Source organism: Cupressus sempervirens, chromosome 3 (genome assembly GCF_028749045.1).
Source record: "Cupressus sempervirens isolate cs-2001-9-10 chromosome 3, ASM2874904v1, whole genome shotgun sequence".
Classification (NCBI taxonomy): domain Eukaryota; kingdom Viridiplantae; phylum Streptophyta; class Pinopsida; order Cupressales; family Cupressaceae; genus Cupressus; species Cupressus sempervirens.
The window spans coordinates 708,883,893-708,955,981 of record NC_143120.1 but is presented as its reverse complement, the minus strand read 5'-3'; the positions used below and the strand labels follow the sequence as shown (position 1 = coordinate 708,955,981).

General features: G+C 34.8%; 1 protein-coding gene across 3 annotated transcripts; it reads left to right on the top strand.

The window, feature by feature from the left end:
* The first annotated feature begins 12,974 nt into the window (after positions 1 to 12,974).
* On the top strand, positions 12,975 to 60,972 carry LOC149568725 (putative methylesterase 14, chloroplastic). 3 transcript variants are annotated; one of them, XM_089821604.1, is made up of 7 exons: positions 12,975 to 13,136; positions 14,060 to 14,275; positions 14,443 to 14,925; positions 29,788 to 30,027; positions 30,546 to 30,689; positions 30,826 to 30,960; positions 60,190 to 60,972. In XM_089821604.1, exons 3-7 carry the CDS (start codon positions 14,644 to 14,646, stop codon positions 60,466 to 60,468), a joined length of 1,080 nt encoding a protein of 359 aa, XP_089677730.1. In that variant the 5' UTR covers positions 12,975 to 13,136; positions 14,060 to 14,275; positions 14,443 to 14,643; the 3' UTR covers positions 60,469 to 60,972. The 3 variants fall into 3 exon arrangements, with proteins under 3 accessions (XP_089677730.1, XP_089677729.1, XP_089677731.1); XM_089821603.1 differs by having other exon boundaries at positions 12,975 to 13,173; XM_089821605.1 differs by lacking the exon at positions 12,975 to 13,136 and having other exon boundaries at positions 14,136 to 14,275; positions 14,569 to 14,925.
* The last annotated feature ends 11,117 nt before the right edge of the window (positions 60,973 to 72,089 follow it).

The following is a 72,089-nucleotide window of genomic DNA, read 5'->3' as shown; positions in this document are numbered from 1 at the left end:
CAAAACATATCAGATGTACAACCTTAATGGGATGCAAATGGGTCTCAATTCTTTGTCCCTAAACCACATAACATTGTAGATTACTAAGATAGGAGACGAGAATCAAAATGAAACTAAGAAGATTCTTGCTCATTTGTATTCATTTCTTTGAAACTATACATTCAAGATGCACGTAAACAACTCATGAAACCCCTAAATAGATTCGAACTATCTACATTATCTTAACTACTATTGTTCATACAAGAGAAATATGCTGAAGAATGTGGTATCACAGAGATGAAAATACATCAAAACTAGAACCTTGGTCTCACAAATATGAGAAAATTCAAGATTGGAACCTTCTGGTATCACAATAGTGAGTATTTTTTTCCAAAATTAGAATCCTTATGGTCTCACAGCGAGAACTGCCAACCCTTACAATGGATGAGAAAGAGAAAGATGTAGGAGAAGAATGAAATCTTAGATCTAATCTAGAAGTGACATGTGTCCACTTAAATCTTCATTCCTTGCTATTGTAAAGCATCTTTCATCTTTCTACCCCTGAAATCTGATACGATTTTCATCATTATTTTGTAACAAACTCAAAATACCTCTTCCTTAATGATGAAAACCCTTGTGTTACCAAAATATCTAAAATACATCTGAAATGCTAATAATACCTTGATTCATTCAACTGACTTAGAGGTAACAAAATTTGCCCCTAACTACATTCATAGTGCCTCTTATGTTCATTTAGTTCACAATTTCTCTAGAAATCAAATATGAACTGCCCTAACTGAATGAAACAGAAAAGTGGGTACCTAAGACAAAACCTTGCATAAGTTGAACCAAAAGCTTCCTGTGCAAAAAAAAACTCAAAAAATGGAAAGTATTTTCTCTCTCGATTCTAACGATATATAATAGTGCTATACTTGCTTATCATAAATGCCCGTAATCCCATTTTGAAAATCCAACTCCTGTATTGGCTCTCTGGTCTACATTTCATTTCTCAAAAATTTAAAATCTTCTAAAGCTAAAACTTTAGCTTATAATCCTTTTGAATTTAAATGCCCTACATGTGATTTTTTGGAAGAAATATTAAAATATTGAAATTCTGCATTTTTGGATTTTTCCTCATTTTTAAATCTAGGTCAACCGAGTATGACTTTCTATGACACGTGTCATGCTTTGATTGGCCCATCTTCTGCACAATCATTTGACACTTGCCACCCAGGTGCCATGTGTCACTATCTCATTGGTCCCCTGTCCTGCCACATAACATCCATGTCATCGGTTGCCATGTTGCTATCCTAGTTAGCATGGGGCCATGTCATCGTGACATAACGACATCGTGACACATGGCACCTCAAGACACATCATCTACCTCATTAATGCCTTGTCATCCTACCACATCATCAGTTGCTATGTCACATGACACCTCATCATGGTGCCATGTCATCATGACATAACGACGTTGTGACACTATCTACCACATCAACACCTTGAGAAGTGTGCCACATTTGAGTCACCCTACCATGTCTCAAATTTTGATTGGTCTATTTGGTGCCATGTGTCACATTTCAATTTGTCTAGAGGATCCACTCATCATCCACATCATCATTTTTCTTTGCGTGTGTGTTCAAAATTTTACTTAAGCCACCTCCAACTCACAATGGGCCCCATGCACCAGAACTTGCCTTTAAATGGCATTATCTTTACGACATTTGTTTATGTTAGTGTTGGGGTATTTAAATAATAATAAAAACCTCCTTGGAGTGTCAATATGGGATTAAACATTGAAGATACATCTGGCCAAGTCATCACTAAATTGAAACTACAACCAAACATATAATTTCCAGTAATGAAGTGGTCCATCTGATCTCTAACATTCATAAGGGAAACTCTTCATGAACAATGATCTTCATGGGAGTAATCCTTTTGGAAAAGACTCGGCCATATAATACACCTTGTCCCCCTTTGGAAGTGCGAGCGATTTCCTATTTTTTTAGTTTAAGAGGCAACGATATTTACATTTTTTTTCTCATCCACCCTCTCGGTGTGGTCTTTGGTTGCTTTTACTCAATTTGTTAAGACAACCACCACTAAAATCTCTTTCATTTGAAAGAATGATCCATTAGCAACGTTGGTTGTGAACGCGACTTCATCCGATTTCCATTGGATTTTCCATGGTGTATAGGAAATGTATTTCTGATGTCCCTATTTGGTATTACCATTGTCATAGAGACAACACTTACTGTCGATGCACTAGATTGGAGAATGGAAATTTCGTCTTGATCCTCTTAGCAAGTGTATAAGCATCAATATCATCTTGGCTAGCCTCCTTCCTTCGTGAATTGTTGTGGTTCCTTTCAAATTGCAGAAGTGTTCTGTTGCCACGGAGTCCTACTTTACTGCCATTGAAAGGAATCATTCAATGAAAATAAAGTGCATAGACAGACCCACTTCAACGAACATATCAGAATGAATCAAAACTATAGAGCAGCAATTTGAAAAAGGATGAAAAATTAGGGATGTTCTGCTACAGTCAATGCCATATTTCACTTACACGCATGTATGCTAGATTCTGGCTGGCTCTCTTGCAAGATCTGACCCCATTCATAGGCTTTTCATACTCCTCCTAAAATGGAAAGTCCTTATGATTGGGTCTTCTAAAATCACCACCCAAATAATTGACACCTCTTCCACTTCAAATGTTTTGAAAAATATGTTCAAGTTTGTCTACCTCTTGTCACTTCATGCACAAACATCCTAAACTAGCTGGCTCCATTCCTTGAACATGCTCCACCATTCCCTTTCACTCTATTCAAGATACCTGCCCCTATTGAATTTTTTGTAATCAAGGATTGCCTTCAAATTGCTAATGAGTAGATCTACATATTTATCTATGACCTCATCAAGATCTTCAAATGTCTCCTCCCCAATCAAAAGTATTTTCCCAAGTTGAAGGTAGCTAGCAAAATCCTTTTGGTCTTTTAACCCTCTTCATCTATTTGACAAGGAAAAGGATGATATATGTGTAGTATAACACTTTAGTGATTGATATCATTATAATCCCTTTTCTCAAAACATCCTCATCATACTTTGATGGTCAAAATAAAAACAATTTTCCCAATGTAGATTCCATAACATCTTGAATCCTCATAGTTAAAACATTTCTTGAAGTCAGTCAAGCCCCAAGGTGGCTCCAACTAAAATAATTTTTCAATCTAAAACAATTGAAATCACAAAATGGCCTACTAGACACATCATACTAGTTAAAATTAAAATTGATCGCTAGAGAATCGATTGAAAATCATGCCACCTCTTTCTACAAACTGACAATTTCTTGCCAAGGGGTCCTTTGAATGGCCTTAAAAACTGACCAAAACAACTAACTAGGCCCTAAGATCTGATATACTGAATCTCTGTTCCACATTCTTTTACCCTGCTAGATTTCATCTCACAATGACTTTGGGGTCAAAAGATGTTGATCGTCAAAGTTGCCTCATTAGAACTATTTGCAAGAAAACATGTAAAAATAAATAAATTGCATTCAGTTTCGGCTTTGAAAATAGATCAAACTAACACTTGGGGGGATGGAAACTGGAGAATTGGTTCAATGTCATTAGAAGAGTATAAATCTATGATTCGGGCTAATGACCAATAACTGAGCGCATTTGGCGAATGGTCAAATTAGGCTACTCAGAATTGCAGGACCAAAAACATTAGCAAAAAAGGTGATTTTTGCAAATGGAACAGACCTGGGAAAGTGTGTAGATGAATTTTTCAAGGCTTACAAACCTGCACACTTATAGAATTTTTAGAGTAGAATAGAATGGTGCAATCCATTTGATCTCACCTCTCATGGATTTAGAGTTATGACATCTTGAACAGGGGTACCAATCAATCTGCACATTTTAACACTAGTAAAACTTTACAAATCACATTAGGAATCACGTTCGAAAACTTATCAAACAGATTTTTCATAAGCTCAAAATTGAAACATAACAAGTCTCTGTCCTCTAGAATGCAATACAAAAGGAATTATCTCATTTTGGTCAACTGGGTCAAAGTTATAGCAAGTCAAACAAGGCCTCCCAGAATTTTGAACAATTTTCATCAGCATGACAACAATAAACAACTGACTTTGAGGGATTCAAAACCTAGTCAAAACATATCTAAATGACTCAAAATTGAAAATATAGGTTCTTTGGTATGGATATTAAACACTCCCAAAGCTGTGAGTCATGAAACATTATTGGGTGTGAGATATTTAGATACAAACTAGACCTCCTATCATTGTTTGACACTTACACAAAAATGTAGATTTGGACATTGCTCAAAATGGAACTTCACAAAATGACTTGGAATGGAAATTTATCTTCATGGGACGAGTGGATATACTAAATGCAAGGTGTTAGAAACATTAAACACCTATTAGGCCTCAAATGAATAGTTAGATAAACATGCATTAAAAGTGCTTTAAAGGGCTCAAAAGCTTGGTATGGTACTCAAATTGGGAAGGCGATTTTGAGTCCCAACATGGGGAAAATGCTTTATTGATATCTTGCATGGTTAGTTGCCTTGTCTGTATGAGAGGTTTACCAATGCCCATATGGTCACTTGAGTGCTACGGTCTAGAGAGGCTAAGAGGAAAAAAATCAAGGATTAGACATATGTGATGATACTTTCCTATATACATCTTAGGTTCCCTACATGCGTTGTTGTCTTTGGATTAGCATGTACTCCCTATACATTTGATTATTGACCTTGAGATTAGATAGATTTTCAAGATTTCATCAATGATCTTTGTGATTAATTTTAGAGTTTGATATATGAATGGAAATTGTTGTTATCTCCTTAACACAAAGGGAGCGGGCCTTTTTTGGGTTCCATAAGGTTGGATGGTGGTGTAACCTTTATCATTGAGATATGTTCTGACTTCCTATTTTGATGCTAGATGATCCTTGTAGTAGTTACATTATCTTTGGAGATTGGTTCTATCTTATCATCTTATTCTTGCAAATTGGTTAATGTATTGGTTATGACACCTTTACGAGATGTATATGTACTTTGATTTGTATCTTCTACCATGTAGCATTTACAGTGGATACAAAATCTTTATGTATTTAGATATTTTATCAATTGGATTTTGTATCCTCATATGTGATGACATTCTTAGTAATTCATCTATATTATGTGAGTTGTGTTTTATAATTGCACTTAATGAATTTATATACATAATTCTATGTTATGAAATCCTTGAGATTTGTAATCGATATTTTGTGTTGTATTGTATACATGGGTTATCTTATTGTTACTTGCTTTCACATTGTTGTTACATTATTGTTTGTAAACTCTAAAGAAAAAAAAGTATTTAGTAAACTTAGTTGAATTATTTAGGTTAATCTCTCTTTGGTTCCCTAGTGGGGCATTATAGATTCAAGAGTATTCATTGATACACTTATGGAATTGTTTCTTTCTAAGGGGAGGAACATCATTGATTTTTCTTGGTGCAATCTCCACATTAACCCAAGAATGTCTACTATTTTTATACCTTCCACATCAAGAAAGGTGGAGGTACCATGTCTCTCTTCCTACTTCCTATGTTGAGGAGACATCTTTAGCTTTATAGCTTGATCCAAATTCTTACATGGATAAGTTACCATTTGTTAGGATTACTTGTCACCTTCTATTGGGTATGTTTCTTATTGGTTAGTGACACATTCATTAACCACAAACATGGTGACACATCAGAAGACTTCAGAGACATCATACTTAATTTGAATTTCCCTTCCTTATTCTTATCCATAATGAGGGACCTTCTTTCATCTTCTATTTAGGGGGAGAAATTTTGTTTATAGGTGTTTAGGGGGAAAAGGGAGACACTTAAATAGGATTGTAGGCCTCCACATTTTTGGGCCACTAAACCATTCAAATATGTATGTGAGGGAAAGAGAGGAATTTCCAAATATAATTTCACTTGCAATCCAAATTAGATTAGCTAGAACCCAAAAGAAGAAGGATGCCAATGTAGAAGTTGATGAAAGATCAACCCCACAGCTCCCAAGAATCACCTACAGGCAAACACCTATCATAGAAAGAGAGAAGCAAAAGCTATGAGGGTTGTAATCACTAGATCCATAGATGAGACATTCTTGATGACCAAAAAAGAGATTGCTATTATCAAAAGCGAATGAATAAATTACAAAGAGATCAATCCTTATCAAAGGAGATCAAAACCCTAACAGGTAAAACCTAGGTTGCATGATAATAATTAACAAAATAATTAATTATTATATGCCTAAAATTTAGCTTAAGTAAAATAGAGATAATAACTAGGCAAGAGCCTACAACACAACAATAACTTGTGAGCCTCTCATATGTGTGTCTTGGTTTCGTATTTGCTTAATGCATAAAAATAATTTATTACAACAACACAACGGTAACTTGTGAGCCTCTCACATGGGTGTCTGGGTTCAAATTTGCTTAATGCATACAAATATTTTATTACAACAAATCAAAATAATTAATCTAGGCTTCAACTGTTTATCGATCCAAAAAAAATAGAGATAATAAGTGACTTAATAATTAAATCAAAATGATTTAATTAATAAGGAAATATCTTATCACTCTAACACCCCCCCTTAAGGTAAACTTAGGGAGTAGCTAAAAACTTAGAAACTACTATTGAAAGCAAATTGGGTCCTGGCAATAAAGCTTGATGAGGTACCCAAGCACAACCAAATCTCTGAAAAGAGGAGAAATAGAAAAAATCACATGGGAAAAACCCTACTCCAAAAAGAGATGAAAATAATGTTCTAGAAAATGGGAACAAAAGAATGATCATGAAGAACACCACTTAAGCATGAAGTTGCAGACATTGCGAAATTGTTGATCTGAAGAACCTCCATTATATAGAACATGACCAAGTAGAGAAGGCTAAATCTAAAGAGTTGATCAATTGAAGATGGAAGAAATCTTCATGGCCTCCAAAAATAGGAACGAAAGAATGTCTATATGGTAAATGATCTATCTCACTGAAATGCATAGGTATCTAGCCATTGCAATTGCCTAGTACACAGGATCAAATATTGAATACATAGCTCACTCCATCGAACTAAGAAAACAATAGGACCAACATAACCCCCCATAATGCTAAGAGGTAAGGCATGAACATTGAAACTAAATGCAATATCTCATACAGAAAGAAAAACCAAGAACATTGAGAGCCCAAAAGAAGTAAAAACACCTATAATGACATGTGTCATCAACACATCATGAGGTTAATGTCATGGAAGGAACACTCACTTGACAAAGGAAGATGGCGAATATGGCCAACATGAAACCCCCCAAGGCACTACAAAACGATGTCAACAAAGATCAAAAGAGACATAAGGTTGATACAATAGATAGTATAACCCATGAAAAATCATCTGAAACAACAAAATTGATCTCCGAACCTGAAACAACCAAGATATCCACTAGAATTTGAAAATGCAAAAGACTGAATAGAATATGTTTGGAGCATTATTTTGAAAAGCAACTAACATCACTAGAAAGAGCTCAGAAAGACCTTTCCAACAATATAAATAATTTCCAAATTAGAGATCACATGCTCAAGATATGTCTCCTAGAGTGCAAAATAGAACTTATGGCTTTGACTGCATAAATAAGAAACCAAACAACATCAAAAGTCCAATTAAATTGCACAATCATGACGGGTTCAGAATCATCTTTCCATGCTTTTTTCAAATTGAAAAACAAAGTTTGAATGAGCAAGTTATGGCCAAAAAACCACATGTAGGTCAAAAAAGCACTAGAAAAGCAAAAAAAATAAAAATTTACTACCTCGAGATCCATGCCAAAATGTCTTGAAAAGTGTGCCAAGCAACACCATAAATTGCCTCAAGAAGCATGTCACTTCCATACCAAAACTGTCTCGATTTGCATACCCCAAAATATTGATTTACATGCAAAAACTTGATTTTTGTGTCAAAAATCACAAAAATGTTACCTCAAGAAATGTGCAAAATCTCAATTTTCAAAAAAATCTTGATTTGTGTGCCCCAAAATCTCAATTTTCATGCAGAAATAGTGATTTTTGTATAAAAAATCACAAAATCGCTGCCTTGGGATTTAAAAAAATCTTGATTCACATGCAAAATTTAGAAAGGCACAACCTTGGGAAATGTACCAAAATCTCTATTTTTGAACAAAAAATCTTGATTTACATGCTAGAAAATATGAAAATCACCACCTTGAAAAAAGTGAAAAAATTTAGAAAATTGTCGCCTCAGGAAATGTGTCCAATCTAGGAGCAAAATTTTTAGCCTCAAATTCCAATTGTGTCCAAATCGGACAAATTTAAAATGAAAATAGGGGTTTTTGGTTGCTCTTAGCTCAACGGTGATGTCCGTTTGGGCTCAAAGTGCATTGAAAATTGGTGACACCCTAGATTCAATACAAAAAACTCTAAAAAATGAAACCCTCTCAACAAAAAGCACATATCTGAAAGCCAAGACAAACTTCTCATAAATAGAACAAGGGCATGAAGGTCTAGAGCTTTGATACCATGTTGAAGTTGATGAAAGATCAACCCCACAGCTCCCAAGAATCACCTACATGCAAACACCTGTCACAGAAAAGAGAGAAACAAAAGCTATGGAGGCTGGAATCGCCAGATCCATAGATGAGACATTCTTGATGAACAAAAAAGAGATTGCTATTATCAAAAGTGAATGAATAAATTACAAAGAGATCAATCCTTATTAAAGGAGATCAAAACCCTAACAAATAAAACCTAGGTTGCATGATAATAAATAATAAAATAATTCATTATTATATGCCTAAAGTTTAGCTTAAGTAAAATAAAGATAATAAGCTACTTAATAATTAAATCAAAATGATTTAATTAATAAGGCAATATCTTATCACTCTAACAACCAATACCAAATTCAAATTATAATTTTTTTAAAAATAGTGTACATCTTAGATGTTATATGTATAAAATCAACCCAAATAAGATGTAGATCTAAGATATAGATGTGAAAGGAAATGAAATATAAAAGACTCACCTTGAAATATGAAGAGGAAGATGTATCTCAGCTTGGAAAGTCATGAATCCAAGCATGTATTTGAAAATCCAACTACGAACTCCTGAATAAATTGATGAAAGGAACAAAAGCTAGAAATCATTCAACGAGAAGGCACAAAGGATTACATTAACTTAGAGGAAGGATGTCTTTCCACATAGTTTACATAGTCTGATGAAACCGTAACAAAATTGAACCAACTTCTCAAGAAAGCTTCCAAATAGTTATTTTCAAATTTGCATGTGAAATCCTGCTCCTACACACATAAAATGGAGTGTTTTTGTTGTTGTGTTGGATGAGGGATTTCCTTGATCAAGCCCCCATTCAAATGATAGATGTAAATGCAAATGACTAAAAGACAAGATAAATGTTAGGATCCACCTTGCTTAAAACCCTTGTCAATAAGGATTTTATTTGTAATTTGTTGTAAATTTTGAATTAACAGTATAGGGTATCTCCATAATTTGCAACTGATCTACCAGAATCTCATGGATGTAAGTGTGTAGCAATGTAGAAGATGATGAATGCTTCAATGTATATATCCTCCCTTGATGGCCAACAAAAAAGCTATATCTTGAAGAGGAAATATCCACAAAGGATCCTCCAATGCTAGATAGAAATCTCCTTGCTTGAATGTTTGAACTCCTTGAATAACTTGCTTTTCTTCGAAAGGATATGAATGCTTGAGCTTGAGAGTGCATGATAACATGAGATTATGAAAATGACTCCTCCAAGCCTCCTTATATATGAGTTTTCAGGCGGGAAAATAATACAAGCCAACTAGAGAGCACAATAAGACCAATTAAACCCCTGAGGCCTTTCAAACCCCGAGAACCAAAATCACTAGGGACTAGAGCGACCTGGGGTCGACCTAGTCTAGAATAGGTTGACCTAAGTCGACCCAATCCTAGAGATCAGGTTAGAGGTTCCCTAGAAAGAACATGTAGTTACTAGAAGAAATACAAGAGAAAATGGAAGAAGATAGGGAAATGAGGACATCGAGCACAAGTACATCCATGATCTGAGAAAGGCATTATGAAAAGGGTGCTTAAAGGTATTAATAGGCAAGTGTGTCCATTTTAAGATAGTACAATAGGCATTGAACTACGCTTTTCAATCAAACACTCACCATCTTTGGAGGAGATTATTCATCATGGAGGAGATATCATGTCTCCTTGTTTCTTTCCTATAGGAGGATACTTTATCATATATACATCACAAATTTCATAATGGGGGAGTTTCGATTACTTCATCCATCCATGTATTTTGTTTTTTTTTCATCTCTCTTTTTAAGGGAGGCGTTTTCAATTGAGTTTTTCCCTCTTTCTCCACTGTAAGAGATATTGCAATTCTTTTGTACTTACATATTATACTTGGGTACCTAACATGGCTTAATAGTTGGGACCCATCATACATTATAATATAACATTGTAATCTTAAATGCATTCACCTCAGTTGCATTAGGGAGGGGGTTGGTATAATTAAGTAGTTATTATTTACTTAAGACAATGCATTTGCATATTAGTCATCATATAGACACAAAAGAGTTTGTATTTCATTTTAGCACATGGTGTAGCAAAAATATACTTGAGGTAGAGTTAGTTGTTATCTCATACTTCTTTATGTGTGAGATCTACCTTTAGTGCTCTGATCATGTTATCATCCTTTCACTGTTGCACATGTTTGCACATACTTTGTTATACAAGGGAGGATGATCCACCTCTGGTGGACATATGATTACACCTATTGTGATTGATAGTTTATCACTTGCATATCTCCTAGTTATCATGCATTGCCTATACATTTAGACACATCTTCATTGTAAATCAATGAACAATATTCATGTATTTGTTGATCATCATTGACTCAATCAATTGATCATATCATTTGCTTATCTTTCTTGTGCTATCTATTGAGCTTCTAGATCTTGGCATTTTATTCATTTCCTTAGGCAAATTATTATTCAACATCAAAGCGATATCATAATTCTTACAAAGAGTGTGGATCCACTTAGGGTGAGAATCATTCTCAGTCAAAACAATCTCATGATGGTTAGGGTTTGAAATAAAATGTGCAATTGATTGGGGATGAGATGACTTAGCCCGAGCTAATTATGCTGTTCACAATTGAGAAAACGATCCGATAGGTTGCTTTTGAGTAGATGCCATAGTTTTTTTTTCCTTTGTGCACCACCATGGTCCATCCCTCTTCCTTTTTAGCCCCCTTAGAAGGCCAAGGAATGAACCTTAGGAGAAGATTTCATTATAGGAATGACCAAGGGATATTCCTTGATCTTGTGCTATGTAGATTGACACCTATAGCAAGTTTTGGGCAAATTTAAATAAAGCACCTTCTGGATGAAACATCGATCACCCACTTGAATGTCTATGGTTTCTTTGAAGTCACACAAAAAATTGACCTCAACACATACCTTCTTTTAAGGACGAGCATGGAAAATTTGATCATGTTCCAAGCAAGCCACCTTGCTAAGAGATTGGGTAGTAAGTTGCATGAACAACCAACAAGACACAAGAAGACCAAGGAACTTAACCTAGACAAACCTTAAGTTTTTTCTTGTCTAAGATTGTGAAAGTCTTACAAACAATTTTTACTAATAAAAAAATTCTTTCCACTACTAGAAAATAAAGATTGTGGCAATTCTGCATTAATATAAAAAAGAATGTGCATATAAGAAAAAAAAATCTATTTTTATTATTATCTTCCTTTTATAAGAGTATCTTTGAACGTTTTTTTTTCTTAGGATATTTTATAACAATAAGGAGATTTCCACAATCAATGAGTTCATCTACAACTTATTTTTGGCTTCGATTCCATGAATATTTTTGCATCAACATTTCAGATAACACTCTATTATGATCCATCATCATGATGATATTGATAGAGAATATACGTAAGAAATATTGATGAAAGATATAAATATCACCTTGATGATGGATCATAGAGCCTGCTCGAAAAATTGATTGAAAAATATTCATGCAACCATATAAAACTTATAAGATATTTTATCTTAGAAAATTATTTAAAAAAGTCAAGCTTTATTCTAATTCTCCTTCTCTTCTTAAATGATTATTTTTCATTAATAAGATTAATTTTATTAATACTTCATAATTATAAAAAAATTATTTATATATCCATATCGAACTTTTAATTTTGTACAAATAGACGAAAGTAAAATACATGGAAGTTCATACATATATTTTGCTATCAACGTACCTCTTTAAACACAAAGTACAGCAATTTTATATAAAATAAAATAAGCTTTTCATATCAACCTTACATCACCAATCCCCACCTAGTTCGATGAGCAAACTTTTACAAACTATCTTTCTTAAATCGATAAAGAAAATGAAAATGAAAAATGAATAACCATGTGTCGGGAGCAGCCCATTTAACATAAAAGATGAGCATAACATGATTCACATTTACGTAATAAAACTAAGTGGCACTTGACTCGGACATTAACACGAATATCTCCAATCTTCACGCGGCTCATTAATTTTCTCCTTTGGTCAAATATCTTGTAATGAAAGCATGGATTCAGTGGAAATATAGTAAGATATTTTAATAATTATGATTTGTCCACTAATAACTAGTTTATTTTGTCTGCATGCTAATTTTGTTCAACATTTTAATCAGACTCCTACACTTGAGCACCAAATAGATTTGGTGGGAGAAAAGATTCCTCTCCCGACACGCATTTATTATATAAATGACCTTCAATATGACCACCGGCTGAATAGGACAGGGAAAGCTATTCTATTAATTACGAGAAGGAAATGATATCTTACTTGGCGCACACCTATTCCATGACATAATAACATACGAATCGCTGTACCGGGACGTAGTATACAGCAAGGCATGCGTATTTGTCCCTAGAGTACAATATTGGAGGCACTGTAACAATTTGGTGGAGGATTGACAGTCTTCAGATGCCTGGTGAAGATCTTCAGATTTCGTCGCTTAGTGAGTGGTTTTGATCAAGATCTAATACAGAAGAGTTAAAAACCACGAACTGTTTCATTCGGTGGAAAATTTGGCTCGGTAATTGGTTTTCTGGAGTGTTTTTTGAAAAAATAAGGTTAGAAATGCTTCTGAAATTGGCATTACTAGGAGGATCTTTGGAAGAAATTAGCTGTCATCGTGATTTTCAAGTGAAATTTGCAGCAGTTTGATGAAAATTTATGTGTTTGTTTTAGTTTTGATGAAGATTTCTGATTGTTTCTTGTTAGTATAGCCTGGTTTCTCAATTTCGATTGATATCTAGGGTTGTTTAGCGTCAGTTTGGCTGTACAGTGCACCTATGGTTGTCTTGTGTAAAATTGGTGTCGCATTTACAGGTTTAGTATAGTCTGCTACAGTTTTCCATAAATTTAACAGTCTATTTCAATTTCCCAGCCTACGGCTGTTTCATAGAAAATTGGCTCCGTATTTGGAATTTTAGAAGTATTCGCAGTCTTCTCGTCTATGCGTTTTTACTGTTATAGGGAAAAGGTAGTTTCGAGTAAATTTGGCTTTGCATTTCAAATTCTAGGAAAACTCAGTTTCTGCAGAAAAATCTGTGTATCTCATTTTTAAAGTGAAATTTACGGTCGTGTTTGTAAAATTTAGCTGTATATTCATTTTTTTAATTGAAACCGGCCGCTGCGTGTTAGTTGAGCCACACGCTTTACTATAAAGTTATATTTACGCCAAATGTAGATGTGTATCTCCTTTCCAAGAATAATTTACCACCATTAAATACTTTAATTTTCATTAGCCGTGTGTATGATAGAAATGTCAAAAATTACGTTTGTTTAATGTCAGTTTTATCTTCTATGGAGCTTTAGCCCTTCATTTTTGTCAAGGAGGAAAATTAGTCTGTAATACTGGCGTCGTTTAATTTCGGATGAAGAAGTAGTTCAGAATGTTTATTTCAAGGGCGGGATATTCATGAGTGAAAGCTCATTTGCTCTGTTTTTAAGCAGGGATCTGACTGCAGTCAGAGCAGGTAAAAGCTTAGCAATCCGGAAGGTCCAATAAGGTTAAACGAAGTCAACATGACTAACAATCATTCCTAGTTGAAGGATTATTCGACAGAACTCATGGATGTGTCCCTATTCTGCTGGCGGAAGGCATGGGGACAGCCTTTCTAATGCAGTATTTCTGGTACAAGAGACAGTTGAAGCTCTGACAGTTTTCTGGTACGTTTTGTATTTATGAGACGTTTAAGAAAAGTCCCACACCCTTTATGTCTGTCATTGCAGATCTCCTTTGTATTCAGTTGGCTATATTGATTGTTTTGCCTCTGCTTAGAGATAATTAAGTTTTCGCATAAAGCATATATTGAATGTTCTTAGCTGGATTCCAGCGAAAAGATTTCCGGGTCCCAGGGTTTGACGTTCAAGTGTTTCTACGTTAGAACTGGTGCTAAGCGAAGATATTTTTTTATTAAATCAGTAATTCATTTCTAAAGCCTTTACACACTCTCCTAGAGTTCGTTTCTGAATTACAATTGGAGAAGGCTTGTATTTAAGAGGCTCCGGGAGGCTTTCTCGAGTGGAGAAAAATCATGGGTAATCAGCTGATATGCATGCCAAGTAAGCATGGAAAACAGATCAAATCAGGCAGTAAGGTGAGGAGTAAGTCAAAGAGGAAAATGGGTTTGGAAGAAGAGCTCTTGCACCAGCAGGCATTGGCCATGGCTCTGCATCAACAGCAGATGGCACAGATAAGGTCAATCTCTCAACGTTACCAGGCGCCCAATTCCAAACAAGGCCTCCCGAGAAGCTCAAGTGCTCGTCCTCGAAACCAGTCGGATCTTATCGTGCCTGCTCATCAGCTCCTTAACGAGGTTTGATATTCTTGTCAACACTTTCCATTCTTAAGTCACCTATGGACAACCCTGTAGAATTTTCCTAAGGTCTCTGCTTATTACTGTTTGAATTTATAGTATTTCAGTTTACCCTAACGCTTATCTATTGTTACTGGAATAGAATGTGCTTTTTGAGTTCTATTGACAAATTTGATATGATATTAACCAATTTTATCACTTCATCATGTTTCTCTGGGTTTGAACCTGGGTCTCTTTTAAGAAAGCCTTAATGATTATACCGCTTCTTTGTTTCTTATTTTGATATGCCTGGCACTAAGCATGATTTATTTGGTGCCAATAAATCTGTTTCTAGATGGACACAATGAGCTGAAACTTTATAGATTACATCACCAGTCAATATACGTTCTTTGGAAACATGTTAAGCTCTGAAACTTCACAATGGATATGCTGGATTCAATTGCAGATGCTTGAGTGTGTTTTGGCAAAGGCCTTAACAGCAGGACGGTGTTTGTCTTTACATGCAGTGATAAGCAACAACCACACATTAGCAATCAACATACCTGAAGAGCTTTTTACCTTGTACCTGGTGGTGACTGTATAATGCATTTATCTTTTTGGGATTCATGGCATCGGATCCACTTATCTGTGAATGGGTCTTCTAATGAAAAATGATCTTACTTTTGTTTTCATCACAGTCATGCATTTCCTCTTGAGTGACCAAGAGCTCCCAAGTTTGACTCTAATATGTGGAAAACACACAAACTCAACTTGATGAATGGTTACATGTGTTTTGTAATAGAAACTCTTTGGCTCTCTTATCTGCTAATGGTTTTCCAATGAGAAAAGCACTAAAAAAATTGTGTTCGACATTTTTCTCTTTCCATCATTGTCACAGTCCTCTAAATGAGCGGCTAATATTCCAGCTTTCTTATCTACTGGGAAAACTATAGGAAGTCAGCTCTTGGCTATGCTTTTTGCCATGTGCAAGTTTTTCCCTTGTGCTTTATCTTGTAAAGTGATTTATCATTCTCTGTTTGCAGTTGCATGACTATGCTCCTAAGAAAAAAGTAGCCTGATAACATGTACTGAATACAACAATGCATTTTTGACGAGTATTTAAATTGTTTTGTAATGATGTTTGCGTTTTAAAAAAATAATACATGTTTCGTGCATTTATGTTTTATTGGTGGCTATGAACTGCATTTATCATTGGATGAGTAAAAAGCAAATCCTTTTTGTTCATGAAATTTTTAGTGCTTTTATATTTGCAATGTTGATTACCAATTTCTGATTGAGAATTTGCCAGCTTTTAGCCGATGGCCTACTCCATGTGACTTCTGTTTGCATAATTCATGCTTGGGTCATAAACTATACAAGTCTTGCGATGATGTGATTTTATGTAGATATAGAGTTCATAGGGTCTTATGTAGAGCATAAATATTCACATAATTCTGTCATGCCCCACAAATAAATATGGTATTAAAATCACATGAGACTTGGGTGTTAAATTGCTATATGAAGGACATTATTCTCACACAAAAGTCACAGCATTAAAACTTTAATTCACCACCTTTGAACTTGTGCAAAGGAAATATAAAAGACAGTGATCCATTAACTTGTTTGATTAATATTGACTAAAGGGTAATGGGCAGCGATTTCCCAAAACATGCGTAAAAGAAATATAAAAGACTATATAAAAGACAGTGATCCATTAACTTGTTTGATTAATATTGATTGAAGGTTAATGGGCAGTGATTTCCCAAAACATGCATTAAAAACTAAAACAGGGGTTATCAATTGGCAGTGATTAGTGCCAACAAGGCAAGTGATTGGGCTACGAAGAGGTGTCCCTTGTAAAGAGGCATGATGCAAACTAAAGGTTGTCATCCCCACACTGTAAGGATATAAAAGGAAGATTCATTCATTTGAAGAAGGCATCCAAAAAAGGGGCCAAGATGGAACGAATTGGAATAAGCATTTGATCTGAAATCAGGAAATAAGCCAACAAAGAGAAGAATCTGATTTATCATTATCAGCTGAGAATTTTTAAGTTTATATGTGAAAATATGATTTGAGTATATGAATGCAATACTTATATTTTGCTAGAATTATATAAGGATAGCTGTAAGTAATAGCATTATTTTCCAACGTGATTATTGTTTCCCAAACTAAGTAATATTAAATATATTTCTATTTGATAAATAAGTTATAAATTATAAAACATTTTCATATAGTTAATCTATTTGAATTGGATACAAATGGTTGCAATACAAGGTGTCTGATCAACCTCTCAAGCTCACAAGAGATGAGGACCGCATCTATCTTTCTTCGGTGGCACCCTGAGATGGAGCACTTGCAGGCTGGCAGGCATATGTTGTTGATTTTGGTAGCAGCGATAGAGATCTGATAAATGCCTTGTTTCTATCCTGTGATGCCTCATCAATTGGTCTGCTATTGTGTGCCTTCTGCTGTTCCTGTGATGTTCACAATATTCGTTATGGAAGAGTTTTTTGTATGGTGTTCTCTTCATCATTCTTCCTTATTCAAGTTCGTGCTTATTAGACATGTTTCATATTCTTTATCACAGAGACTTATTTATATTTTTCTGTTACTTTATATTGCCTTACGAGTCCTATTCTGGTGTCTATGTGGCACTGACTGTGCTTCATACGCTAGCGGCTGTTCATTGAGATATATATGTTGTGTTGGGAGTTTATGTGCGTGCCTGTTCAGACATGTTGCATTGCCATCATCGCAGGTTAATTTTTTCTTGCCCTTTTGTGATCATTCATTACAATTGCCGTTTGAGTTGCCCAACAAAAGAGAGAAGGTTGTAACAGCAGAAAGATTGTTGAGTGTGATTACTCATTCAGTCTTGTTACAATTTCTAACAAGCCATTTTTTCGTATTCTTTTCTGGGTTATTCGTGTTCTCTGTTCTGGCATTAAGTTGGGTTCCTTCGTTGAGTCTGTCATATACATCAAGCGACTGGTAGTTTTTGATAGGAGTTCTAATTCAGTATCTCTCTATTACAGCAATCGACAATGCGTGAGCAAAGTTATTTAGTATTCTCTATATAATGTTTGTGTAATAAATCATTCTGTATATCAGTGTATTGTGATTGATTGCAATTTTATCTCTGTGGTTGATTCTATATGACCGTTCATGATCAGTGAACATTTTGATTGCTAAGTTGACTAACAGACTTATTGCCTGTCATGATGAGACATTGATAAGCAGAGAGATTTTGTAATTTTTATCAAACCTGAATAAAGGCATCCTCAATTTTGTGGGCCGGGTTGTTTCGCTTGGAGAGGAGGGTTTTTCCCAAGATAAAACTTATTAGTATAATTTTGTATTTTGAGTTTTTAATTTCATCAGTTGCATCATTATATTTCTGGTTTGTAAATTTAACATGTTATCAGAGCGGGTTTTAGAAAATGATCCAGAACCAGAAGTATTGTTCTACTATTTTTCTATTTGCTTGACTTTCAGTTGGTTGTTTGCATCTTTGAACATGGTGAATGTGTCAAAAGTTGAAGATAGATTACATGGTTCTTCAAACTTCTCTTCATGGATGCTTAGAACTCTGATTGCACTTGGAGAGAATGACCTTCTTGACTACGTGAGTTCTGATCCAGATGAACCCTCTAAAGATATTGAGAAACTAAAATGGAAAAAGAACAAGATCATGGCTAAGAAGATTCTGATTGATTAGATTTAGGATCATCTCATTCTCATAATATCAAAATTGAGTTTAGCCAGAGAGATGTTTCAGAGTCTAAAAGACCTATATGAAATCAACACCACCAACAAAGCTCTGGCCATGAGGCAGTCAACTTCTGCATGGTAAAATGGCTAGAGGAGATTCAAAAGTTTCATATTTTATGAAGATTACAGATTTAAAGGATCAACTTAGTGCAATTGGATAATCTTTTGTAGATAAGGATCTGGTTATGCTCACTATGAATAGACTTCCCCATTCTTGGGAATCATTCATTAAGGTGTCAATGGAAGAGATGATCTTCTAAGTTCCTCAAGGATGCGTCCCCCCCAAAAACCGTGAGGTTTCCGAGATGGGGATGTCTCGGGGATAGGGAGACGTGTATGGGATGTACCCCTGTTGTCCCTACTTTGCTAGAATGCCAGTGAGACGTCCCAAAAACTTAGGTATGGCAAAGACAAAAAGGGGGACATACGATCATGCCCGGGATAGTTGGGGATGCCACAAGCGTCCCTTGACCCTCTTAAGTACGGCCGTCCATTTCCCTTCATTTGGATAGCAAAAAACAAAACCAAAAACATTTTATGCTTTTTTTTGCCTTCGACTTAGCCAACTAGCAAGCCTTGCCTCCCCAACATCCCAAAAAGGGCAAAAACGACCACATTAAACCATTGTTGACATTTGTTTTGGTTTGCATGTGAAGGTTGAGTTTATAGCAGCAGCTGGGGTTTTCAATTCGCAAGAAGAGAAGGTGATTTGCTTGATCCTAAGAGCTTGTGCAGGGGTTTGAGCTTCCTCTATTGTGCACCAAGTAAGTATAAAAATCTTTATGCTTCCATTTTCCATTTAAAAAATAAATTTGCAGCTTGAAAGAGTTGTGATTTAATTGCTTTCATAGTTTCAGCTCATATTTTTATTGCATATTAAAATTTCAAAACAAAGCACAATGAACAGCAGTGGATGTACTAGTAGTAGTGGTGGTGATGAGGAAAACGTGGTTGGGGATGATGTTGTTAGTGATGGGACTAGAAAAGAAGCTGATCCTAAAACTGACTTGTTTAAATGCCCTTCCACCATCATGAAGGATTATGCAAAGGGTCCTTTCAATAGGAAAAAACCTCTTCTACAATTTGTCACTACTAGGCCACAAGATAAAAAGAATGCAGGAGGGACTAGGGTGTGAGATTGTCATTTTGTCATGATGATTTTAGGGGCAGCTATATAAGGGTGAAGTCACACTTTTAGGTGTTGCATGCCATGGAGTCAAAGTTTGTTGTGATTTGACTGACAAGGAGAGATTAGAGTGCCAAAGATTGCACTTAGAGGTTGAAATGGGGAGGACAAAATTTGACAGTGACATCACCCTCTATTCACTCACAATCATTTAGGCATATGACATCCGCTATTGGTACTAGTGGCAGCCCTACTAAGACTAGAGGGAAGAGGAAGATGAGCAGTGTCGAGAAGGGCTCAGTGGATTGTTTGTTTAATGCACAAGCTAAGGAAGCTTGTGAGGCATCCATTGGTAGATTTTTTGTTGCTAATGGTATCCCATATAATGCAGCCCGTTCCACTTATTTTAAACAAATGGTGAAAGATATATTGAATATGAATCTCTCATCTGTACCCCCTGGTGAGCATAAGCTATGAACCACCATCCTAGATAGTGAGTACTCTAAGGTTGCTTTGATGTTTGAGGATATGAAGCATACTTGGGTTAGGACGGGCTGCCGTATTGTGATGGATGGGTGGACCAATGTTAAACATCGACCACTCATCAATATTATTGTCACATCCCTTGTTGGCTCTTATTTTTTGAAAGCTATAGATTGCTCAAGAAAAAGCAAGGATGTAGAGTTCTAATTCACCATTTTGAGGGATGTCATAGAGGAGATTGGGCCGGCTAATGTAGTACAGGTCATCACAGATTTTGCATGTGTGTGCATATCAGTTGGTTTGATGGTAGAGGGTGCTTGCAGGCACATCTTTTGGACTCCTTGTTGTGTTCATGCATTGAACAATGCTTTGAAGGACATAGGAAAGGTTGAGTGGGTGAAACAAATGGTGTTAGAAGCTAAAGAAGTGCTAATGTTTATATGCAACCACCACAATTCAGTTGCTATATTCAGGTCCTCCTCTAAGGAGTTCTTTCAACCAGCTGAGACAAGGTATGCCAATTTTAATTATAGTTTACTTTGCTTTAAGTTTATTTTAATTTATAATTGTTACAAACTTGTATGTGACATGTTTAATGTTTGACTTTATTTTAATTAATAATTGTCTCTATAGATATTGCACATACTTCATCTTGATGTAGAGGATGATTGAGGTGCATAAGACACTCCAATTAATGGTGGTGAATCTAGAGTGGGGACAATGATCCAATTCTAATTCCACTAAAGGAAAAGTGGTGAGGCAAAGGATCCTTAATGGCAACTGGTGGTCGACAATGAGTTAAGTTGCTGATTTTAAAATTAAATGTTAGTTTTTTGCTTTCTGATTTTTGTATTGACTTCAAATTTCTAATTCTGATTTTAATTTTTGTTTGCTTTGTCATAGCTCCCATTATAGATGTCGTTAGATATGCTTATATGCTTATACTGATGCTCCTAGTCTTGGAGAGATACTTAGTCACAAGTTTTGCTAAACATTATGTATGAAATTCAAAGTTCGACGACTTCTAATCAAATTTAAAAAAATCGTTAAAATTTGTCTGTAAATTTGTTTGGAACAAAGATTGTCTGTTTTTCTCTTACATTGCACACTGCTTTGATGAAGTATCTAAGATAGGAAATAGAGATAGAAGGAAGATCGGAAGATTCCACAGCTAGAAACAGAGACGAAAAAGAATAGGGTATGGTTAATAAGAGTTTGCTCCAAAACAAATTACAACATATTTTGTGCATTAGAGAGAAATTTGGTTAGTGATGAAATCCTCCACAAAATTACATTGCGTGCTTGAAAAATTTCATCCCATGCATGACAGAAAAGCCCATTGCAACTGAAAGTCCGTATAAAATTAGATGTCCCTTTTTCATAAACTTCACCATATTATTTATACATTAACATATAAAATTCAAACTAAAAATTTAAATGTATTTTTGTTTATTATTATGTATTCAAATTTAATAATATGGTTTTGGTTTTAATAATTTTAATTTAATAAGTGAAAATATTTATATTTATATTAATTCTATATATATTATTATTATTTTAATAAATGATATTGAACTATTTTATTTTATTATATAATATAATGTTAAATTTAGCATTGATAAATTATTTTAACATCTTAATGGACTTATTATTTATATATATATTTTAAATTCAAATATATACAAGGCGTACTTAATGCGGAATTTTTTTTGAACTTTTTCTCCTTGTCGAACTTCATCCGAATTTTATTGTTATCGAACTTGAACCCAAACTCGAACCTTGTGACATAGGAGAGATATGTGAGACTTTTGACAACATGTTGGGAAGATGAAGAAAATTGTGGTAGCAAAGGAACCTACATTGGGGTTTTATGAGGAGCATATTAGGCCTATTGTGACGTGGAGGTCGAACATAATGAATACCTCGCCTTATATGGCAGACTTTTCTCTAAATCTCAAATGGTCTGCAGAGTTGGGTTGAAGGGGCCTCCCATGTGATGATCTTGAGGTGTTGGATGGCTTCACTAGAGCCATTGATAAGATGGTTTTAGCTCAAGGGGCCTGTAATCTTTGTTCACAGTTCCTTGACTTCACCAACCTTCGTGGCCCAAACTTGAATAAGCCACAAGAAAGGTTGGATAGAGCGGTTTGGCACAGAGAGATCCTATTGGATGGTGGACTTGGCATGGAAGAGACAACAGAGTTGAGAGTACTTGCTACTTGCTTCATTGCACAGGTTTCTAGTTCCTCAACTGCATAGAGGAATTGGTCCACATATTCATTTATCCACTCCTATAAGAGGAATAGACTTACCTCTAAATGAGCGGAGAAGCTAGTGGTAGTGCATCATGTTCTTTGACTTGCGGATCGTCAGATCCCAGAGCATAGACAGACTCCAGTTTTGTGGTGGGATTTTGAGCTTGAGGATGTGACATAGATAGATGAGGATGAGACAACACCAGGATTGGTTAGGGTTCCATTGGATGAGACTACGCTTCCTGTGGAGCATGCTAGTGAGGAAGATGACTTTGATTTTGATGCGATGGTCGCAGAAGAAGGAGCAACAATTTGCTTCATTTTTCTTAGTTTTTATATTTTGTTTTTTATGTTGAACTTGAACATGATGGTAAACTTTATGGCAGCCCTCTAGCCTTTGGGCATATTTAGATTTCCATATATCTATTATATTGTTCACATATTGATATGCATATTGACAATTGAGTACTGAATCAATTATTATTTCCTAGATGGCATTCAAATGGTGTATGTCAAGGTTTATAATGTTTAAATGACATGCTTTGTGCTTAGTTTCATATGAATGGCATGTATATTTGCAAATTTCCGTGTATATTTGCAAATTTCCCAATATACATAACTGTCCCTGCCCGGTCCCCAAAATCGGCAAATTTTTTCGTTTATCCCAAAAACCTGTCTCGTCATTACCGTTGCCATCCCTGTCTTGGAAACTCAGGGGAACATAGATCATCTTCCTAAACTTGATAGGCTGAAAGCTGATTGCATTTATGAAGAATGCAAACTTGAAGCTAGAGGAAATGGACATAGAAATCATCATGAAGATGATCATGTTCTTGCAACCTACACTTCAAAAGGAGAAGGTAAGAAAGGAAATTTCAAAAGGTTTAGAGATAAGAACTTTTAGACAACTCCCGACTCCAAGAAAAAGAAAAGGAATCTTTCTAGGATCTAGGGTTTCAGTTGTGACAAATATGGACACTTTGCTAGAGATTGTACCTCTAGATCAAAGACTTTAAAAGTTGCTGCAAATGTAGAAAATTCTTCTCCTCAAAGAGAGTAAAGTGAAAACTTTGAAGGATTCTTATTCAGTTTTGCACTCTTTAGTAATGTTCCTATGAACAATTATATATGGCTGAATGATAGTGGAACATCTCTTCAATTTGAAAGAAAAGGATTCTCATCTCCAAGTCATTATTGGTGATGATGCAAGTTATTCTTGGAAGGTTGTTGGTTCTACTTCTTTCCAATTAGATCCCATAATTCTTGTGCACTTGTGTGACATTTTATTTGTACCTGACATAAAGAAGAATCTGATTTCTATGACAGCATTAGAAGACAAAGGTTATTATGTTGCCTTTGCTGATGGAAAAGTTCTTGCATGGAAGAACTCCAATTTTCAATCGACTTGTGAGATTGAAGTTCATCATGACAATCTTTACAAGCTTTCAACCTATCCTATTCAAGCTTTAGCTTAGTATAATGCAAATTCTTGTGATCTTTGGCACAAAAGATTCTCTCATCTAAATTTCAGAAAGTTATCTTTTGTCGAGAAGGTTGTAGTTGGTCTTCCAAAACTGAACCAAAACAATGAAGGAGTTTGCAAGAGATGCACTCTAGGTAAGAACATTAGGTGTGCTTTTCATAATAGTGAAAGTAGAGCAAAAGAAATCCTAGAGTTAATTCATTCTGATTTGTGGTCCTATGTTAGTTGCTTCTCTTAGTGGTTTTTGGTATTATGTAACCTTCATTGATGATTTTTCTCGCAAGTGTTGGATTTTTTTTTTAAAAGTCTAAAGAATTTGATAAGTGTTGTCTTGTTTTAAAGAATTCAAAAAGTTGTTGAAAATTCATCTAACTAGAAGACTAAGATTCTTAGGTTTGATAATGGAGGAGAATATGTTTCTGGTATCTTTCATAACGTTTGTGTTGAAGTTGGGATTAAGAGGGAGTGTTGTGTCCCTTATAATCCTCAACAAAACGGAGCAGCTGAAAGAAAGAACATAACAATTGTTGAGGCAACGAAGGCTGTGGTCCATGAACAAAGCCTTTAAACATTCCTTTGGGCTGAGGTTTGCATGACAACAGTTCATATTCAGAATCGTAGTTTTCACCAGATTCTAGATGACATGACTCTAGAAGAAGCTTTTACAAGGTATCAAACCTAATATTAGTTATTTTAGAATCTTTGGATGTCTTGTTTATATTAATGTTCCAAAATAGAAAAGAACAAAGTTAGAACCATTAGGAAAAAGAGGCATGTTTGTTGGTTCCACTGAATCTTCAAAAGCATATAGAATCTATATTCTAGGTCGAAAGCAAATTGAAATCAACAAGAATGTTTCTTTTGATGAAGATGTAGCTTGTAAGAAATCCAAACTATTTAACATGGAATCTGATAGGGAAGATTTTGTGCATCCTCAAGATATAGATATGGCTGATTTGGATCCACCTTCAGATATTCAGAAGGAGAATACACATTTAGAAGATTATGTTGATTTTGTTGATCCAATTGATCTAGTTGATTCTATAGATACTTTAGGAGGTCCTAGTAATACTTTAGCCAATAAGAAAAGGCAACTGTAGGCCAGACACAGTATGGAAGAGGCTGAAAAGTATGCAACCCTTCTGAAAGTACAAGGCCTCGTATTTTCTGGTTATGTAGATGAGTCACATTATAGCATCTGAGCCTTTTCGTGTTGAAGAAGCTTCAAAACAACAAGTGTGGAAGGATGCCATGATGGAGGAGTATCAATCCATCATAAAAAAACATGTGCGAGAAATTGTTCTAAGGCCCAAAGGTAAATCAGTTGTTTCTTCTAAATGGTTGTTTAAAATTAAACATGCACCTGATGAAAGTATAGAAAAATATAAAGCCAGATTTGTAGCTAGAGGTCTTTCACAAAAAGAAGGCTTAGACTATGAAGAGACTTTTGCACTAGTAGCTCATTGCACTTCCATCAGAACCATCATAGCTATTGCAATAGTGAAGGGTTGGAAACTTCATCAAATGGATGTGAAAACAACTTTCTTAAATGGGGTAATTGAAGAGGAAGTATACATTGAGCAATCCAAGGGCTTTGTGATTCATGAGAAGGAGTCTCATGTGTGTAGGTAGAAAAATGCATTGTATGGCCTGAAGCAGGCTCCCCATGCTTGGTATGAGAGAATTGATCACTATCTTCTGAGTTTGGACTTGAAAAGAATAATGCTGATCCAAATTTATACTTCAAAGTAAATGATGACAAAGTGTGGATTCTTGTGCTTTGTGTTGATGATTTGTTTCGCACTGGTAATGATGATCTTATCGTCAAATGTAAGGAATTAGCTTTTGAATTTGAAATGAAAGATCTTGGTTTGTTGCATTACTTCCTTAGGCTTGAGGTATGGTAGAGACTAAATGAAATCATTTTGAGTCAAGGTAAATATGCAATTGATATTTTGAAGAGATGACATGTTAAACTATAAATCTGTGGTGACTCCTATGGAAGCAAATCTGAAAAAATTATTTGATGGTGCAACTACTTTGGATTTAGCTGATCTATGTACAGGCAATTAGTTGACTCTTTGATGTATTTGGTTAACACAAGGCCTGACATTTTCTATGCAATTAAATACCTTGAGTCAATTCATGTGTGAACCAAGGAAAATTCACCTTGTGGCAGCCAAACACATATTGAGATATGTTTGTGGTATAGTGGGATATGTCATGAAATCTTCTTCATGTGTAGAGATGAACTTGTAGGGGTTCTTTGATTCTGATTGGGTAAGGTGTGTGCTTGACAGGAAGAGTACTTCAAGGTGTTGTTTCAGCCTAGGTTTAGCTATGATTTCTTGGTGGAATAGGAAACAATCTTGTGTTACTCAGAATACAACTGAAGCATAATATGTTGTAACTTGTGTAGTTGCAAGAGAAGGTGTGTGGTTTTGGAAATTGCTTGTAGGTTTGTTTGGGCAGCATTTGGAACCTATAGTGATTGTATGTGATAACCAAAGTTGTGTGAAGCTTTTGGTTAGTCCAGTATTTCATGATAGAACCAAACATGTGGAATTTAAATACCATTATTTGAGAGATATGGTTCAAAGGAAAGCTGTTGAGCTCAAGTACATTTCTATAGAGGAGTAGACTGAAGACAATCTCACTATGCCACTTCCGACAATGGAGTTTTGTTACTTTAAAGATAAGCTTGGTATTGTGGAGAATGATGCTCTTTTTGAGAGAGTCTCAACATCAGTGATTCTTTCGATATGATTAATGAGCTCTTCTCTATGAGATAAGCTCAATGTGCAATCCATTGTTAGTGAGTTATTCTTTGTGAGAGAAGTTACAGGTGTAATCCCTCGTTAATGAGTTATTCTTTGTGAGAGAAGCTTGAGGTGTAATCCTTTGTTAATGAGTTCTCATTGACAGAAGTTTGAGGTGCAATCCCTTGTTAGCGAGTTCTTCTGTGTGAGAGATGTTTGAGGTGAAATCCCTTGTTCCACCCTCTACGAGTAGCTATGGTGGATCCACCCTTTAGGAGTAGCCATGGTGGAAGTCATTCGTGCAACTCCATGACTTATTTGTCGTTTTCTAATTCACCCTCTAGGAGTGGCTATGGCGAATATCGGTATGCTGAGATAACAATTTTTATTGAGATAATTTATGATGAGATTTTGTTGACATTATTTTTGGTTGCAACTTCTTGCACTTGTCATGAGATGACACATTGAAGATCTCTCTTTTACTAAGAGGGAGTTTTGATTTTTGTAGCCGCGATAAAAGATCTGATGAATGCTTGGCTGTTCTGTGATGCCTTGTCAAGTTTTGGTCTACTATGATGTGCCTTATGTTGTTCCTATGATGTTCACAACATTCATTATGGAAGAGCTTTTCATATGGTGAAGTGTTCACTGTATCTTCCTTATTCAATTCGTGCATATTAGATGTGTTTCATATTCTTCATCATAAATACTTCTTCGTATTTTTTTAACTGGTATATGTTGTCACATGGGTCCTATCTTGGCGTCTATGTGGTGCTGCTTGTGCTTCATATGCTAGGAGTTTTTCATTGAGATATATATGTAGCGTTAGGAGTTTATGTGCATGCCCATTTGGATGTATTGCCTTGCCAGCATCACAAGTTAAATTTTCCTTGCTGTTTTGTGATCAGTTTGACCATGTGTAATTTGCGACATTCATTACAAGTGCCATTAGAGTTTCCCAGCAGAAGAGAGAAGGTTGTAATGACATAAAGACATTTGAGTGTGATTACTCATTTGGTCTAGTTACAATTTCTAAAAAGCCATTTTTCTTATTCTTTTCTGGGGTATTCATTTTCTTTGTTCGACATTAAGTTGGGTTCGGTCTTTGAGTTCGTCACATACATTGAGCAACTGGTAGTTTTTGACAACAATTTTTCTTCAGTATCTCTGTTACAGAAATCAACATATATTATGCTCAATGCATGAGCAAAGTTATCTAGTTTTCATAGTATAATGTTTGTGTAAGCAATCGTTTTGTGTATCAGTGTATTGTGATTGATTGTACTTTTATCTTTGGGGTTGATTATATGTGATCATTGCATGATCAGTGAATATTTTGATTGCTAAGTTGATTAAAAGACTTACTGATCGTCATGCTGAGACATCAGTAAGTAGAGAGATTTTGTAATTGTTTTTCAAACCTAAATAAAGACATCATCAATTTTGTGCTAAGTTACCGGTTCGGGTACGAAGGACTGGTTTGCTAGTACGACAAAATTTTGAAAAAGGGGTTTTGGTTTGTGAGTTCAAAAACATGGAAAAACCATATATATAGACACACACACACACATTTATGAAGCCTAGAAGCACGAGTTAAGACTAGAATGTCATATAGTCCCATAAAAATATTTAAACAACATAAACACCATAAACTTGTAATCGTAGCATTATGATCATACCATCATAGCATCATATACTTCAAGTTCAAAATCAAAGATTCAAAACATTAAAATTAAATCATAACATCAAGTATCATTGTTTGAAGTTAAACTAATGGATTAAAAATTTATTGATATTCTTCTTCTTCATCATCTTTTTCATCTTCGTAATCTTCACTTCCCTTTTAAGGATTTTTCTCTTGGCAACATGTTTGAGGTAGTCTTAGGTAGTTCTAGCCTCTTAGGTGGTAGCAATTTTTAAGTCTTCGAGTCCGAGAGTGAGTTTGAGTAATTTTATATCTCTGTCTTGGGCGTGAGCAAGTCGTATTAAAATAACACATGTTTGCTCAACTCAATGCCTCAATGCTTGGGTCCAACAAATAGTACTGGTTTATTGGGTTTACTGCATGGAAGACTTTGGAATGAACCTCCACATGTTTTCTTGACTCTGACATTGTGAAACAAATGCTTTCTTTTGCATTGTTATTGATGATATGATCTAATTTAAATGAACAGATATTGGCTCAATACAAATGGAGGAATTCATCTGTTGTGTTGATAAAATGAATTTGTATGTTAGTTTAAAATTGCTAGAGGCTTTTCAATAAAGAATTGATTAAGGACGTTAACATCTCGGAGCTAGGTTTGTTAATGTTTTATTGATGAAATAGAGTGAGTTGAAACTCAAAAAGATATGCACGTGAACTAGAAAGTAGAGCAGAACACATGCCACGAGATTAGAGGAGACTTAACACCAAAATATAGTGGCAGGATAAGTTAGTTTTCTAGTGAGGGAAGAGTCATAACAGATCCACCAAACCTAGCATTCTGTCAGCACTTGGTAACACATATCTACGATTTTCTTTATCGATTCTGTTAAAGTTCACATATAATTTTTTCCCCTTGATGACCATTCTAAGTTTTTTTGCCTGTCTGCTATTTTTATTGCCAATCAAAATCCAGTATTCCCCTTTGTAATGAACTTGTAAAGGTGTTGTAGGTCACATGTTATTTAGTCTCGTGATTTGCCTTCCAATTATGCTTCTCAAACAGGTTGTTAATGCATTCTCTTAAATTCTGCTTTGCCAACACTCATCAAGTTCATTAGAGCACGGAATTTACAATTGCGTTCCTTTCAATTAATGTATTCTATGTTAAAGCAGGAACATTTGCACATTTAAGATATGAGCACATTGCATTGACTAGTTTTGCTCACTATCTTATTTGGATTATTGGTTTACTTAGAAGTTAGCCATTCTATTTCCTAATCCTTCAAATGTTTGTAGGTTTTCTTAAGTTTAACTATTATACCTACTTGGTGACTCAATGAAACCTATATTTGCAGGATGCAAAGGCTCTAGAAAATTTAGAAACTAAACACTTTGTCCTAATTCATGGTGGTGGGTTTGGAGCATGGTGTTGGTACAAGTCTATTGCCTTACTGGAGGAAGCTGGCTTCACAGCAACTGCCTTGGATCTCACAGGATCTGGGATTGATCAAACTCAGACAAATAGCATCACAACTTTAGCTCAATATGCAAAGCCTCTTCTCGATTATTTAAGCAATCTTCCGGAGGGCAATAAAGTAAGTGGCTTAGCAGGTTTTGGTAACCCTAGAAATGTGTACAAATGTTTTGTTTAATTTTTCATGTCGGTTACCTTGATTTTGTTCTATTATTTTCTGTAACTGCTCAGACTTTAACTGAAGGTTTCATAGGGTATACATAGGATAATATAAGTTATTAGCATAGTATTATTTTAATTAGTTTTTATCCTATGTAAATGTCGAGAAATAAGGAAGTCAAAGTTTAAAGTAAAGGAAGGTTGTGAAAATTTTAGTGGATTAGTATAAAATTGTTAATGGATAATTTCAATTTTTAGGTTAAGGTTTGGAAAGTATTTCTAAATCCTTTATTTTAGGCATATTAATGCCTAAATATTTGTAACTTCTCACATAGACATATTGGGAATGCAAGTTTGCAGTATTAGTTTTTTGTAGAGATTATTTATCTCATTGGTAGAATTCAATCTCTGTTTAATGCTGCTTATTTTGCTTATTTCCATATCATTCACTCTTAAATTGATATTTTGCATATTGTACAGGTTATTTTAGTTGCCCACAGTTTTGGAGGTGCTTGTATATCTTATGCAATGGAATGCTTTCCTAGAAGTATCGCAAAAGCAGTCTTTGTAACCGCAACAATGGTGAAAGATGGACAAAGGGCATTTGATGCCTTCGCCCAAGAGGTTTGTCTATAGCAATATTCTTTGAAAAAAATATTTTGGCTCTTTGTCTTCTAGCTCTGAAATATAATTCCTACTGCAAATTCTTTGTATTTTAAAAAAATTCACAGATATATAATGATTATATTTATATCTGCAGCTGTCAACTCCAAATGATCTCATACAAGATGCACGGATTTTTATATATGGAAATGGCAATGACAACCCTCCAACAGGTCTTGAGTTTGACAGAAACCAGCTAAAGGAGCTATTTTTCAATCAAAGCCCTACCAAGGTATTACACTAATTCAGAAATATGGCCGAAGTTGATCATAGTCTGCTATAAATTTGATCCTGTATATATTTTTTTTGTCTTGTGATTTTGAATTCTCTGTATCTGTGCTAAAACTTTGGTTTAATTCATGGCCAGGCAAGATAAATTAAAGCCTATTATCAGTGAACTCAATAAAAAATAAGCTATATTCCTTGGTGTTTCCAGGTCAGAGATGGTAAGGGGACAGTGAGTCATGTTTTGAGGAATGTAGTTCATGATGCTATCTTTTGGGGGCAGTCAAGGTATTCACATAATGCATCATTTGATTTTCACACAGTTATGATGAATGACAACTTCTGCCTCTTTGTAGCTGCAAATTGACTGTGGTTGCAAAAGATAGTACGGGTAGCAATTGGAAGTTGGATGAGTCACAGGGAGGGTATAGGGTCCCCAACACATTTTTTATTTAAAAATGTTTGATTGCTGCCAAATACACCTTTTGTTAGTTAAAAATGTTCACCTGTTTTCTCAAATTTAAAAAATCATAAATTTAAATGACATGGTGATGCCTTGGTACCATTGCGTCGTGGAAATATCAGTTAGGATGACAAGTGGAAAATTGGGGGGGCTATAGAGCAGGGGGACATGTCCCATGCAACATAGAAAATAAGAAAAGTTCTGTGAATGAAGTCTTGTACAGATGACCATCTAATGGTTTTTTATTCCCAAGAGTCAATCTAGGGAGATTATTAATTGATGAGCTAATGAAGATGCTCAAGATAGAGTTCCACACACATCTCCAATCTAGTTAACAATGTAGCAAATTAACATCACATCACTAATTAACTTAGTGCTGTTGTTCCTTATGAAAGATGCTGTTCTGAATAATTTGATCATCAGTGGCGTTGGTTTTTGAGAGCAAATAATCCATTATTTACTTGATAACTGAGCTATGGAATGGTTGATAAGTTTTCCCTGTAAAGTTTGGTAGCAAAACTTATGCTATTTTGAAAAAATATTTCATATAAGTTATACAAAATATGTTTAATAGATCGGTACAGGAAATTCGCCTGGAATTTTATTTTGGTGGAAGAAGACTTGAATGTACAATAAAGGTTGGTGGTAGAAGTCTATGCATGTAGACATAAATGGAAAATCTTCTATACTGTAACATGCTAATTTCTAGTAGTTGATTTATCCATAATTTGAATGTAAAACCATTACAATCTTAACTGAATGAAAAGAGTGACAGCTATAATAGTTATTCTACATGTTCACATGAAAGAAATACGAGTTTAACTATTATTTACAATTCGAATAACTGAAAGATAAACTAACATTCCAATTCTAGATTCACATGAAATACAGTTAAAACTACCATATCTATCGCATTTCCATGGTTATTCGTGGTGCATAACTCATCTTGTTAATAGAGGGCATAGTCAGTTCCTTGTGTGTTATTTGGTGTGGTGGCGCGAGCTCCATTTCTTCTGGGTTTTTTGAGTGCTTGCTCAACCTAGGGGTGGTTTCCACTACTCAGGTACTATGTGGTACCTTGTTTTGGTCTTGGTTTTTGCGTGAGGTAGGATCTCACTAGGCGAGATTCCCTTGGTCGGCCAAAGAAGTTGAAGGCATGCCTCTATGGATGTTTGGGTGGTGGAAAGATGAAAAGTACGGGTATGTTGTCACTATTATATATACACGTACGACCTTAGCCTTGGTAGGATGAGCGGTGGCTTGTTTGGTGTTGCGCCGATGACTCCTTAGCATTCTGGGTGGTGGTGGGTTGTGGTTTTCCACTTTCGTCTTCTACCTGGATGCAACATTCCTCCTCGGGCTGAGTGGCTTGCGTCAGTCACAGTGTATTTGTTGGAATTTTGAATTTAAATGATTGTCGCATCAAAAGTACCCAACATTTATTAATCCCATGTGTCACGCGAGTGGATTTTGAATAGTAGTCTTATCAATCGTGTAAGGACAACTCAGTGTCATGAGCCACATTGTTGGAAGCTTTGTTCGGGGGACATGTTTTCGGGTTTCCAGCATAGAGCAAATAATATGATTTTGGGTTTTTGAAACTATATCAGGTTCTCAAGATTTAGGGATTCTTCGCCCCATTACTGGTGAGAGATAGTTTTCATGCTCCCAAGGTATGGCTTCCGGTTACCTTTCTTTTGTCTTTTGTCAGTTGCTATATCTGTTCAGGTGTCAGGTTTGCGGTCCTTCTCCATATGGCACATTTATCCTTTGCAAGGATGGGAAGGCATGGAACCCCAAAAATCATAAATCTGATAAATGAATAATTGTTGAAAAGAAGATCATGGTAATAATGAGTGTTTGGTCTCTGTAGGTGCGAATGAGTAGTAGCTTTGGAGGGCCGACAAAATTGTTCAGGTATCATGGTTGGACAAAGACTGGTGTAAATTCTAGAAGGTGGAGGCTGCCTGATAAAAATGGTATATCCAAACAAAGATAGGAAGATGATTCCCTAACGGGTCTAGGTCAGTCAGACCCTGAGATCTGAACCATGGAAGGATCAGTTGTCAACATAGGAGGCGAAGCTTCCTAGGAACAAAAGCCTTGGACACAACGAGTTAGCGAACAAAAGGGCACTTGTACGATCGACACTCCACATGAGTTAGTCCAAAACGTTTATCTTCCAGGGTCGATGAGGCTTCCCCTTCCATTTTCGACCCTTCTATGTCGTGATGTGGGAGAGTGCATAATGAGGATTCCCCTACAAGAAACATTTTCTGCATATAGGGATTATTTAGGCCAGCTTCAATATGTAATGTTCCAAACAGTTTTGGTAATGTTCCCAAAAGTTTCGAAGATTTCCTGAACGGTTTCAGAGATGCTTCTGAAAGGTTTCTACTTTGATACCACTGTAACGTTTTGATTCCAAACACGATGCACAACAATCCTTCTCCAAATACTTTTGGCAACGAGATGGAATATGTACAGTGAACTGGAGGCTGGCACAGTGGAGTGAGATGGCGTACGGATACCAATTGCCAATGTACAGATGACAAATGGAAGGCCATATGATATGTATGGGTGCCAAATGTTGGTGTACGAGAGAAGGCCGTATGGTCACAGGTCGTACGATATGCTATTGGTGCCAATGTATGTCGTACGGTGGAGATTTCAGATGATGTATGATGGCAGCCTTGGCTGTATGGTGATACAAGGCCGTACGGTGATGGAAGGGAGGTTGCATAGCTGAATTGGAAGTCCGTACGGGGTGAAATTAAGTGGGTTGTACGGTGGTTTGATGAGTTGGTCGTACACTAATGAAGGTTGTACGTAGTGTGCCTGAAGGAGGATGTTTGGGCCATATGGGTGATGGATGGAATGAAGGCAATAGAGTAGGGGTAAGGGTGGTGAAACAAAGAGAGTTAAAATGCAGATAACACAGAGATTGAATCACCCAATTACACAATAGATAATTGATCAAATTAAACACAATGACTTCTCCAATTCACAAAATGATGGTGCTTCGATTTGCTAGAGTTGAGTGAAGTTTTACAAGTGATGGAATAGGGTGAGAGTTAAGATCTTTCACTTCCGAAATGGCGAACAATAGAGAATCCCAACTAGAATTCATAGTACAAGAAATAATCCAAATTGCATACCTACGACTACCTATAAGCTGTGCTTAAATACCCGTTGGGGAAAACCTTTCCAAGGGTGTACAAAGATAGTCGACGTCAACACTTCCCAACAAAAACTAAAATAAAAAATAGGTCCGAGATATATTAAATCAATCGGAACCACAAATACAAATATTAACTTGGGCCCCATATTAATTAATTAAAGTAACTAAAGGTCCTTATATTATTTAAATTCTGGGACCGGTTAATTAATTAATTAAATTTAAAAAATTACATTAAAATTTGGGGACATGACACAATACCTGCTAAGTGGGAGTTTTGCTTGCTTTTAGAGGTACTACAACTTTGCGAAATACAAATCTGGGTTCGGAAATTCCTTTTCTTTGTGACTTGGTTGGGTGAGCTTGCACTGCGTAGTAGCCGACAGTTGGTGTTCCATGCTCAAAGGTTTTGGAACTCCAGTCCTTACGATGCACTGATGGATGTGCTTGGATTCCTTTTGAATCCGGCCTTCCGTCGTCAATGTGGCCGACAAACTCATAATGAATCCGGCCTTCCGTCGTCGATGTGGCCGACAAACTGATTAATAATGCGGTGGGCAGTTAATGATGGCGGATAAAGAATTACTCTTGTCAATTGTGCATTTCCTTGCATACTTGATGCATTTAAGGTTGTCAGAGAAGTGAAGTGCTCTTATCAATCCGTGGGCGTCTCGAGGAGATAATTGACAAAGATGTGACAGGGAAAGTGTGTAAAGATCGACATTTACGGATTGGATTTTGCTTGGAAAGACCCTTTCTTCATTCCTCGCTTCTTTCTATCCTCCTTTCATGGTTTTCCAAATGTAATTTCCTCTTTCGTAGCTGTTTTGCGTGAAGATGGTAGTAGATTTTGTGAATCTCGGAAATAAAGGTGGTAAGTGAATTAGGTAGGGTAAGAAGTTAGTTTCTCGTCTAAATCTGTAGATAGTGGCCTATAAATAAGATCGCCAACTATTCTAGGGTCGGGAAAATGGATGATTTTATCTTCCATTTCATTGTAACACCATTGTTATGAATGAAAGTAGTGCCACTTTTTCTTTTACAATTTGGCTTCCTTGAAGCGTTGTTTGGCCCAATGCTTGTTGGTATTTTAAGTTGTTATTAGAGTAGAGGAATCCTGGAGTGTTTGCTATGGGATTCATTTATTTTGAAAGTAGCGAGATCTTTCTATTTTGTTACTGTTATCTTCCTTGGCTTGGATGATTCTAAATGATCTTGTTTACTTCAGTACTATTTCATTTGCAACACTTAGTGATGTTAGATTGATTGATCGAGCATGTACATAAGTTATCCCACCATTCAAGCATGTATTGTTGATAATAACAGTGCAAAAGTAGACTATAGGTAGATTAAATCTCTAACTTTGTAGGCGCTTTACTTTCTTGTTATTTGCTTTTTGTAACTCCCTTTGGTCCCATCCTATAATATTTGCCCAACCCAGTTCAAGTGACCTATTGCCAAAATCCAATGAACACATCGAATCGCTGAAGACTCCGCCTGCCTTATTATAAATTCAGTTGCCTCCTCATCTAACTTTGCCTATTTCTTGCATGACAGAGATCCAATCTATAGGTGCTTGGGAGTCGAGAGTTCTCTCTCTGCTCTTTCAGGCATTATTGGCCTAACATTCTAGTCCGGTGATAATTGTTGCTTTGTTGGCAGTGTGCGAAACAAAGTTTTATTAACAGTGCCCCATTCCTAACTCCCATTTTGACAATATTTCCCCCCTTCATCATGCTCTAGCAAAAAGGAATGGTCCCAGAGTAATAACATATTTCTATGATTTCAAAATATTAATAAATTCCAAAATATCACATAATCATTCCTGTTTTCCATAGTATTTATTTTCAATTCCAAACATAACGATTAACGAACATGTCATATGAAATAATAACGAACAACCATAATTTCTATTTCACACGATCAAATATCTCAACAAATTTACCAGTCAACTGACTTCACTTGAATTCTCAATGGCTATGAGATTATTTTTAATTAGGCAAAAATTTGGGGTGTAACGTATACATCCTAAGCAGGAAGAAGTGGAAGCCACTAGATGTGGAGTGTTGTTTATCCCTCCTCTTAATATGTACACCCTTCTTGTCAATTTGGTAGGGCTTAGGCTATTTAAACTTGCCTGTGTTAGTGACAAGAGCTCACAATATGACTATTGCAACCTTCTTATAAAATGTATGAAAAACGATGTTTGATAAACTCTTTCACTAAACTTGCCTTTGAATGTGATAAAAGATAATAGTTAATTTATAATGATACTGCTAAAGAATAACAAAAAAAAGAGCATTCTTATAGGTTTTAGTTGACAATTATTTGAGAAAAAAATATAGAAATGCCACAAAATTCTTAGAATAAGCCACAATCATTATAGAGCACTTGAATTATCAATGGCTCTCCACTTGAGGACAAGAAGAAGAATGAATGTAGTAGATACTTGATCACTAAGTGCAATGCCAAGAGACAGTAGAGGTTAAGAACGGACAACCTCGGTATTTGGCTTCACATCATATAGAAGAGATCCTTTAGGGATGACAATGGTTATAGAGATGGACAAATTTTTTCTAAAGAGTTGGGAAAGTTTAAATTTGACAGAGGAAGGAGTTGAAAGGTACCATAATTAAGTTGCATCTCAAGAGTCAATGAAAAAAAAATAGAACCAAAGTCTTTGGTTAGACACCATTTGAATGTTATCATCTATTGAGGATAGTGATAAGAGAGATGGACAACCACCTTACAAAGAGTTGTTTGATTTTGAAATTTGATAGTAGAAGTGATTTAGAGGTGCTTGAATTAGATCCATGATGAATATATTTTTTTATTGGCATAGATAAGTTTTTTTTTGGTGAATGAACCTTATGTTGCATAACCATCTCTTTTCAGATAAATATGGTTCCTTGCATAGTTTAAAACATAATTAAAAAACTTGCAACTCGACAAAATTTGACTCAGATAGGTAAAAACTTGATGAAATTTGACAAAACTTGAAGTGTTAAACTTAAAGTAAAATAAATACTTCCTTAATGTTTTACAAGCAAGTATAAAATCTAGAATGCATAAAAAATTGATTCACATAATAAATTCTTATCCTATGGTTGATTCATACATTGATTACATACACAAATCAAAATGCAACAATAAGAACCTAAATTGGTGAAGAGTCGTGAAGTTTCTCATTCTATCTCTGATCAATTATGCATCAAACGGTTTTTTGGGGACCTGTAGTAATGTTGATCGCCTTGGTCTTGTTCACGGCCTCATAGATATGACTCATCTGGTTTTTACCCTATCCACCAAAGTTTCAATGGCCCAAAAGTTCTAGAGTAGCCAAAAACTCTACTACCCTTCCTTGGGCGCATGTATCCCCGTATCTGTATCTATATTGAATATGTATACAATATTGCATGGATACACATCGGATTCCCTACCCACACATGCCGAAAAATCCTCAATTTTTAGATTGTGCCAAATACTATGTGATTTGATTTAAACAAAAATTGACATAAATCATCCTTAATTAATAACAAACTTTAGTCATGCAACTTTTTTTGCTGGTATAAAGTTTAAGCAAAAAGTATAGACTAAACGAGGAAGACAAATGAAATGTTTTTCTATTTTAGCTACCCATTTTTTTGGATTATCTTCCAGAGAGACTCGTCACTTTTTGAATATTGTAATATTTAAATCAGCTTATAATTATGTATGTAGCAATTACATGTCTACAATGCTTTTAAAGTAATGAAAATATCCTATGATAACTTAGAAAATTGGGTGAAATATGTGTATTTATTTTTTATGAAAGTTGTATCTAATCATATCCATATTGGAGGTCTTAAAAAATGGCTGTATTTGTATTTGATATTGTACATGTATTTATATCTGTATACGTGCTAAAACAAAATAGCATGGATTTAAAAAAAACAAAACAAAACAAAAATGACAACAACAAATAAGAAGTAAATAAAAAACTAAGAAGTTTTACAAACTTGCAAGCTAATGGAGTTGATTACTTTTTAACAAGGTTACCTAGAGACTTGGAGGTCTCCGGTACTAGTATTGGTACCAGTATGACTATTTTCAAAAATAGGAGATGCAGGTACTTGAAGATGACAATTTTTTTTAATATAACTTAATAATTTCTAAGAAATACCATAGATTCATAATATAGTGCTTTGAAAACAAGACCAATGGAAAGTTATTAGTATGAACATTGAACATTAAAAGTTTAAAGAGTCAAAGACTAATATTAAATAGTAATGTCATATTATATTATAGAGTCAAATAGTTCATACATTGCATATGCCATAGTCGTATCTGATTTCTGAATATCGCATATGATCATCATCATATCAGATTAATAACTTTGAGATTATCATTACATACTGAAGTTTGAAATTCAAAAATATATGGTTTGATGCTAAATCGCTGATATGTAAACAAAAATCTCAAAACTGTAAACAAAAATCGGAAATCTATCTAGTATCATCTACTCCACAAGGCCGTGATCATTAAAATGAGGGTCAAAATCATTAAATGACTTAATGTTGTATTTAAGTTTTATTTAATCAGGAGACGGGCAGGAGGCTTCCTTTCTTGGAATTAGAGACTTGGATTCGTTGGGAGACTATGCCATGAAGTCTCTAACCATTTTTTAAGACTCTAGAGATGTGAAAAGTCTCAAAGACGTGTCTAGAGGAGGGTGATAGGTCTCTGGCTGACATTGCTTTTTAAAATCCTACATGTTAATTTTGGAGCTACATTGAGGATCTCATTTGTGCTGTTGGCAAATATATTGTTAAAAATATTTTTTCTACCTTTTCCCTTTTGATCTTCTTCGAGTCTAGAGACTCCAACTACCTAATATTCACAAACATTTTCTTAAGAGACAGTAGTGAGCTTGAGATTCATTGTAATTTGACAAGATTGGTGATAAATCGTGTGGCTCTTGATTGCACAAGGTGGTATGCTATCTCACAATTTTAAGCATCCAAGGGCGGTTGTAGATATATTGCTATTTCTCACCATTTCTGCCTTGGTTTTCACTTGTCCAACTAGCCCATATATTCAAGTAGAAGACCACTTCGATCAATGACACATGGGCTCCAATAAATGGCAGGTTGCTCTCATAAAATCCCTCTTGAAAAATTGTTTGTAGCACCTTAAACGATATTTTGCGTGCCCCCTAAAGCCACTAGGAATGATCAACCTGTAGTTCCTAAAGCCACTAGGAGTGATGAACATGTAGTTCTTGCTGTTGGTCAAACAATTAGACAAAATTGCGACCCTTTTGTGCTAAGTTATCTTTTTAATTTTTGGCATGAGCTATAAGCATTTTTCATAGGTTTGCTAACAAATCCCCACTTGAATCATATGTACTAAGTGCCACGCATCCTTTTCCGACAATAGTCAATGCATCAACAAATGGCATACAATATGGGTTCCTGACAACATGGAATGATATGCTCTATAATACAAAAAATTCTAGCACCCCATTTGTGCTCATGATGCTTCTGTCATTTCCACATAGTACCTTGAAGTCAATGTTGCACATTAGATGTATAATGAGGAATAACAAAATCCAGCTACCAAGTTCAAATAGAACTATCTCTAGTGGATGAGCTCCTTATTTGCAGGCCAAGACAAGATCTCAATATATCAGTCTTTTTCTTAGGAGGAAATTCATCATAACAGCAATTATCTCATTTGTACTCTTCTAATCTGATGTATTCTTATAAAAAGAAAGATGGCTTTCATCTCTTGTATAAGCTGTGGTTAATTACATAGTTCCATAAATTTTCTTGGGATTTGTTTTGGGTGATATTTGACATGATTGATACCTTCTTTCATCCTCAAGCCAACAATAAATTTCATTACTATTTCCGGTCTTCCAAATTGGTGCGTAATGCCTCCAAGCAAGATCCCTGGTTTTGCCACCGCTACTATTACTAGTGAATGTCATCTCTATTTGTAAATTTGGACACCCCAGCAAAAAGGGAAATAGTAGGCAAGCTTCAAATTTAATAATTTAAACCTAGCTTTGAAAGATGCAAGGGAAAAAAAACTCTAGAAATCCTAGAACACAGTTTTTTTTTCAAAAAATACTAGTGAAACACAGGGACTTGCAGCCCCTCCCAAACCTTGAAGTACCCATTCCTGAGACGTCCCCGCATTGGGTGCTTGAGTACCCCCACCTCCGCCATTCCGCAATCATGCCATTGCTTGGATGGGTACTTGAATTTCTATTTGAATTTTGATTTTTGAATGTTACTATTGGGTATGTAATATGTTAATATGTTGTATGTTCAATGGTTCTAGTTCGTGTTGCAATTTTGCTATGTTAAAGTATTTTAATTTGGTATGTTTTACTGAAACATCATTTCGTAACTAGCATTTTAAGTTCTATATGTACTATATGACACCCCTCCCTATGTCGTCCTCCCCTTGCCGCTGTCCCTTGGTCGTCCCCCGGTCGTCCCGGAAGTTCGTCCTGGCGTCCCACCGTCCTGGAAATTTGTCCCCGCATCCCACCATCCTGGCATATCCTAGTACTGGTGTTACAAAATTTAGTACAAAAAGCGTCACAAGTTTTCAAATCTGGTCGATAAATGCATTGAATTGATCAAAGATCTGCCAAATCAGGTGAAAGCTGATGTAATGAAGTCGATCACATTGATTATTTTTGTTCAAGGTGGGTGACTTTGTGGTAATAATGCTTATATTTTTATGGCTGATCTTGTTGATGTTTCTAGTGCACAGATCTCTATATATTTGAGTGGAAAAAGATGAAATGAGTGTGTCTGAGATTCTGAGGTTATGGCAAAGACAGTAGGAATGAAGTGTAAATGCCAGATTGGTGCATATTGCTGAATTTGACAGAAAGGTTGCTACGACAGATCAGGAGATTGTGTTTTCATTCACTATGATTGTTGGGAAACAATGAGTTTCCTTTGATGAGTTGTGAAGATCTACATTCAATATTTATTATTTTCGTGAGTATTTTTCAGATCCTTGGTGTGCCTAAAACGATAAGGACAGTGAGTTGCTTGGCTTCTGGCCTAAAACATTGTAAGCAGGCATTTGCAGATAGTGAGTACATTGGTCATTGTGTTTTTTTTCCATCTTGGGGTTTCCATATCTGGTGTTTCATGTGTGTTATCATTGCTTTTGTTTTTGTTGATGATTAGTTGGATAAATAAATAATCACTGAGATTGTTGACATAATTGTTACATTTTATATGTGCTGATTCACCCCTCCCTCTTAGCACCTAGCAGTGTTCAACAATTGGTACTAAAGCTAGGTTCCTCTAAAGAAGCTTAACTTCTTGAGGCAAATCCAAATTGGCTAGTTAACAGAGCATCAAAATACCTGAGTTTGATGGGAAGGACGATACTTCTAGAAGGAGAGAATGAAGTATCATTTGGACTCTATGCCATATAATGTTCTTTGTGCTCTCAGAAAATGGTATGTTCTTCGGTATGAGGTACTTTTACTACTCAATAAGATTAAGGCACATGAAAACAATGTTAAGGCAAGAAATGCAATTATCAATAATTTTTAGTGACTCAAAATTGTTGAAAGTCATGGGTTGCATATTTGTATTTGATGTATAGGAAAACCTTAGCAGCATTTATGGAGGAGAAAAAGATCAAGCAAATCAAGTTGTAGAATTTGAAACACAGGTTCGAAACTCTGAAGATGTCAAAGATGAGAACATTGAAGGTTGTCTACATCAAGTAAATAGAATTGTCAACTCTATTAGAGGCTTTGGTGGATCTCTTGAAGATAATGAGGTGGCGCTTAAAGTGATGAGACCAATGATTAAGACTTAGAAAACCTTGTGGATCCCTATATAGAAAAGTTAGGATACGGAGAAGTACACTTTAAATGTCCTATATGGTGTAGTTACTTTGAGTTGTCAGAATTTGAAAACCAATGTGAGAATTTTTTTTGCTGCTTTCAAAGCTGCTCAAAGGATTGAAGATGATTCTAATTCAGATGAAGGAGCAAACTTTATTAGAAAATAGAAGAACAGATCTGACAAATATAAAGGTCAGTTATCCTTCAAATGCTTTAATTGTGAAAGTAGGGCATTACACTACTAATTGCCCATTTAGAGAAGATAGGAAGAAACTTGATGATGATGGTAGGAAATAGATCTATAGAAGATATGACAAGAATGATAAGTCAGATGATAGACATAAAGGAAAGAAGAATTTTTGTGCAACAAAGTTTCATTCATTAAAGCATGAAGGAGAAAATGATGATATACTGTTTTTGGCTATCAAGGATAAGGACAATGTTAGATCTGAGGGATAGAGTCCTAATATGCATGCAATAGAATAGTCTAGCTCTTGGATAATTGATTTTAGTTGCTCAAATCATATGATCAGTGATAGAAAGGTGTTTGTACATCTCAAGAATTATGATGGAGGATTAGTCTTATTTGTTGACAAAGGCTCTGCACCCATAGGTGGTAAGGGAGCTATTTTAATCAATGATTTAAAAAATGTCCTTTTTAAGTGTTAGTTGTGCAATAAAGGTTTTTAAGTCAGTTTTCTTGGAGGAAGATACAAAATAAAGGAAGGGTCTAGAAAACTTGTTACGAAGGGCATAAGGAATTATAATTTCTACTATCTCAAGAAGATCAATAGAGGCATTTGCTCTTTGGCACTAAAGAACAAATGTTGGCTATGGCACAAAAGATGGGACCCATCAACTTTGACAATCTGATTAAGATCAATTCCTTTAATGTTGTGAGAGACATGCCAAAAGTTACTAGATTTGCTAACACATTTTGCAGAGAATGTCAAATTGGAAAGAAAAGTAGAAACACATTCAAGAACAAGGAATATTCAACCACAAGGCCTTTGGAGTTGATACCCAATGATCTATGTGGACCTATAAGAACAAGAGTGCTTATTGGTGAAAGATACTTCATGCTGCTTATTGATGATAACATGATAACATTTTTGAGAGAAAAATCAAAAAGCTCTAGATAGATTCAAATTTTTCAAAAGTTTGGTTGAAAAATAAATGAATGCAAGGATTAAGTGCTCAAGATCTGATAGAGGAGAGTTCACATCATATGATTTTAATAACTTCTATGAGAGGTATGGAATTACAAGACAATTATCTGCTCCCAGGACTCCAAAACAAAATGGAGTAGCTGAAAGAAAAAACATAACTGTTGAGATGGCTAGAATAATGCTGAAGGATGCCAATTGTCAAATGTCAACTGCAGAGATGCAATACAGACTTGTTAATCTTCTTAATAGAGTATAAAGCAGTGTAAATCATACTGAGACTCCTTATGAGCTATGGCTCGTTAAAACACCAATTGTCAAATACTGAAAAAATTTGAAAGAAAATGTTACATCGGAAGAGACGAGGGAAATCTATCTGGACCTATAAGAAGAAGAGTGCTTAATGGTGAAAGGTACTTCATGCTGCTTATTGTTGATAACATGGTAACATTTTTGAGAGAAAAATCAAAAGCTCTAGATAGATTTAAATTTTCCAAAAGCTTGGTTGAAAATTAAATGGATACTAGGATTAAGTGCTCAACATCTGATAGAGGAGAGTTCAAATTATATGACTTTAATTATTTCTATGAGAGGCATGGAATTACAAGACAATTATCTGCTCCTAGGACTCATAACAAAATGTAGTAGCTGAAAGAAAAAACATAACTGTTGTGATGGCTAAAACAATGCTGAGGATGCTATTTGTCAAATATCTACTGCAGATATGCAATACACACTGCTGTTTATCTTCTTAATAGAGTATAAAGCAGTGTGAATCATACCAAGACTCCTTATGAGCCATGGCTCATTAAAACACCTATTGTCAAATACTAAAGAATTTGAAGGAAAATGTTATATTGGAAGAGACGAGGCAAATCTTGGAAAATTTGATGCACGACCAGATGAAGATATTTTATTGAGGTACTCTACTACAAGCTAGGCATATCGGTGTTAATTTGAGATTGAAGAAAGTTGTAAAAAGTGCAAATGTCAAAGTCTTAGTTACCGGATTTGCGTATTGAATCTCAGATCTGGATTCAGGTTTGATCCAGGTCTGGATCCACACATGGATCCATGAGGATCCGGGCAGGGTCTGCGATCTTGCCTGTGGATCTGTCAAGATCTGCGGCCCAAGGATCCTAATGGATCCACAGGTAGAATCAAGGATCCTGTGCAGATCCTCAAGGATCTAAGCATGAATCTTGAGGATCCTAGCACAAATCCATGGCAATACAAGGCACAAAAACATAAAATCATGAATGTGAATGTTCTGATTTTCTCTATAATCATGAAAATAGAGCAATTATCAAGTATACTAGATTCATAGATGCATATTGGAATCATAGATTCACACTATGAAATGATTTGTCTTAGTTTTTAGTATACACACACACACACACACACGAATCCTCCATGGATCATTATTGGAAAAAAAATCCCAAACCCACAGATCTGATTTGCATACCTGAATCGGATTCGTTTCACGAATCGACAACTAAGGTCAAAGTCAATAAAGTATGGGATCAGATTACTTTAGAACTTGAGATTGAACTAGAACATGTTCTTGTTACTCCTATAGAAGAAAGAAAGTCGTGGGAAACAATGATAAATAATTAGAAGATGAAGCAAAAGAATCAGAAGAAACTCCAAGGATGACTTCTAGGTATGTTCAAAGAGATCATTTAGTGGATCAGATCATTGGAGATGAGGACAAAGATGTTCATACAAAAAAGAAGGCTTGCCAGGGCAGGTTAGCAATCAAACTTCTCTGTTCTTTTTGGAATAGAACCAAAAAATCATGCAAGAGCTAGAAAAGACAAATATTGGATAAAAGCCATGGAAGAAGAGTTGGACTGAATACAGAAGATTTAAACATGGGAATTGGTACCTAGACTAAAATGTAATTGGAACAAAGTGGTTATTTTGGAACAAGCTGAATGAAGATGGAGAAGTTACTATAAATAAAGTAGATTATTATATAAAGGTTATACTCTAGTTGTCGGAATTGTTTTTGAAGAAACTCTTGCTCGAATAGCTAGAATGAAAACTATTAGAATGTTTTTGGCTCTTCCTACACAAGAATTTTAAGGTCTATTAGATGGATGTTAAGTCTGTATTTTTTAACAAAAAGATTGAAGAAGTCTGTCTACATTGAACAACCAAATAATTTAAATTCTCATATGATCCAAGTATTGTCTGCAGACTCAATACTGAAGCAAGCCCCTAGGGCATGGTATGCCAATTCATTTATGTATTTGCTGCAACAATAGTTCAAGAAAAGTATGACAAACAATAATCTTTACATTAAAATTGAAATTGATAAGTTGCTCGTACTAATGGTATATGTTGATTATATCATATTTGGAGGTGATGACAATGCGTGCAAGAAGTTTGTTGAAGAAATGCAAAAAGAATTTGAAATGTCTATGATTGGCGAAATGTCATTTTTTTTTCGTCTTCAAATTTTGCCGGAACAAGATGGTATATTTATTTCTTAAACTAAGTACATCAAAGACGTGCTGAAGAAATTTGTGATTGAAAAGTCCAAACTAGTAGCAACCCTCATGGCTCCTCGATGCTGGTTAGGCAAGGATTATGAGTCTTTGGAGGTTGATTTAAAGTTGTATGGATATGTGATCGATGGACTACCATATATTTAACTACTTCAAGACTAGATACTGTGCATGCAGTCTAGTTAGTTAGTTGCTAGATATCAAGCAAATCCAAGACAATATCATGAAGTGGCAGTCAAAAGAATATTTAGATATGTGAAAGGCACTCCGAATTTTGGCCTGTGGTATAGAAGAGATGGTGATTTGTCGCTGAATGTTTTTACTCATATTGACTAGGTAGGATGTGTAATAGAAGTACTAGTGGTGTATTACGATAGTAGATAGTTTTTATTATCTTCATTTAGTATCTAATGGTTATCTATTGTAATCTTTTGTAAATATTAGAATGTTTCTAATATTTAGTTTTTTGTTTCTAGAGTAGAATGTTTCTTTTGTTTAGTTAGCTGTAGATAACTATTAGTTTTCTCTTTAGCTAGAATAGAAAGTTTCTATTCTTTGTGATTGTTTCCTAAGGAAACATCATTCCATTCTTTTGTATGTATAGACCTCTTGGTCTCTGCTAATAACAAGCAAATATTTTCGAATTACTTATGTTATATGGTATCAAAGCCAATACTCAAATTTTTTTCAAAAATAATTATAATTTCTTAGTTGAAATTATTTGCCTTTTAATTTCGAAATTATTTATATGCATATTTGCTTCCAACTCTCTTTATACTCCGACTAGGGTTTTTGTTTTGAGAGGTTTGAAGCCACCGACTTCTGGTTTGGTTTTGCAACCCATTTCCGTCTAGATCTATATGTTTTTTCTGCACATTTTCACCATTTTTTGAGGTTTTTTTTGCAGCAGGGCCATTTTTGTTCAAAACCCTAATTTTCTATACCAGATCAATATTTTTTTTTAGAGATTCTTGGTGGGTTTTTTGAGATATCAATTAGGTTGTCATCTATTTTTTCTAGTTTGGTTTTGCAACCCATTTCTGTCCAGATCTATATGTTTTTTCTGCACATTTTCACCATTTTTTGTGGTTTTTTTTGCAGCAGGGCCGTTTTTGTTCAAAACCCTAATTTTCTATACCAGTCAATTTTTCTTTTTAGAGATTCTTGGTGGGTTTTTTGAGATATCAATTAGGTTGTCTATTTTTTCTGGGTGCTTAGATTTTTGAGCCAGCTGATCAAAAAATCGACAACATCTTTTTTTTGGGTTTTTTGAGCTCTCTTTTGGGTTACCCTTCAAATTTTTTGGGTCTCTACTTTTTGACGGTTGCATGTGCTTGAATGTTGTTTGCGTGTGTTACTTTACCATGCAAAGTCTTGTGTTTTTCCTCCCTTAAAAATTCTAGTGGGTTTTCATAATTTTTTTCCACAAAAAAAAACTCTAATGGGTTTCTATAAATTTTCCCTTAAAAATTTCTTATTTTGTAATTCACAAAGTTTGTGGGATTCTTTTGTGGGCTTGTAATTTTTTTCTCAAAAATTATCTGTTGGGTTTTACCGTTTTCCCTAAAAAATAAAGCTTTGTATTATCAGGTTTTGATTTTTTATCACCTCAAAAATCATGTCAGGTTTTGATTTTTTTCACCTCAAAAATCATGTTGGGTTTTAATTTATTTTTCACCTCAAGAATCATGTTGGGTTTTGATTGATTTTTCACCTCAAGAATCATGTTGGGTTTTGATTGATTTTTCACCCCAAAAATCGTGTTCGGTCCTTTCAATTTTCTCCTAAAAATCATGGCTTATTGTGGTTTATTTTGGAGTATTATGCTCATCTACAAAGTTTTGGAACATTATCCAAAGTACTATCAACAGTCTTTTCAACTGACATCCTTTATTCTAGATTCAAAAGGCTCCTAGAAAAAGAACATTGAATGCAACTATTGCCACAAGTATGGGTACATGAAGGTTGAATGTCGAAAGCGCTTAGCTGACCTATCTAAGCAATTTGGTTCATAGCCCATGGCGAACGGTGTGGAGCACTTTGAGCAAACAAAATCTGCCTTTTATGCTTTTTGACAGCTTTGTGTTCTGGATAGATTAACCATTAAGGGAGGGTATTACGAGAATAGATAGTTTCTATTATCTTTGTTTAGTATCTAATGGTTATCTATTGTATTCTAGAATGTTTCTAATATTTAGTTTCCTGTTTCTAGAATAAAATGTTTCTATTCTTTAGTTAGCTGTAGATTACTGTTAGTTTTCTTTTAGCTAGAATATAAAGTTTTTATTCTTTACGATTGTTTCCTAAGGAAACATCGTTCCATTCTTTTGTATATATAGACCTCTTGGTCTTTGTTCATATCAAGCAAATATTTTCCAATTACTTCCTTAATATGGTAGAGCATTCTTTTATGGAGATAGGCTAGTCACTTGGATGTGCAAGAAACAAAATTTGGTTTCACTATCCACTGCAGAGGTAGAATATATTACATCTTGTTGCACTTAGATAATTTGAAGTAGGCACTTAAGGATGTGGAAATACTCTTTGGTGAAGCAATTCCAATTGTATGTCATAATAAGTGCCATTAGTATCTTCGAGAGTCTGATGATGCATTCAAGGACAAAAGGCATCTCTACTCGGTATGATTTCTTAAGGGAGAAAGTTGTTGAGGAGGAAGTAAAGATGAAATATGTGGCTACCAAGGAGCAACTTGCATGTATTTGCACTAAAGCTCTGGTTAAGGATACTTTTAATTATCTTAGATAAAAAATTGGGGTTTACTGCCCCTCCTTTTTCAACCAGAGGCATAAGGGTAGTGCATCTTTCCAAGGGGAGAATAATCACCTATCCTTCGTTAATTGGATTGATGTTTTGGCTACTCTTACGATGAGTAATGCTAGAGGAGGTTGCAAATTAGGTTGTAGAAAGTTGGTTTCCTTGATGGGCGGAGAGATTGTGGTTATTATTTGCAAAATTAAAAGAAAAGTTTTGTGCCCTTTTTTCCTTGATGTCAAAGTGAGAGAAGGAAATTCAATAGGTTGCTTAGTCTTTGTTGTCGTTTGTGTTGCCATCAATGATAAAAGGGGAGATTGTTAGCCTTATGATTTGTGTTGTCATTGATGTCAGTTTGCAAAGGATGAAGAGTTGTTGAGATTTGCCAAGGCTTTTAAGGTTGAGACATTGATTGATGAAGAAGATTTGAAGATTATAGTTGTTGAGGTTGAGACATTAATTGATGAAGATTATAGTTGTTGAGGTTGTTCAAGTTGAGATGTTGATTGAGATGTTGATTGGTGAAGAAGATTGATGTATAATGGTTTAGGAAGTTTGTGACGCATTTCAGAAGACATAAGTATGATAGGCAATAACTTGGTGGAAAGAGGTTTGGGAGAATGTTTTGCATTCCTTTGCATGAGTTGATAGTAATGTGCAGTCCTAGGCTGAATGAATGGTTACTGTGAATATTGCACTATCATGTTTATAGATCCCCAATTGATTATTTGACAAAGACATGGTGTGTTGTTTGGGTGGTGATAAGGTTAGCCATCAAGAAGGGTTGGGCAAGCTTGAAGAATGGCTTGCATTGCTCCACGATGGAATTTCAGGGTATGCGGTTCGATAGACATGGTTAGATGATTTGTGCAGTGTTTTAATTCCTTTATCTTTTGATGGTTTGCCATAGGTGAAAATTTGTTCTGACAAGAGCTATTTTGCTATCTTTGTAGGCTTATGGTCAACTCAACTATTTGCGGTGACTTGATTTGAGTATTACTGGTCTAGAGATAGGTTAAGAGAAGAGGTAAGAGGCTTAGGATGTTTATATATTGGCATATTGTGCTTCAAATTGTGTCATATGCTTTGGAGAGTGTTTTTGGGCTGATCAGTAACCTATTTTTAATGCCTTTTTACACGTTGGAGTTGCAGTGTGTGTGGATGAAATTATGTTATTTGAAGGAGATCTTCTGTGATGGGTTTGGGTCCCCTTTATCTTTTGAGGTGGACTACATTGAGTATTTTTGTTCAAGGTGGCCAACTTTGTGTTATGAATGCTTATAGTTTTATGAATCACCTTGTTGATGTTTCTGATGGACAAATCTCTCTATATTTGAGTGGAAAAAGGATGAATTGAGTATGAGTGGATGTGAGATCATAGCAAAGACTATGGGAATCAAGTTTGAAGGCTAGATTGTGTGAATAAGACATAATTAAGGTGCATATTGTTGAATCTGACAGAAAAGGTAACTACAAGTCTACAACAGATCAAAAATTCTATTTTCATTCACTATGATTGTTGGGAAACAGTGAGTTTCCTTTGATGCTTTGTGAAAATCTACATTTATTATTTTCTTGAGGATTAGTGAGATTTTTGGCAGTGTGCCTAAAATGGTAGGGACAATGAGTTTCTTGGCTTCTAGCATAAAACATTGTAAGAAAACATTTGCATATAGTAAGTACATTTCTCACTGTGGTTTTTCTCATCATGGGTTTTCCACGTAATTTTGGTGTTCATGTGTGTGTGTTTTCAGTGCTTTATTTTGTGCTGATGATTAGTTGGATTAGCAAAGAGTCGGTAAGATTTTTGACAGAATTGTTAAGTTTTATTTGTGTCGATTCCTCCTTCCTTTCTCTAAACACCTAGTAGTGCCCAACAACTATCTTGTGCAACTGAAAACTTGTAAGCCCCTCAAGATTCAATTTACATCAATGGAGGAGCAACTCTCACAACCAAGGATTTGGAAAGGCAAAAATATTCGAGGTTCTTAGGCTAAAAGAACATAATGGCAAGTGATCACAGGGGTTGACATTGTCAAAAAAACATAGGAATACCAAAATGGAAAGGAAACTACGTTATAAGCCCTTGAAAATCTGTAAGCAATATAACTAGACAGGTCCACCTTGCAAGGCTTCATAATTATAAATTTCTATCTGTAAATGTAATGTATTAGAACTTCTCCAATGTTTTCTTTGAAATAAAACATAATGCTAAAACTAGCTCCATTTCTTTTTGTATTTAGGTTCAACTATGATTTTGTATGCAGAGCACAATAGAAGGAAAATGAATTAACAGAAATATAACATATAGTTATTGTGCATACACTAGCATTCAATCAGTTTTTGGGATGGGTGGATAAAGGACTTAAGTTTTGGGGGGTTGCAGTGCTGATATATGTATAGTACTTAAAAAACTAGTCATGAATAGATGTATAAGAATTGCCTTTCAAATTGAACTTCGACAAATTAGAAAAATAATGAAATTGCAAATACTAAGATATGAATAGTATGTGTCAAATACGACTGCTGTTTATGACTGATATTTAATGGAAAGTGATACTGTCATTCACTACTTTTTATATTGAACCCTTACACATTGAAAGCCATATTATTTTGTCGTACAAATGTGTTCTTTCTTGAGACTATTTTGTTCTTTCTTTCCTAGTTTGAGATCTACCAAGCTCTTTGCTTTCACAATATTTTCCCAATTAATTATGAATAACACCAATTGTTTTGATAATATTTTTCAATAATCAGGTTACCATCCCTGACTGAGTGTCCCTCTCAATGTGGAAGGTGAAGTGGATACCCTTGTAATGCTCTTTCTTTTCCCAATATTTTTCCAATGAATACCTAATATGACCAATTGTTTTGATGACATTTTCTTGTAATTAGGTTAACATAAACTGAATGTCCATATCAAGGTGGAAGGTAAAGTGGATGCCTTCTAAATTTGTCGGTGTTCCAATTTCTTTACAATTGAATTGATAGGGTATTGAGGACCCAATAAATAATTTATTATAGTTAAAATGATGGTAGGGTGTTCTTTGCCAAGAAAATTTGGCAGCCAAGCAAATAGAGAGCGTGTTGAAGTTAACCTTTTTTGTGTGTTGAAGTTGACCTTTTTAGAGTAAAATGAGGATGTTTTTTTTGCTGGATTTTTTAATTGCAAGTAATTTCTATTTTATTTAAAAAGGGATAGAGAGGACTGGAGATGTGTTTTAAGTGGCAGGTCTATAGGTGTGTCACACCCACGCACCCGCACCCACACGCACATGCACACACATAGACACGTGTGCACGTGCGTGCACACACAGAGATAGATATGTATACAATGTACATATATATGATTTGCTTGCAAATATAAAGAAAACACTTTTGAAACGCTTAGAGATGGGAGACAACTAGATGCTCCTGAGACGCTTGAGGGATGCTTGGGCATCCCCAAGACATTCCAGAGATGCTTGAAAGCCTCTGCCATTTCTTGATGTGTCGGTGGCGATGGCGGGACAGCCAGGAGATGCCTTATCCCTGCATCCCAGAGACGTCCCCATCTCAGAAACATAGGGCTCAAGGGAGAAATGCATCCCTATGTTTCATTGCATAAAACATAAGAGATGTATAGAAATTCAGCAATATTATTGACAAAGGTTTCTAACTTCTTTTCCAGCATATAAAGCATTGTTAAAGTAACTACGATCGTTTTTGCAAATGTATAATCATGGCCATTGTAATTGATGTTTTCCAAATACGGCTTTGGATCTCATATAAATATGAGAGGAGACATGTCTCTTCAAGAGACATCTTTCTATAGTTAATCACCATTTAGTTAATAAATAACTATATGTATAACTCACCTTTAAACATATATATAATATTAATATATTAACCATATATGTAATATAATATAATATTATTATATAATAATATATAATGCATAATATATATAATATATATTATATTACATATATAATATATATAAAATACTTATCTTAAGGATAATTTATCATCAATGAGATAGCTCTAATAAAATCAATTCGATAGAGGCTACAATAAAGTCATGTCCCGTAGAGACATGTGGCATTGAAATAATTACATTCAAGAACTTCATAACACAATAGTCTCTTCTGATCATAAGAGCCCAATTAGTTAAGTAATTTATGAATACATAGATGTCTATATATATATACACGCTTATCAATAATATGAGACGTAAAACAATGTTAATATAAACCATGAATACAAATACTCAATGTAATGAGTATATCACTTTGACTGATGCTATACTTCAATACTCCCTCTTAGCAAGGGAGAAGTGACAAAAATATTTTATGAGATATCAGTATCAAGGATATCTATACACAACATATTATTTGATTCTTAACACTCTGAAACAGTGACTTTTTAGATAACTACAATCACAATATTATAAACACTATCATAACATATTTTATGATCTCTAATTGTCCGAAACAATATCTAGAGTAATCATAATTCATTCATTATCAATGATTTCTAATTGTCCCAAACAATATCTAGAATTTTCATGATAACAAGCCTATCATTTGCAAGATCTTCATCTTACAAAGATTACCTTCTGTTTGTTCATTATCATGGTATCCGACAAAATCCGGCCCAAAGAACTATGATAATAGGTCTACCATTTATAGGATCACCATCTTATAATGGTTACCTTCTGTTTATATATGTCAATGAAAGATCATCACCTTTCATTACATATCATATGTGAAATAGTAGCCACCATGAACCCAGTCAGAGGGTGGCACAAAGGGTTTTCACCTCATAATTCTCTCTCATAGAGGAGAGTGCATTATAAAGAATTTCTCTTAGAACTTCTCCTCAAAGAGAAGATATCATTCACAAAGGATTGTATCTCAAAATTTCTCCTTCTGAACATTGATCCTATGAAGTCAGGTCCTCTAGTTACTTTCTCAGAAACTCTCTTTACCCAAGGATGTCTATTGAACTAATCACTCCTTCATGATATACGTAGGAGTAGGCCCATAAACATCATGCAGTCACCCACATGTATTTCTAAACTCCCTTTGAGTATCAATCTTCTAAGCTCTTGTATTGCCATCGAAGAAGTGTCATACTCCCTCTTAATGTAGAAGAATCTCATAATTTTAATCATCAAAGATGTTTTCAAGAGCCCCATCTTAATCATTAGGGTCTTTGGAACTACTATGATTAGATTTAGTCTGCACAATATTTGGTAGCATATGTAAAGTACCAACTGTCTTTTCCTATAAGAATATCCTCAAGCATAAAGGAAAAGATCAAAGCAACTAACCCTTATAGTATGTATAGAATTACAAATAAATGAATAGATAAATGTAAAAGATACAAGTGCTTATTTGCCCATGAGGGTTATGTAATATCTCCTTTTCTAAGGATGGTTCAAGTGGGAATGAAACATTGCTTATTATCCCCCCCACAATGTAAAGTTCCCACTCTTATATCATTGAACACTTTCACACCACATCAAATTTGACAACTTCTTTCTATGTTCCAACTTGCTCTTTTTATCCATTGGAGCTCCAAACATTCATTAAGATTAATAGTAGAAGCTAAGACAAACTCGTCACTTTCATATCATGTACACAAGGGGTAAGTCCATTAAGATCACATAGTTGAATGAATTATAGTCCTCTTTACTATTACAATTTATCGATCATTGAAGATTCTACAACAACATAGTTTACTCCCTTTGAATCAATACAATCGAGATCACCGAAGATTGACTAAATAATAGTAGTTATCTGAAAAATAATTATAGTAGTTATTGAAAGATAACTATTATTTAGTTATCTGAAAAATAAAAGCTATGTCCTTTGATAACTACAATCAATAAAAGCTATGTCCTTTGATCTTTTTCTATACATAGCTTCTATGTATAGAAAATATAAGTAAGAAAGATATTTCTCAATATATAATAACCGAAAAATAATTATCTCTTGTAATCAAAGGATAATATCTTAGAGACGATACTGGATCCACTTTAGTACTTCTAATTTTCATATATTTTCTTTATTTCCATATGTACATATTTCCTTATCAAAATGAATATGGAATCAAAAGACATATATATCCATTACTAGAGAACACATATTTAGGTTTATATTATCTCACCAAAATATACAAATTAAAAATGAATGATTGTAATGATAATAATCAAAATTAATGTTATTATTCTAATAACAATTATATGTCCTTTTAACTAATTACATATATATAATTCTTCATCATATATATTCATAGAGGAATTCGATAATGCTATGTTTCTAAATTAAATTAAATTAAATATAATGATATTTACCAAACAAGTATAATGATACCTGATTTTACCTTTCTCCATCCACGTGTACCTTGTTGGTTATACCATATCAACGTTATTTACTTCCCACTTGATTTGCGGTGAGTTCCCCGTACATGTGAAATTAGTGTTGATACTCTTGTTCGTATCTCTTGACTATTTACAAACATCTCAGTTTTTAATATGGGTCAAATGTTTTATATTTCTTCCTTGTCCATATTGTGGCAGGCTCTTTGTTCGCATGTTTTAAATTTTTTTATAGTTCTTGATGTCCAAATAGCCAAGGCTTGAGTTTCTATAGGCGCTCAATGTTCCTCCTTTAGTTTCTTCTTACACTTTTAGAGAAGAGTCTATCATGCCTGATTATATGATGCTCCGTGAAACTACCTCCCTATAGTATGTGTTGTTGTTCCGCCAATTGATGACTTTGGCTTGCAGTTGATATCCACCAGTCTGGTTTCACAAATGTTATCCATGGAACATCGTGTCCATGTTCTTCCTAATGCGTAATACCTTGAATTGGTGATTGAGTATTATGGTGATATATTCGTGTATTTGTATGACACCTTATTCCAAACCTTGGTTATGTCTACATTTTCTTTGATCGAGGGTTCTTCTCCACTAAAATTATGTTTTTGTCCTTCTTCCCATTGGCCCCTTCTTTAGTAACGATGATGTGTCTTTCTATTGCGATATGTTCTTCTTTTGGTGTATCCTTGTATTGTTTGATAGTCCCTTTCCCCATCATTGTTTTTGCTTTCAAGTGATATCATTGAATCTACATAGGTGTCTATTTGTGAATCCTTGACATACGATGAGTTTTACTTCTCATAGTTTCATCTTTAATACTTTTAATTGTTTCATTTGTGTTACACTTATAACACCCACCATATTTGTTGTGTTTGAACTCGTTTCTCATATTGACTGTTAATAATTATATCCTGGGTCAAAATATTCCCGACTCAAAACATTCCCAGGAAATAAGATATATGGCGCCAAATGTATTTCCCGGCTTAACACCCCTCCTTCGTGAGAACCTTGTTTCTCTTCCAGTTTATCCTGACAGAGAAGTGTTTTTATTATTTATGTTTATTTTAAGGGGACTGAAGCAGCAACCATAATCTGTCTAAGGTTACTGTTTCTTGTGATTCCTCAGACTTCTCATTGATTTCTCAAATCTTCTTATCAATATACGTGGATCTCCTTCCAATGAACGTATATTTAATTTTCTTTTCCTTTTCACCACCCGTCAATGCCATGTTTCCTTTGATGCAAATATTTAGCTGCTAGGGTAAATTAAAATCAATCTCTTACGTAAACTAATCATTGATTGCTTCCACCACTTCAAATAGGATCAAGTTTGTTCCTTAAAGGAACTCTTTATCACATAAAACTTAATATTTTCTTACATTTGCAGTTTGGCTCTGATACCATGTTAAAGTAACTAAGATCGTTTTTGCAAGTGTATAATCATGGCCATTGTAATTGATGATTTCCAAATGCAGATTTGGATCTCATATAAATATGAGAGGAAGAGACATGTCTCTTCAAGAGACATGAAGAGACATGTCTTTATAGTTAATCACCATTTAGTTAATAACTATATGTATAACTACCTTTAAACATATATAAAATATGTTAATATTAACCATATATGTAATAAAAAATATAATATTATTATATAATAATATATAATGCATAATATATATAATATATATTATATATATAAGATACCTAAGGATAATTTATCATCAATGAGATAGCTCTGATAAAATCAATCTGACAGAGGCTACAACAAAGTCATGTCCCGTAGAGACATGTGGTGTTGAAATAATTACATTCAAGAACTTCATAACACAATAGTCTCTTCTGATCATAAGAGCAGTTAAGTAATTTATGAATACATAGACGTCTATATATATATCAATAATATGAGATGTAAAACAATGTTAATATAAACCATGAATACAAATACTCAATGTAATGAGTATATCACTTTGACTGATGCTATACTTCAACAAGCATAACCACCCACTGCAGAGATCGGTATTTCTGATCCCATGAGCTTCTACTTTTTTAATGTAATAGTGAAACCTTTGCCCCTCTACCTTCCCGAGAATGTGAAATGGGAACATACCAAGGATGAAAGGATGAAATTGAATACAGCAATACTAAGGATGAAATGTATACAGCAATACCAAGGATGAAATGGATACACCAAAAATGTACGATACTGATGCCAATTGGTTGGTTAGATTGCTGTAGTATCTTGGAAACCCCTACAGCTGATATATAAGTGCCTGTTGCTCTTCCAGTGAAACAGCATTGAATCACCATCCCATCAACTTTATACAGTTCAACAACATTATTACTAATAAACTGCCACATCTAATAATCTACACAGAATCTTTAAAGTACTTGCAATAGAAATGCTGTTGCTTCTAGTAACCCAAGCCACAATTTACAGCTACTCACAACTGCAAACCTTAAAAACTATTTCCTTAGCTACCTTTTGGAAAATTTGCACTGCTGGTTCTTACTTCCCCTTTCAGTCACAAAATCCGCTTCATCACTTTGTAGTATCACTCTGTACTTCGTCGCAACTCATACTCTGCAGACCAAACAGACAATTTCTATCACTGGGTCCAACACAAACAGTGTAAATGTTATTCACATGGTTATCTGCTCCATCCCAACCAAAAGCCACATACATTTAGTTGAGCTCTTCAATTATTCTTGTTCCATCCAACAACTTATTTATGCAAATGGTTGAAAGCTTTCAGCCTTCTGCTTTTTTTACATTGTGAAATGTACACCTATTAAAAAATAAAATATATAAAGACAAAATTTATCTACTTGCCGAAGCCAAAAGGGGTTAACTGATGTGGTTGGTTGGATGTGTGGTTGTCATTGACAGAAACATCTTCCTCTATAATTTTCTTGCAAACAATTTTACAACTAAAAATTTCACATTATAAATTCAGTTGTGATATGGTATATTGATATCCCAGTGTTGGTCAGGAGGGTATTCCTTCCCCACTTAAGGATGATGTTTCCCTTTATTCACAGTTGGTAAAAGAAAATCAAATTTAAGAGAAGACATTAATGAAACTATTTACAGTTGCAAAAATGAATCACATGCATGAATGATTTTAGGATACTAGTTAAGGTTAAAATTTTAAAAATGATTAGAATTGGTGGCACCAAGCAAAATTAAATAAAAAAGTTGTCTTATTAGAATTAAATTTGAATAGACCTTGTAATATAATCAAGAATACTCCATGCACTTTTAAAAGCCTAAAGGTTTAAGAGAATGGAAGACCTAACCAGCATTCCCACTTTCTGTATGAGATCTCTTAAAGAATCGTATGCTTACCACCCTAATTAGATAGCATTGTTTCCTGATGGTTGATCTTCTTCTTTTGAAGATGGCGCTACAATATAAATGACCAAAAGTGACTTAAAACAATTCCAACAAAGTCTAACATCTCCAGCAGCATGGAGATATTTATTATCAAACTAAGTTGCCAGTTTGGATTCTATTACTGATATGGGTTCAAAATTCGTCCAATTTTTTTTGGGGTTGGGTTTGGGTTCATTTAGGGTTCATCCATACAATTTAAAAAATAAATATAAATGTATATATGCTGCCGCGCTGTGTATGGCTGCTAGACATGTCTCTGCCTACTGTATATGGTTGTTCAAAACATAAATGTTAAAACTCTAAGACTCTAGACCAAATCAAAGAGTGTTCAATTCTTCATGGAATCTAATAGAAGATAGATCAATATATCAAGATACTTATAATGTAAAATGACTACAATCAGACTGTATTAGCAGATCAAAAGTAAGGAAATAGTGCAGAACTCCAACTTTTATTAATGCTATCCTTCTTGCATTGAACAACTCTGTGATTTTGGATGTTTACCAAGACATTTAAACATTTTTTTCCTCCAGTTCAATTGACACAACTGCCTAACTACCCATAGAAACTAATTATGTTGGTTTGGTATGCCTTAAAACATGCGTGTTATGCTCTAAGACTCTTCTGTGTATGATTGCTAGACCCAGACTGTGCCGTGAGTTTGCTCCTGTGCGATGAAGAGACCTGCCATTTAATACCAAAAAACATTGAAGAGTTTGCCGTGTAATACAAATGCTGTCTAACATGAATGCCGAATGCCAAAAAAGCATTTAATAATCCCGTCGTTTTAGGGTTGGAATGGAAAAAAAATAGTTAAAAAATTGTGGTGAAAAGTTAAAGTGACCAAAGTCTCTCCTCATTCGCTCCGGGATTGCACATCATTTCCAACATTCACTCAAATTCGGTCCAAATTCAAACAGGGTCCTGCTGTGCGAATTTGAAGTGGATTCCAGTCTGATGATGACTTTGCAGCGATTTTGAGCCGACTACAAATGTCAAGCGAATTGACTTCCAACTTTTGGGTCTGGGCAGCAAATATGGTAACTTAGTTATCAAACTATGGCTACCCACATTGACAGTTATTATCAAAACTGGAAGTCACCTGCTGTAACAACTTTTTGTATGTTCATTCCTATTTTTTTTTCTTGAAAGGATCACTATGCTAAATTTCAGTGCTTGTTATGAAACATATATTGTTTTTTCAAGAATATTTCATGTTTTCCTTTATTTTTGCATGAAAATTATGTTACAAAAGAAGGGATCTAACTGGGCATTAAGTTAAGACTAAGCATGCTTTATGTTGCTTCAATCTTTATCTTCACCACTGAAAATTCTCCTGAGAATCTTATTGGGATATATATTATATTATTATAAAATTCAAACCACTAATATCAATTACGTTGGTCAGTTGTTTATTGTGGCCTAAAATTTATGTTCTATTAGTACTGAACTTATATGTTTTATTAGTACTGAACTTATATGTAGTTGCTTACATTTCAATTTGACAATTCAGGACATTGCCCTTGCGACTGTATCCATGAGGGCAATTCCATTTGCACCAGTGATGGAGAGGATATCTCTCACTGAAGAGAACTATGGCAGTGTAAGGCGTTTCTTCATTCAAACACCTGAGGATCAAGCTTTGACCCCAGCTGCTCAACAACGCTTGATTGAAGCTAATCCTCCAGAGCGGGTTTTCAAGGTCAAAGGTAGTGACCACTGCCCCTTTTTTGCAAAGCCACAATCATTGCACAAATTGTTCTTGGAAATTGCAAAGCTGGAGAAATTCTGAGGGTGTTTGTTGAACACGGATATCGCAAATTATTTGTTCAATTTAGATTCTCTACTAAGTTCACACTCCTGGAGCTGTCATTTTCATCTCTTGTGAAGGCAGCATAAATGAGATATGGAGATGATGCGGCCAGAATTTGGAATTGCTTTTAAAGCAAAAGTTGCTTGTTTTCTGTGCTATTATTTTATTTAATCTCATAAAAGCATCACAAGAAAATTGTATCCCTGTAAAATAATACTAGGTATTATGCCTAAATTTATCATGTTTGTGCATTGGTAGTAGTAAAAAAATTCATAGGAGGATGTCAAATCTTTTCCTTTTTTGTTTGTACCATTACTGCCTAATTTGGTGGGATGTTACTCTGCTATTTCCATCAATATTGTAATAATGGACCTCAATAGTCCTGATTTTGAAGGTTTTTCATCGCATTCAGAACGATGTTGGCTAGATGAACAATGTTATGCAGAGGTAACTGACTAAGACATTATATCAGCATTTCTCCAACTATGATTCATTGTCTTTTTTGTCTGTTTTACTTTTATCAGCCTTGCATGTTTCTTCCCTTCAATATAACAACACGAATTCAATTGTGGTACTTGGAACAGTACCCTTCCTTCTTTCTGGTTGATTAGATATGCATACAGGCATTTAGTAGTAGGAAATGTTTTTAGCTCCAGTCAATTTTTGCTCGTGCTAATTCCGTAGTCAAATTCAAAATTTCTTTCTATGCATATGATAAATGAAAACTGTTGTCAGTTTGGTACTTAATAAGAATTTTCTAACTTCCGATTTGGGATTTTAAGATCTCACTATAAATGTTCTCAATGAAAGTCTGAGCTACCATATAATTTTGACTGAAGACTCTTGCTCACTAAGATAAATGAGGTTCTGATAGTTTCTGCTGATGGGATTTGGACGACTTTGGAATATCTTGAAAACACACAAATACTCATTTATTCTATATTATAGGATATTTAAATGTCTTCTGTATCCTCTAAGCCCACCTTTTTAATTATCTAGAATCTGTAGAAGCATTATTCATTGCTCAGTGAAATAACAAGTTTTGATTGAAAAAGTGTGACTAATACCAGTGTGCTAGAGTCCTGTAACGCCCCGCCAAGGGATCCAAAAGAATTAACCTAAAGTTTCACTAAGTTTGCTAAACATTTTTTTAAATTTAAAAGTAAGAATGTATAACATACACATCAAACACATAGTAGCGGAAGCAATAACATGTAATCATTGACAAACATACATTGCAAGTTACATTTCTTAAAGATCCCAAGACGTTGAGTCACGTTTAAATTTAATTAAATCTAAGTCTAACAACTATCACATACATATGAAAGAATAATCAGAAAATCCCATGTCCATAATATACATTTGTTCTGAATGCCTCTCGGCAAATTAATTCGGAATGCTCAATCATCCATTGTACAAGTCACAGGGTATGAAAGGCGTAAAAGAATATGCATATGTAATAATAGAAATACATCAACCTCCATGAATCCATGATACAAAGTACAGTAAAGATATATACAAAACTATTCACCATACTTGATACGTCCATACATCCATAATGATAAAACATCTAACATAAAATCTAACCATCCATCATAATAATCCAAGGACACAGTGAAGGTAAATGCCAATCACGAAAACTCCAGCCACGGTGACCACGGAACGGATCTCAATGGTAAGAGTAAAAAGCACTACCACCCGACCGCGTGGAACCTAAATGGTCCACTCCCACTGCGCTGAGGAGATAGTCTCAAGTCCCAAACAAGGTATCAAAACACAAAACACAAGTACTCTCTAAGTCTGGGAAATCCTAAAAGTATGCTAACTCAAGGGTTCTTAAAAAGATCGACATCTAAATCCAGAGGTACCACAAGACACGTAGGAAACCTAATATGCAAGCGGGAAAGTGTGATCGCAAAAGTCACGTAGAAGTTACCCGAGCAATCCCTTAGGAATCCCGGGTCCCTACTGATCCCTGCGGCCACTAGTATCTTCTCGTATTGACGAGGCATACTATGGAATGCAAAGTTGTAACCAAGCGTTCTCTCTACCCCATCCTAGTCTGTACTAGCACTCAAGGCATGGGAGAGAACATACAATTATCTTATTAGGTTCATTTTCCCTTATTTAGTGTAAATGTTTTCACTTATTAAAACAACTTACAATGGGTTACTCCAGGCAACCTCTTAGGGCCCCGATCCCCATTGCAAGCCACTTCCCGACACTACACATAGATAACCTACCCTAGGCTCATGAAATCATAAATCAAAGAATCATAATAAAACCACCTTAGTCTTATACAAGCAACTGAAAAGACATCATAAAAGATAAGTCACAAAACTTACATCAGTTCTTCATGAGCAACAGATAAGCACCAAATAATAATCATATGACCACGACAGTTCTCTATCAGCAACTGAAGGCATCAATGATAAATCACAAAATCCAATGGTTCTCCAATGAGCAACCAGAAAGCATCTCAATAGTAAATTTCAATACTGATCAAAGACTCCAAAATGGTCAAGTCAAAACATGACATCATCAAGAACATAACCACCACTTCAGTCCTCTCAAGCGACCGAAAAGCAATCCAAGTATAACTGATCGAGACTCAAAAATGGTTATCAAATATAACTGATCGAGACTCGAAAATGGTTAAGTTAGGTATCTTAAATACATACCTCTCAGCTTCACACAAGGAAACTGGAAAGCAATAACAAACAGTAAATACAATCATGTCATAGAGAACTTCATCACATTACCATGGTCGGGTTAAGAAAGATCGAGACCAAATCATCATGACATCACATTCACCACCCCGAGCCTCTGGTAACAACCTAAACTGGTCAACGCTAAACCAACCCCATAACACTCAAAGCACAAATAAAACATCAAAGTCTCAGAGATTGGATTTGAAAATATATTATTGAGCTAAGGTAAGGTTTATGTTTCAGTTTAATGTCGAATTTCAAGTAACTAAGTTTTCATAACTACCCCTTACGATTAACCCATTTCTATAATAACTTTCATTAAATCAATAATCCAAATTTATAATTTAGTCAAATATTATTCATTATTAATTAACTTAATTAAACTGATTTTAATTAAATTAATCAATAATTGCTTGTTCTACTTACTTATTTTAATCTATTTATTAATTGTTAATTTATTAAAATTTAACCAAAATTATTAATAAATTTATATTAACAAACTATGTTAAATGTATTAATATTTAATTATTAAATATTAATAAAGATAAAAATATTTAATAAGTAAATATCTATTAATTAATATATATATATTAAAATTTTATTAATTAAAAATTTTAAAATAATAATAAAATTTTGTTTGTTTTATTTTTATTTTTTTAATAAATAATAAAAATTATAATAAAACAAAAATCGAATTAATTAACACCCTTCCATATACGTTTAAAGCTCGTCGGCTCTGCCGCAGGCCTGTGGTCGCAGGTACGTTGTACTTGCCGTCGCAGTACCTGCGACGCAGGTACTGTCGACCGTCGGCAGTGGGGGTGGGTACGGGTGATTCCCTCCCCCCCACTTAAAACAATAATTATATATATATATATTTTTTAATGTATATTTCTTTTTTAAAAAAAACAGCGATTTGTTTTTAAATCGTTTTCTATAATTTAAAAAAAAAAAAAAAAAAAAAGAAATTTAATTTCGTTTTAAATATAAATATAAATATAAATATAAATATATATACTAACTCAATTCCTCTTTAATATATTAATATAAATATATTAAAGAATTGCCTCTTTTTTTTTTATATTGGTATAGAAATATAATCAACCATACGAACTTCTAATCTAGAATTTCGGTATTAGATTCAACCCTTTCCCATTTAAATCTCATGTATACAGAAGTTTATTGACAAGCATCTGATAAATTTCAATATCGTAATGTTTAAACATTTATCACAGAAAATTCAGATTTACAAACCCCAGACACGAAGAAGACAGGAAAGGATAATTGCATAATAAATCGATAATCAAAAACACCAGACCCTACCTGATCCTGATGCTATTATGCAATCTCCAGGAACTGTAAAAGAATTCGCTCCTCTCAGAAACCTTTTTCTGGAAAACTTTCTTGGTATCAGCCTTCTGAAATTTGCTTCCAAAAGTAGTCTCCCAAAAATTTTCGTCCAAAAACGTGTCCCAATTCGTGTCCCTCAAAAATGAACCCCCAAAGTTGTGATAAGCAATTTTCTCTTCAAATCGGGGCACTAATTGTGCGTTCACCCGAGAAGACTCTTTGCACAACTGAGTTAACTCCAATTAACCTTTATTAATCTTTGTTTTATTTTTTAATGCATGTTAAATGAATTAATAAATAACTTTATTTAATTTTCCTCTTGACTTCTATTTTTAATCTTTATTACTTTTAATCCCATGCACACTTTAAGAAATTAAAGTAACATTATTATTTTCACTTATTTTATCTTTTAATAAATTTCTCATATTTAAACTCATGCTTAGATCATGCGATCTAGAATTCTTAATAATTTAATATCTTTCAACTTTTAATTTATTTTAGAACTTAATTGATAACATATTTAATTAATTTAAATAACAATAATATTTAGCATTTATTTAAAAATGAACTCCAAATATATTATTATTAAATAAATATTATCCTGTTCTAAATTTATCTTTGAACTTTAATCTCCAAATTTAATTCTTTTATTTAATTAATTTCTCAATTAATTAAATATAAAGATATCATAATAATTCTCTATTAAATTAAATCATTAATTAATCTTTTTAGTTAGACTTAATTAATAGAAAAATACACCAAGGACTCATAAAGCAACATACGAAAACCCATCATAGAAAAATACATACCAAATCAAACAAAAGGGTTATAATCACGAAATTACATCATTTGATGCATTCGGAGGGTACTTAACTCAGATACTTGTCCTAATTATCAATTAGGACAATTGGTTAAAGGGTTTAGGATTTGGACTTAAGAGTTTATCTCCCCTCTCTTACCATTGAGACAGTGCGATAGGGTACGCTCATCCTGACAATTCAGGGAAGTCGATACTCGGTACCTGCAACCTGCATAAAATTCACGCATGTACAGACACAATATTCTAAGCTAAACAAACAATGGCAGGAAGTGGTGCATCGTGTAGATCCCGACTAGCAGGTGACTACGACTCCCTTCCTTAACCACATCAGAAACACCATACATAAAGAAAACAAACACGCACACCATACACATGCAGTATGGGGTAAGTATCCATAAGAAAACACGTGTGATAATAAACGATATAACTAATCATCATTGATAATTGAAAACATTGAATAATCATCATACATGCATGAAATATAGAGTACCAAGTCATCTCATCATATAATAAATTGAGTGTAAAACAACATCTAATAATCTGAAAGTAATGCTACTAAACATCAAGTATAAAATTGGCCTAAAAGAGTTTGGCAATGAAGACTGAAATGCGACTTAGGAGCAGGCACTACAAGTCCGACAGCATGGGTCCTACAGATGTTGCACCTTTCAGCAATCTCACTGTCGTAGATCTTAAAGGGTTGTAAATGAAGTCCTAGGATCCTGCCTAAAAGTGGCTTTAACTCAATCACTAGACTGCCATGGTGAAAGCTATAAAATTCAAGTGTGGAAAGATGCTGCAATGAAGTTGGTGATGAGAATAATATCACTGGGCAGGAGATGTTATACCTGAGTGGTATCATGGTATGTATAAAGAAGCAGGGCAATTCATAAGCATTTTTGTTAAAAATTGTGTGGGTAGATGCACACTAAACAGGGTTGTATGATTCACAGTTTAGAACAGTTCTATCACGAGGGACTATAAAATATGACATTTTAATATTGTCCATTTATCTTTCCAAAAAACCTATTCTAATTAATATGACAATCACTCAACAATCATAGTAATGCCAGCAGGCAAACCTAATTTCTGAAGTTTAATTTTTATATTCTAACATCCTCCTAAATATCCAACTTGTGAACATTGTTTACTACATTCAGTTCCAGTCCAAAGGCAAACAGAGTTTGGTGCTCTTACAATCACAGTATGACATACATATAGTCATGGTGACGACAGACCTTCACTTGGACGTGTGACCTCACTGAACTACTTATTTGGTGTAAACTGCATCTCAACTCATTTGTTTTTCAAAGTGGGTCATAATTTAATACAACATCATCATCGATCATCGGTTGGTTTCCTACGTTGCTAAAGGATTGCACCTCAGGTGGGGCTATACTTCACCATATTGCTTCATGGATCAGATATTATCTCATTAAACTTATAAGATGGGACTTCCCCTCTTATTAAAAACAGTATTGAGATTGGGTCATTACTACATTTTCTTAGTGCAAATTAACCTCACTGATAATTTGGAGTAGACTAGTCTTTGCCATCACTTCTGCTAATGATCAGTCTTTGATTTTGTTGTTTTATTTATTACTGGGCTCGCTGCTAGAGCAACAAACCAGTAAACTATTCTCTGAGCTAGTAGCTGGTTCTCCACCTAAAAGTTAAAAACCTTTGCTGGTGCTCTGGCCTACACTTGAGTGCAACTCATTGAGTGAGATTGAATCCAATGGTAATGTTGACTGCAGATTTCTACATGAAGCATGCAGACGGTTTCTTTATTAGTTTCCTTGGTGCTCGTCTTGTCCATGAAAATGGGATCCTTGTCCACTTTCTTAAATGAAAAGTCTTGCATTGGTGTTGGCTCTTACGAACTTTGCAGCCATATGCAAATATCTTTAGGCTCGGGAAGACATTTTGGTGACAACACGCTTTTCTTAAATTGGATTATGATAGGAGCAACAGTGTAGTTTTTAGTTCCAGCAGTGTGGTTGCAGTTTTTAGCTACCAATTTTCAGTTCAGTTTATTGTTTTGAGTCAGAGGAGATCCTGCTGTTTCTTATCGTATTTCAGTCGAGGAGATACACATCCTTAGTAATAGTGAATAAAAAATCACTGTAACTAACAAGGCATATTTGCTCCACTTGATTATGATAAAGACAATAAATGTAGTTATAGCTTCAGCGATGCAAAAGGTTCTGTTTTGAAATGGTTTAATCATGTTTTAGAGACTTTGCCCAATGGATTTGTGTAAGGCTATTGGGGTTAATGTGTTTAAGAAGGAAAAAACCTTTGAAATGTCACCTATTATTTGCTTCCGGGTCAAACAGATAGGGCTGAGACATGTGCACCTAAAGGGGGAAGCTATACATTTGGTTTCCAATTAAGGATTATTTTAAAAATAATATTATCATCTAATGGAACTCTACGCGACTATATTTAAAGGCAATATTGTTTCATAGAGGCATGTGTTCTGTCCCCCATTAGAAATAGAATTTAATAATATATAATTACATAAGAATAAGAACAATTTTATAAATAAATAATAATAATAAGATAATGAATATATACAAGAATAAACAAATATAATTACAAGTCATCATACTTAATACAATTTATGGATTCCACAGAGAAATTTAAATGAAGATCCAATCAAGCAATTTAGGTAAATCAATTATAGCATGGATACAATTCTTATGTGTTGGTAAACAGATTTGTCACGGGAGAATTTGCCTAATGGAATGTGTGTGGCAAACTGTTCACAACAGTTGGATAGGCCCTTGATATCCGGCCTTCCTTTGTGTTTAGAGGGGCAGTGCTCTCGTAAAATGAAATTTTGGATTTTTCAATAAAGATGAAGAACTTAGAAAATAGGAAGGAAAACCATTGATAGCGAATGCACCACACGCCTTCAACGTTTTCATAAAAATGATGTAACTATTAATGAGAGCAATCAAGGACTATGCTTGAGAACTATCACTGACACAATGCTAATTCAACCATTCATGAATACTCACACCATACCATGAAAATACTCATAAATGAATCAACACTCCAACCATTCAGATTCCTTAGAAAGAGAATGCCAAATGTACTTCTTTTATTTCCTTGCATCAAGAAAGTAAGAAATAACTGATTACAAAAACAACAATTGTGCACACTTTCCAAAAATTGCTTTGTTATTAGAGCATAAGTGTTCCCCTTATCCAAGTCCAAAAAGTCCCTTATTACATTGATTTTCGAGAATTTATAGCCAATCTAGATTAACTAACTTTTTGGGTTCGTAACTACTCAAAAAGTTAGAGTTTGAAATTTGGCATGCATTTGAAAACCAACTCACACCTTGACTCATTCAAAATTTGACTTCTAAAGCTTAACCTCGACCAAAAGAGAGTTAAGATCCTAACTTATGAGATACAAGAAATGACATAAGTCATTTTTATAACAAGATAACTTGAAAACCGTGGCCTTGGAGGAGAACAACATTATTGATCTTGTTAATGCTGATTTTTATCACTATATGTCTTTCTTTTGATAATCCTTTGAAAGTCTTCTCAGAAGTAGCCATTGCCATTAACATTGTCATCATCAACATCATCTTTATCAGCCTCACTCTCATACGCACCATTTTCTTTATTAGCATTATCATCTACGTCAACAATACCCCTTGCCTCATCACTCTTTCTCCCTTAACAAAATTATCATCCTTCCATGATTTCACACCCATTTGTATAAGAGGCCAGCTTATTTGAATTGAAAAAGGCACCAGAATCCATTTACACATGTTTATGAAAACATGAATTGCAGAGGAATGAGGACTTCCTTTTTGTTCTTTGGTTTAAACTATGCCCATGATCATATCATACATCCACTGCACCAGAGGGTTTATCAGCTTTAAATGCACCATTTGACTCCATTTTGGTGTCCCTTTGAGAATGTCCATAGTTTATGGATGAATTACAATGGAAAGGGGACTTCCCATTTGCTCTTTGATTTTTTTGACACCTTGTTCTATCAAATATATTCACTATGAAACATAGGTTTGAAATGCACTTGCACACAAGGAAATCTCCTGCATCTGCATCTCATGATAATTTGTGGACGGATATTTGGCAACTGATGTAGAGGAGCATGAAAAATTCACAATCTACAACTTTCAACTACAACCACTGTCAAAATCAAAGGCAAGATTTCAAAATCACATGCTCTTCCCAATGAAGTCATTGATATTTAACTTCAGTCATATTACAAATTCGACCAGAGGAACCATTATCCCAATCAGTCTCATGTACAGTAGTAATATTCATGATATCACCAATATTCATCTTGAAGGTTATCTAGTGATAGTCCATACTCATAAATACGGCTCAAGATCTTTGTAATGAAAAGAAAAACAAATTGGAATTCAAAACCTGATAGAATAGAAAATCAAACCATGACATTATTGAGTACCGTCGGATTCAACCTTTAACCCGGAGGAACCCATTAACAATTTCTGATCTTCAAAACTATGGAAGAGTCCATAGTTTGACTTGAAAACATTTGGTTAAACAGTTCACGTGCCTTGTCTATGGCTGCATTGGGTTGAATTTGATGCATAATATTTACTTCATCGTATTAGCACTAAAACGCCCTCCTCACATGGATGGTCCAAGTCATGGAGAATTAATCGCCTAAGACCATTGGCTGTGCTTCTGTTGATCACTCTAATAATTGGTTATTGTCATAAGGGACTGTTGCAGCTGGCAGGACAAGAAGAACTCGCCAAAACATAGTGAATGTTTTCACAAACTTTGGATTCTTCTCCATAAACTCACTGAATTGTACTGCAACTTGATGCTTGTACCATTCATTCACATCAATCTGCATGCTCTCATTAGCTATGGTGAATGGAGAAGTGGAAAGACAATTTGTCAAACAAATAATCTACTGGTTGACCACCATTCTGGCTGCCACATTGCTTAAGACCAGTTTGAATGGAATAGCACACCTGTTTTGTATTTGTTCTTACATCAAACAAAAACTCACGTGTCTGGTCATACCTGCGGTTTCTATGAACTTGGGAATATTTAATTAAACAGTACATGTGCCTTATCTTGCATGGACGGCTGAGGAATATATATTTCAAACATCGAACCCATTATCATTCAAAATCTCCCCATGCTTCTCACATTTGTCATTTCTTCAAGTAACTTACTTGCTTGGTCTATGTTTGATCAATGCCGCAGATCTGCAAGGAGGGTAATAATTTGATGGCTCTTGTAGACTCTATGCAGGAAAAACACTTCAAATGGAAGTTGATAGAAAAGTGAAACCCGTGGTGAAGCTGTATGAGTTGCATCTATTGTAATGCTCTCTGTGTGACTATCCCACGCTCCCGTGTCTAGTTGAGAACCAAAGTGCAAAAAATTACCTTTCACATATAAATACTATGGTGGAACCCATTGAGAAGGAGTATGCCGAAGCCTTGCATTCTCAAGCCACTTGTTTTGTTTTGAACGGTGCCTATGATAATAAATTTGTTTCTGAGAGTGGCTGAGCAACGCATTTCTAAGATGGTATATCAAATAGTATGGCACTTTTTGAAATCACAGTTCGTGTTCCTCCAACTTGGTCTTGCTTTTCTTGTTGTTACCTTTAAACTCATCCTGATTATCTGGTGAACTTTATTTCCAGCCAGTAGTTGTTTTGATACATAGGTTTTGGGTTGGGAAGTTTGGGTTAGGATTAGGTTAAAAAGTTGGAGTACGGGGAGAGAGAGTATTTTGGTACGTGGAGAGAGAAAAATTGAGTGTGAAAACTCAAACCATGTACTTCTCTCTAAAAGGTTTGAGTACGTGGAGAGAGAAAAGTACGCGGAGAGAGAAAAATTGAAAGAGAGTGAAAACCCAAATCCAAAACCAAAATCCGTACTTCTCTCTAAAGGTTGGAGTACGTGAGAGAGAAAAGTATGTGGAAAGAGAGGATTGTGAAAAGGGGAATGAAACTCCAACTCAAACCCTGTACTTCTCTCTACAAGTTTTTTGTACGTGGAGAGAGAAAAGTACAAGAAGAGAGAAAGTTTGATTTTTCTTGAAGACTAATCTCTCTCTTTTTGATAAATTAATATAATTAAAAATCTCTGTAAAATGTTTGAGTAACGTTATGTTAGACTGTAATTTAACAAAGAACAATGCTATTAGTAATATAAGCAATGAATCTCAATGATATCGATTGAAAGATCCGATTCGACAAACAAATGCTATTAGTAATATAAGCAATGAATCTCAATGATATCGATTGAAAGATCCGATTCGACAAACATCTCAAACCATCAAACTACATTTTGAGCTTAATTATCAACTGGTACAAATACGTTTTGATGGAAACAAATGATAATAACTATCAGCTGATAAGATACCTTAATCATACCAAGGGTAACGACTAAGCAAAATCGGCGATTAAGAAGAATACATCCTTAATAGTCAGTGATTATATTTGTGATTTGAAGAGGCATGTAAAAAGTACCGAGTCTGACTTAAGACCAACGATTAACAAGAATAGATAGTCTTGAAGTCAACTAATTGAATATATATAAGATGGTGTAATAATGACTAATAAAATCTAATCGTCGTGACAAAGAGGATCAGTTAGGAAGCGTTTCATCTATGATGAAGGGTTGCAATTCTTTCTAATAGCAAGAGATAGAGATAAGAAGACGCCCATCATTG

Coding starts and splice junctions, on each gene's coding strand:
- LOC149568725 (XM_089821604.1), top strand. CDS start 14,644: ATGGGTAATCAGCTGATATGCATGCCAAGTAAGCATGGAAAACAGATC. Junction 30,690..30,825: donor TTGATGCCTTCGCCCAAGAG/GTTTGTCTATAG, acceptor TTATATCTGCAG/CTGTCAACTCCAAATGATCT. Junction 30,961..60,189: donor TCAATCAAAGCCCTACCAAG/GTATTACACTAA, acceptor TTGACAATTCAG/GACATTGCCCTTGCGACTGT.